At 35.5% G+C, this 68,446-nt stretch overlaps 7 protein-coding genes across 9 annotated transcripts; 4 read left to right on the top strand and 3 right to left on the bottom strand.

Moving 5' to 3' along the window:
- The first annotated feature begins 5,535 nt into the window (after positions 1–5,535).
- On the top strand, positions 5,536–13,300 carry LOC129294417 (putative transcription elongation factor SPT5 homolog 1). Its single transcript, XM_054932775.1, is given in 23 exon segments — positions 5,536–6,016; positions 6,368–6,606; positions 6,718–6,864; positions 6,945–7,103; positions 7,184–7,267; positions 7,377–7,447; positions 7,536–7,893; positions 7,997–8,152; positions 8,246–8,343; positions 8,412–8,460; positions 8,538–8,690; positions 8,764–8,907; positions 9,003–9,096; positions 9,206–9,364; positions 9,455–9,500; positions 9,600–9,694; positions 9,784–9,859; positions 10,078–10,132; positions 10,212–10,326; positions 10,410–10,553; positions 12,403–12,503; positions 12,808–12,846; positions 12,848–13,300. Coding segments are annotated over 23 exon segments (3,114 nt in total). The 5' UTR covers positions 5,536–5,691; the 3' UTR covers positions 13,055–13,300.
- A 4,343-nt stretch (positions 13,301–17,643) lies between these two features.
- LOC129294744 (auxin efflux carrier component 6) lies at positions 17,644–21,913 on the top strand. The gene is made up of 7 exons (XM_054933216.1): positions 17,644–18,074; positions 18,243–18,820; positions 19,903–20,113; positions 20,244–20,329; positions 20,446–20,603; positions 20,707–20,783; positions 21,552–21,913. Exons 1-7 carry the CDS (start codon positions 17,644–17,646, stop codon positions 21,616–21,618), a joined length of 1,608 nt encoding a protein of 535 aa, XP_054789191.1. The 3' UTR covers positions 21,619–21,913.
- Positions 21,914–38,137: 16,224 nt separating this feature from the next.
- LOC129294489 (alcohol dehydrogenase 1) lies at positions 38,138–40,865 on the top strand. The gene is given in 11 exon segments (XM_054932914.1): positions 38,138–38,298; positions 38,736–38,872; positions 39,028–39,074; positions 39,170–39,495; positions 39,590–39,643; positions 39,646–39,674; positions 39,786–39,861; positions 39,976–40,037; positions 40,127–40,222; positions 40,331–40,495; positions 40,606–40,865. Coding segments are annotated over 11 exon segments (1,146 nt in total). The 5' UTR covers positions 38,138–38,261; the 3' UTR covers positions 40,723–40,865.
- Positions 40,866–43,891: 3,026 nt separating this feature from the next.
- LOC129294555 (uncharacterized) lies at positions 43,892–44,807 on the top strand. Its single transcript, XM_054932975.1, has 3 exons — positions 43,892–43,902; positions 43,983–44,394; positions 44,612–44,807. Exons 2-3 carry the CDS (start codon positions 44,078–44,080, stop codon positions 44,805–44,807), a joined length of 513 nt encoding a protein of 170 aa, XP_054788950.1. The 5' UTR covers positions 43,892–43,902; positions 43,983–44,077.
- Positions 44,808–49,845: 5,038 nt separating this feature from the next.
- Positions 49,846–50,508, bottom strand: LOC129294553 (protein TRACHEARY ELEMENT DIFFERENTIATION-RELATED 7A-like). Its single transcript, XM_054932974.1, has one exon. The coding sequence runs from the start codon at positions 50,506–50,508 to the stop codon at positions 49,846–49,848; it is 663 nt and encodes a 220-aa protein (XP_054788949.1).
- Positions 50,509–57,006: 6,498 nt separating this feature from the next.
- LOC129294540 (protein trichome berefringence-like 7) lies at positions 57,007–59,563 on the bottom strand. 3 transcript variants are annotated; one of them, XM_054932964.1, is made up of 4 exons: positions 59,072–59,563; positions 58,356–58,984; positions 58,004–58,162; positions 57,007–57,923 (listed from the first exon to the last, which is right to left on the bottom strand). In XM_054932964.1, exons 1-4 carry the CDS (start codon positions 59,243–59,245, stop codon positions 57,644–57,646), a joined length of 1,242 nt encoding a protein of 413 aa, XP_054788939.1. In that variant the 5' UTR covers positions 59,246–59,563; the 3' UTR covers positions 57,007–57,643. The 3 variants fall into 3 exon arrangements, with proteins under 3 accessions (XP_054788939.1, XP_054788938.1, XP_054788937.1); XM_054932963.1 differs by having other exon boundaries at positions 58,356–59,203; positions 59,280–59,562; XM_054932962.1 differs by having other exon boundaries at positions 58,356–59,563.
- A 4,804-nt stretch (positions 59,564–64,367) lies between these two features.
- On the bottom strand, positions 64,368–68,115 carry LOC129294733 (serine carboxypeptidase-like 42). Its single transcript, XM_054933206.1, has 9 exons — positions 67,709–68,115; positions 67,509–67,601; positions 67,295–67,387; positions 65,808–65,893; positions 65,433–65,711; positions 65,189–65,322; positions 64,996–65,088; positions 64,760–64,877; positions 64,368–64,668 (listed from the first exon to the last, which is right to left on the bottom strand). The coding sequence occupies exons 1-9, from the start codon at positions 68,091–68,093 to the stop codon at positions 64,501–64,503; spliced, it is 1,449 nt and encodes a 482-aa protein (XP_054789181.1). The 5' UTR covers positions 68,094–68,115; the 3' UTR covers positions 64,368–64,500.
- Positions 68,116–68,446: the final 331 nt, after the last annotated feature.

Below are 68,446 nucleotides of genomic sequence, written 5' to 3'. Positions count from 1 at the left end.
ATATAGTGTTTAGGTTGCCCTCCAGTACACGGGGTATAGCCTTGTCCCACAATTTGTCAAAGAACTATAACCTAGCCATCTTTACCAGTTTATCAAGGAGATTAGCTTAAGATATATAAAACCCCGTAGATTTGAGAGTGGGGAAAACCGTGGTCTGAGAGTAGGTCAAGTGATATTTGGCCAGGTCACATCTCACAATTAATGAGTTTAGGTAGTCTAGTCACACAAACGGAACCATATTCGATGTTGTAGCCTACAGTTTTAGTTAGAGAAAATAAGGAGGTATAAAGTTGGATGATCATTGTCTATGAGTTTATATGATTGTCGCACATTTTGAGTTGTGGCAAGTCGTGTGATATATCGGGTCACGGTCACATGTATGAGTATCTTATGATTATATACCTAGCAAGTGTGAGGTGAAAACATGTCAACTAGAATAATAAGTTATGATATGTGTTCAAGCATGTTTTAAGAATTTGATTTCATATGCATGTGTTTGATTTCAATTTATATATGACTGCATAGGGTAAGTTTTATCTTGATTACTGAGTGGCTAAACTCACCCCTCTTTCTTAATATTTTACGAGCTTTAGCTCTGATGTGGAGAGGGAGAAAGCTCAAGAGGTTTAGAAATTTGCACAATCCTACTGTACGCCTTTAATCTATGTTTATTTTATGTAATAGAATATTGTTACCAATTATAGGATGCATTTCATTCACACTTGCACTAATTGATTGTTTTAAGTATCTGGATTGTAGTTTGGGCTTTAAGGGGTTGTGCATGTTAAATTATATGTATTGATAAGGTCAAAATACTAGTGCAAATGTAGAAATATTATTTTATTCATGAAACAAATTATTTTTTTTGAGGTAATACAAATAGACTACCTCCCTTTTTGTTTTTGTTATTATAAGGGTTGAGGAGTAATTTTATATTATACTGGTAATTGTGAGCATGTGTTATGTTGTATTAGTAGTCCTAAGTCCAAGAAAATGGTCTGGGTGTTAGGAATAGCTATTAGTACTTGTTTTGAGTTTTAGACACCTCTTTATGTATGAAAGTTGTAAGAAAGAGTAAAAATGTGTTTGGATATCCAACTTTTTAGTGTGACCTGTTTTGGAAGTAAAACTAGTGCCATTAGCTAGTTTATGAAAAGAGTTTTCATAGACATCTAAATTATGTCATTCGAACGTTGAACGGAGATTTAAGGCATGCCGAAAGTTGCTCGATTCTATTATCAAATGACGACAGATTTGCTGTAAAAATTGTGCAACATGCCACGGTGCATTGAAGCCCAAGCCTCAACACATTGCACAGAGAGCAACATGTCGTGGTACGATGTAGATGAGCTGCTGTGCATTGCCCTGTTTTACAACAAACAAGTTGTTTTTTAATTGTTTTCAATTTCTTTTACTTGCCTGAGGTATCACATGCTTTTGTAATTTATTTTTACTCTAATATACGAGTTTTTGAATGGTTTAAAATTATTTTGATTATGAAAACTTAGGATCCCTTGATTTATAACTAAAACTTTGTAATTATCTAAATAGATTAATCATTTGACTACCATGAGTTTGATTAGTTAATCATGTTTAGTAGTAAAGGTTATCTCATATTTAATGCCCCTAACCACTAATACTCACAAAGCTATAAATGTTAGATTCATTAGCTTAATCAATCCCATTAATTCTATTTAAGTCAATGGGTTCGAACCCATAGCCTTTATAGATTAAAAATCATTATTCTTAACTAAACCCTGACTCCTCGACTGGAAAAAATGGAAAAGAAAGGTAGATTTAGGCTTAAAAAACTTACCTCTAGTATTTAGAAGCTCTTAAACACTTCAAATATTCAAATATTTCGAATCCTAGTAGATCTATTTCGTTACCCCCTCGTTTCTATTTTGTTTCTCCCTTCTTCTGCATCATTTTTGCATTCTTATTTTTATAGAAAAGTGGCCATGAGCCGAGGCAGATGCACCATGCACCGTGGCTCATGATACAGAGAGGCCCGTCTTGGCTATTTCACTCAATGCACCATAGTGGATGAACTATATTCTGTAAGGGGTGGCACAAAACTTCCTCTTTCAAGTTTTCTTTCTCTTTCATATTTAGGTGACTCAACTTCACTTCAGACCTGTATTTAGGGCTAAAATTACAATCAAGCATGCCCATTAGACCTTTGTGGCTACACACCTCACTTAATGAACTCAATTACTCTAATCATACTTAGTTAATCAGGTTTAAAATTTTGAAGATGTTACAGCTTCCATGCTCTATTCTCTTCTCCTCCTATGCTTTTTTCTTAAGTTTTCTAGGATGGGAAGCTCGGGTTTGAATTTATGACTAAGTTCTAGCCACTCTTATGACTTTAGTTGAGTGTGAGAAGGATTTTATTCACTTTTAATTTTGGATTTTAGTTGTTTGCAATGTTTAATCCCATTGATGAAGGGTTTAGAGTTAATCACAATGTTAGATAATTAAGTTTGAGCTAATAAGTTTAGCTAACAGTGTTTATTCACATAGGTTGAATAAGTTAGTGGGAGTGAAAAATGTGGTTGATTTTAGTTAATCACACTTTGATGAGGATATTAAGCCTTAATTGTGATTAAGAGTTAACTAATGACAACTAGTCATTAATGACATGGGTGACACTATGTTGAATTTGCCCTTCGAACTTAGGGAAAATTAAAAGGAAGATTCCTATATTTCACTACTTTTCACCCTTTGATCCAAAATATTTTTCACTCCTTAGCCTCAACTTTGTTATGTAGGAGAGGTTGGAGGATCGAACCTGGGGAGGCTCTCCGCAAGGGGAATAGTCCTGCATACTACTGCGGGGAAGCCTTTGTCTCCTGATGCTCACCGTAAGGGGTGGGGTCGCCCTATTGTGGGGCCTGGGGGGAGAGTGTCCAGCGCCGCAAAAGACCTCGGGGAAGCGGGGTGAGCGGAGGGCTGTTACATTTATCCCCTAAGTTATACTCTCTTGAAGTTAGCAATGATATTACCAATTGCCACACTAATAGTAGAAAAAATCCTTCTTGTTATGAAGTTTATGAAAAATCAATTCCAAAATCGTATGAAGTGTTCATTGATGAATAATTATTTAGTGACTTATACTGAAAAATATATTTTTCTTAACATCGATAATGAAATAATTGCTCAATAATTCCAAAACATTAAGTTACGTAAGGTACAGTAGTAAGGTGTACACATGCTTTTAAAAAATATTAAATTATTTTTAAATTATTGATTTTAAAAATGTTACACCCTTGGCCTAGGGTCTTGGTACTATCATTGATTAATGATGTACATTAAACTCAGTCTATAGATTGATTGCTTGGAGTTCGTTGAGTTATTGGAAAGCTCCCTTAGGAAATTCAAATTGCACTCTTAGTGTAATAAATCCAAGAGTTTAGGTAATTGGAAGTTTAATTTTTGCATACGATTGTGCTTGCAAATTATGTCTTAATATGTTATGGCTGGAGGCATGTGATAATATGAGTGTGGTTGATTGTCTTGATGAGTTAATAACTTGAGCGATGGAGCTTGTTCTTGTTGAATTGGAGTTGTTATCGTGAAGTTGGATTGATGAGATTAGATTTAAGTATGAGCTTGTGTTGAATGACTAGTGCAAGTCTATGTTTTGTTGATGGAATTGAATATGATCATAGCTATGCTACTGTATATGTATGAACCTGCATGATTATGGATAAGTGTGAATTTACCCGGGAGTAATAATGGGGTGTTATTGGAAATCTATATGGTGTAGCATTTGTTAAGATTGTGCATGGTGGTTGGCGTTTTTATTGATTACCTGTGCTCATCATTGTCATTATTCCAGGGGCATGGCATGGTCGGACATGATACTAGGTGTCATTTTTTCTTGCAGTGGATGGTGTGAGTCGAGCAATTATGACACCGTGTAATTTGAGAAAGCGAAATCTATTTTCTGAGAGTGAGTGTGTAAACTTTTGGCTGGGTGATCCTCACAATTCCCAATCAAATTGGCAAGTTTTATATGAGTTAGTAGCCTATGAATCAGTCATAAGATGCACAAAGAGGAACAAGGTGGTTGCATTTTTTATCATGCGGATTATTCCATATTGATACGTGTTGTTAACATGTGAAATGCCACATGTGAGATCTTGCTTTTGATTGCCACATTTTGATATACCTTAATTAAATTGTTTGGTTATTGGGACTATACAATCTTGCTCCATTTGCTAATTCTTTAGGGGATAATGATGGTAAGAGCAAAGGGAAGCTATAGAGGCAGGAGACTAGACTTTCGTCTTGTAAAGTTTCTAGTTGTTTCAAGTTCGTGCAACTGGATACTTACCTTGCCAACACTAGAATTAATCGTATAAGTTCGACCATATATCATTTACATGTGCCTAGTATTGATTGGGCAATTTTTAGTATTGGCTTGTTATATGATTTTTGTAAATGGAGCTTAACATGCAAATATGTGATATTGAATGATGGTTCGTTGTAAGGGCATGATTTATAGTTGTATATGAGTGTGAATTACGCATGTTAGAATGAGCTTGCTAATGGCTTGCCAGAGGGGAAAATACTTGGTTGATGTATTGTCAATGTAATAAGCATTTCTCTAGCCCAAGTATCCAGGTTCCTCACTCATTATTGAATAGACGTAAAATTAGAGCCATTAGCTGGAGTATTAAGTTATTTGCATGAATACTTGTATTACTCTAATTGAAGGTCCAAACTGAAATTAGGTGCTTCAAAAGTTGGATTTTAATTAATCTTATTCCATACTAATATGGCCTATTAGTTACGATGGAAGTGCTTATTGGTTTGACGAGTGACATAATGGAGTGTTAGCCATAATAGAGAGTCTTGGGCTACGATAAGTGATTTCTGTATCACAAGTTATGGCAGATGCTAATGTTAGTTGTGATGGAATGTTCAATTTTTTTTTAAAATGACACTTCTACCCTTGTTTAACATGTTTTTAAATGCTTAAATTATTTTCCATATTTTCGTAACCTTTTAAAGTTTGATTTTAAATACTTTTCAAAGGCATTAACTCATAACTTTCATATTGGATAGTTTTGGGATTTCGTCTACTCAGAGTAATTTTATACATAGCTTTTTTTAAAGCACTGGTAGACACAGTTGATCTTTTTTTGTTTGTTTAGTCTCTCAATTGAATTAATTGTCTTTATTAGCTGAGGCAAGTGTAGCTAAAGAGTGAAGTCATTACAAATATTATAATAATTAATTGTGTATAGTTATAAAATTTCAAAAAATTAATGATAATTGGTGATAAAAATTAAATTTCAAAAATTAAACTGATTGATTGATGTAAATTTAAAACATCACGACTTATCCAAAGAATATAATTGAGAAAATATTAATCCACATAATAAACCAAAATATCAAACAAATCTCCGCATCTCACATCACAACTCAAGAATGAAATAATGTGAGATTTCTGTTGTTTGAAAAAAAAAAAAATCAATTAGACAAATGAATTCATCTCCGGTAACGAATATATATTTCTCGGAAAAATTAATGTACCTCTCTGCTTGCCGCACTCGCCCAATTCAACATGTCCTCAGTTTCATTCAGCTTAGGGTTTGTGATATTCAACAACCTTTGTTAAAATCGCAGAATCCAGACGTTAATGATCTGTGCACCCTTGGGTGAGAAGGCGACTTTCTCATGCGTCACCGAGGCATGGATCCCGATGAGGAGGAGTACGAGGAGGAGTATGAAGATGACCAAGCGGTCGATGACGACGAAGCGGAAGTGGAGGAGGAGGAGGCCGACAGAGGAGCCTCCTCGAGGAAGCGGAGAAGATCTGGGTTCATAGACGACGACGCTGAGGAGGTCGACGAGGACGAGGAGGAGGTAGAGGATGAGGATGATTTTGATGAAAGAGGCGGTCGAAAGCGCCAATACAAGAGAATGGCTGCTTCAAATTTCTTCGATGAAGAGGCGCAGGTGGACAGCGATGAGGAAGAGGAAGAGGAAGAAGCCGAGGACGGTAAGCTTCTAATGCATATCTTATTAGCTCAATTTGAATAACAGACAGTAATCATACTAATTATACAATTGACTGGAATTTCTTCCTGCTAACTACTGCTTTAGATTTTTTGAGGCAACCATCTATTCGAGTTCACGTGTTTCTTTTCTAGGTTTAGTCCCTCACGTTTCTGTGATTTGGGTCTAGCATGTACATCCTGCAGGGTGAATTTTCTTAGGTGTAGTCCCTCATGTTACTGTTTTTCTCGTTCGATATGTCATACGTGTCCTATTAGAGTTTTGAAATTATTATGTCTCATCTACCCTGTATCAAATATGTGGAGAAAGGATGATGGCTGCCTGTAACATGCAGATTTCATCGTCGAAGAGGGAACTGATCTACCAGATGAAGATGGTGGAGGGAGGATGCATAGCCGCCGCATGCTGCCCCATGATCAAGAAGACCATGAAGACCTTGAAGCTATGGCAAGGAGCATTCAAGAAAGATATGGAAGGCGTGTTACAGATTATGATGAAGAAGCTACAGATGTAGAGCAGCAAGCACTTCTGCCATCTGTGAGAGATCCAAAATTGTGGATGGTTAAATGTGCGGTATGATCATTGTGATGTATAAATTCTCTTATACTGATTGTACGTATGAATTGTGTCTTGTGGGTGCACGGAATTTAAAGCATTGCCTAATATTTTTGTTAATGTTCATAGATTGGTCGTGAGCGTGAGGCGGCTGTTTGCCTCATGCAAAAGTATATTGACAAAGGGTCTGAACTACAAATAAGGTCTGCTGTTGCTCTTGATCATCTCAAAAACTATATATATATTGAAGCAGATAAAGAAGCCCATGTGCGAGAGGTATTTTTGACATGTCTAAAGCTTATATTTTGTGCCATTGGACTATTATTGTGGAGTTTTAACCCTTGTTTATGATTCAGGCATGTAAAGGCCTGCGCAACATATTTGCCCAGAAATTAACACTTGTTCCAATTAGAGAGATGACTGATGTTCTTTCGGTTGAAAGCAAAGCTATTGATCTTTCTAGAGATACTTGGGTCAGAATGAAGATTGGGACATACAAGGGGGACCTTGCAAAAGTATGGATTGCATTGCATTCTAGGGAACATATGATAGCATCTATATGCTTTATTTACAGCCAAGTTTTGTTTTTTCATAGGTTGTGGATGTTGATAATGTACGGCAGAGGGTCACTGTGAAATTGATTCCAAGGATAGACTTACAGGCCCTTGCAAATAAATTGGTGTGTATTTTTTTTCTCCTGCTCGAGAGTTCATGCAGTTTATTTGTCAAACAATCAGCTTTTCTGAAATAGCTTAATAAAATGTATGCATAACTCATGTATGATGCAGGAAGGTAGAGAAGTTGTGAAAAAGAAGGCATTTGTTCCTCCTCCTCGGTTTATGAATGTTGATGAAGCTAGGTAATGTCCCCCCCCTCTTTGTGGATAACACTGGTATGTGTTTCTTGGAAAGTTTTCCTTCCTGATCTTATGGATTCTTTCTCTTCAGGGAACTGCATATCCGTGTAGAGCATAGACGTGACCCCATGACTGGGGAACGCTTTGAAACCATTGGAGGCATGATGTTCAAAGATGGTTTCTTGTACAAAACAGTATCAATAAAATCAATTAGTGCTCAAAATATCAAACCTACGTTTGATGAACTTGAAAAATTTCGTAAACCGGGTGAGAATGGAGATGGAGATGTAGCTAGTCTGTCAACATTATTTGCAAACAGAAAGAAAGGGCATTTTATGAAAGGTGATGCTGTTATTGTCATCAAGGGAGATCTAAAGAATTTGAAAGGGTGGGTTGAGAAAGTTGATGAGGATAATGTTCATATAAGGCCAGAAATCAAGGGTCTTCCAGTAAGCATGAATTTATATTTTCTGCTTCTCTTTTTTGGAATGCCTGCTGCTTTTGCAGGATGTTCTGTTATTAATTGGTATTATTTTTGGTTGGTTTTGGCAGAAAACCCTGGCTGTAAATGAAAGGGAACTTTGTAAATACTTCGAACCTGGGAACCATGTTAAAGTTGTTTCTGGCACACAAGAAGGGGCTACTGGTATGGTGGTGAAAGTGGAGCAGCATGTGCTGATTATTTTATCTGACACAACAAAAGAACATGTGGGTTTTCATTTTTTCCAATATACTATGAAAAAAATTTTACAAATAAATATTTAAAATGAATTAATTGACATGGAGATATCCTTTTCCTAGATTCGTGTATTTGCTGATGATGTTGTGGAGAGTTCTGAAGTCACCACAGGAGTTACAAGAATCGGGGACTATGAGCTCCATGATCTTGTCCTGCTAGAGTAAGCATTTTTGGCTTCCACTCTCAATATTTTTACATTTTACTCATTTTTAATTCAATGTGGTGCAGTAACTTGAGCTTTGGTGTAATAATACGTGTAGAAAGTGAGGCCTTTCAGGTTTGTATCTCACTGAACTAGTAAAAAATATTCTTACATTGTTTTCCGCCCAACTTAATTTTTTTATCTTGTTTCAGGTTCTTAAGGGAGTTCCTGACAGACCTGAAGTTGCATTGGTGAAATTAAGGGAAATCAAGTGCAAGATTGATAAAAAAATAAGTGTGCAGGATAGGTTTAAGAATACAATATCAACAAAGGATGTTGTACGGATAGTTGAGGGTCCCTGCAAAGTAAGATTCTGATTTTTGTCTGGATTGGTTTCTTGAAAGTTCATATTGTTAAGTCTTAACTTATGTGTTATAGGGCAAACAAGGACCGGTGGAGCACATATATAGGGGAGTCTTGTTCATTTACGATCGACATCATCTTGAACATGCTGGCTTCATATGTTCAAAAGCTCAATCGTGTGTGGTTGTGGGAGGTTCACGGTCCAATGGCGATAGAAATGTAGTTCGTTTGCATTCCTATGTTTGTTATATTTGGTGGAGGTGTTTTTGTTTAGCCTTCGTAATAATTTGTTGCCTTTTGCTCCTGAACTCTAGGGTGATGCCTACTCAAGATTTGCTGGCCTTAGAACTCCACCTCGAATCCCACAATCTCCTAGGCGGTTTTCTCGAGGAGGGCCACCGATTGATTGTATGTTTGACCTGTGTGGGCCAGAACGTTGTATTGGTCTATCATTTTGATTTACTACATTGTCTTGTTGAGAAAGTTGCTTGATCTCATTCTTTTTTAATGTGGATAGCTGGAGGAAGGCATAGAGGTGGAAGAGGGCATGACGGATTAGCTGGTGCAACAGTCAAAATTCGCCAAGGTCCTTATAAAGGTTATCGTGGGCGTGTTATAGAAGTTAAGGGCACATCAGTTCGGGTTGAACTGGAGTCCCAGATGAAAGTTGTGACAGGCATGCGTTTTGGATAACCCCCTTTATTGGTTGCACTTCTGACTTCTGTATATATATATATATGGATTCTCACTTCTTGTTTATTTGCAGTTGATCGAAGTCATATTTCTGACAATGTGGCTGTAACCCCGTATCGGTGAGTTATAATTTCTTTGTGCATGAATGTCTACTGTCTAACTCTTCATTTTGTTGAACAATTTTTGAGTCAACCTTCTTATTCTGTATGTTATGCCAGTGACTCATCACGATATGGAATGGGAAGTGAGACCCCAATGCATCCTTCTCGAACACCTTTACATCCTTATATGACTCCTATGAGAGATCCTGGAGGTTTGTTTAAGCTTCTGTGCTGAGGTGAAATTAGATATCATGTAAATGTAACTTTATAATGTACTTGCTTAACATGCTTCTATTTGCAGCCACACCTATTCATGATGGGATGAGAACTCCTATGCGTGATCCAGCATGGAATCCTTACACTCCCATGAGTCCAAGGTATTGACTATAGTAGATTTTAATGAACTTAGTGAAGGCAGTTCAAAAAGCTTTTGAAGCGCTTAACTGTTAAAATTCCATGCTACCAGTTTACTGCATTTTGACTCAAGTTTTGAGGGAACTATTTGCTCCAAACTCAATGCTTATAATCAACTTTTATGATTTATGAAAATGACGTGTTTTGCGAATGCTAATAGCTGTGATGAAAAAATAACTAGGAATAACTGGGAAGATGGAAACCCGGGCTCTTGGGGTACCAGTCCACAGTACCAGGTTCAGAATCTTAGCTAACTTGCCAGATACTCCATGAACTTAATTTGTGTTTTTACTTACTTCCATTATAATATCTCAGCCAGGGAGTCCTCCTTCACGAATGTATGAAGCTCCAACTCCTGGTGCTGGCTGGGCAAGTACTCCTGGTGGCAATTACAGCGAAGCTGGGACGCCTAGGGACAATCCTGCTTATGGTAGCACTGTCTTCATTATTTCTGTCTTTGTAATTTCATTTTCATACTTATATTCATTCTTTTGATGCGGGTGATTCTTGCAGCCAATGCTCCGAGCCCGTATTTACCATCAACACCAGGGGGACAGCCTATGACACCAAACTCAGCGTCTTATCTACCTGGCACCCCTGGAGGGCAGCCTATGACTCCAGGAACTGGTGGTCTGGACATGATGTCCCCGGTTATAGGTATATTAGTGCTTTTACATATGATGGATAGATTGGTTTATATTGTATATTAGTTTCTTGTAGCATGACTTCCGGCTTAAAGATAGAAAATTTTGCGCTGTATGCTTGTAACTTGCCCACTTGTGCACGTTAACTATTGATTTTTCCTGCTGTTTTTCAATATATTTTTTTCCCCTTTACTGCGACTGCTTTTCATGTTTCTTTAACACCAGAGTCTTAGGTTTGCCCACTTCTTATGATTTCAATATTGCTTTTATTTAATTGGGGGTAAATCTGTACACTGACAATGATAGCTTTTAAAGGCTAAAGTATATTTTAGTCCTTTAACTTTATATAAAGTTTTAATTTAGTCCTTTAATTTTGTAAAGTATCTTTTTAGTTCTTTAACCTTAACACCATTAGTTTCAAATGATTATTTTTGTGTCAATCATTGTTATTTTGAAAAAATTAAACTTAATATGTCAATATTTGAGAATGTTTTGTTAATATTTGAAAGTTCAATGTAAAAATTTGTTGACATAAAACTAACAGTGTTAGGGTAAAAAAACTGAAAAAACACTTTATAAAATTAAGAGATTAAAATGAACCATTGCGTAAAGTTAAAAGACTAAATATATACTTTAGCCGATTTTAAAACAATATTTTATTGAAGGAACAATGTACTTGAACTAGAGGATCTAGGATCTCACTCTCTAATCCTAATAGCGAAGGAGAATCTCATCTAAGGACATGAATGGAAATCGATACTTGGCTGTCTTTAGACGATACCTATCACAGCTATTTGTAATGCTAGGAGATAAACATAAACAACAAACAATTGAGAAGTCACGAACATGGGAAGGGGGAAAGTGGGTGTCAATGGTCAAACTGATGCACAACCTTCAGGGGATGAGCTATCTGTCGTGATAAGCGTCCCTATATGCCCCATGTTCTGCACTCCCGTCCCTGTTATCCCCATTCCTTTTTCTGACCAGCTTCACTGCATTGAACTTGGACCTCTCTCAGCTCTTCTTTTGCCATAGCTTTCTTTGTTTTCCATGGTCCTCTTATCATACTCCTCCCTCTAGACTTTCTGATACTATCTCCATTTTTGACCCTTCATTTCTCTTATCCCCTTGATAAACTTCCTAATTTTGTCAGTGTCTCTCATTCTTAATGGGATTTGTTTATGTCATTTATTTATCTCAATCTGTCTTAAATCTTAATGACAGATAACTGATTTGTATCACAATGAAACGTGATCTTCTGACTTCTGGTTATCCCTGTGGAAACACCATCTTTTATCTCTTTTTTTTTTTTTTGGGCAAATCCATTTAAATGGTTTTTTGTAATTATCAAGCATCCCCCACTAGACATCTATCTAAAATGTTCATTTTTCCTTATATTATTTACTGACTGGATCCGCCAAGATTTGAAATGACCATTCGAATCTTTATTAGCTTAGCTTTGATGATCGGTGGTACACATTTGTTGTAGGTGCAGACAGTGATGGACCGTGGTTTATGCCAGAATCATAAGAGAGGTGCTTCCGGTATGTTCTATGAATCATTCGAAGATTGCTGGATTAAATTCTTTGCATGTGCTTTAGCTTGGAGAAGATTGGCTCTGTGGACTTTTTTGAGTGAATGTTCTGCTGACATTTTAAAATTTAACTTGATGGTCTTGGCTTTTTTCCGCGCCCTCTCAAGGGGACGATTTAGTCTGAAATGGTTATATCTTGGTATAACTTGCTTTTAGAGCACACCTAGTGATTTCAGTTATTACTTCGACACGGGAGGTTTATTTTTAATCTTGTTTTTGTAGTAACTCGTTCCATCTTTGTTACTGTGTTTCAGGATGGATCTTGTAGGTGCAGACAGTGATGGACCGTGGTTTATGCCAGATATATTAGTCAATGTACGCCGGGCTGGAGAGGAATCTATTGTGGGAATCATAAGAGAGGTGCTTCCGGTATGTTCTATGAATCATTCGAAGATTGCTGGATTAAATTCTTGCATGTGCTTTAGCTTGGAGAAGATTGGCTCTGTGGACTTTTTTGAGTGAATGTTCTGCTGACATTTTAAAATTTAACTTGATGGTCTTGGCTTTTTTCCGCGCCCTCTCAAGGGGACGATTTAGTCTGAAATGGTTATATCTTGGTATAACTTGCTTTTAGAGCACACCTAGTGATTTCAGTTATGTACTTCGACACGGGAGGTTTATTTTTAATCTTGTTTTTGTAGTAACTCGTTCCATCTTTGTTACTGTGTTTCAGGATGGATCTTGCAGGGTAGTCCTGGGATCAAGTGGGAATGGGTGAAACAATAACAGCTCTTCCTAGTGAAATCGAGGCTGTAGTACCGAGAAAATCAGACAAAATAAAGATTATGGGTGGGGCTCTGCGTGGTGCTACAGGCAAGTTGATTGGGGTAGATGGCACTGACGGTATTGTAAAGGTAGATGATACACTTGATGTGAAGATTTTAGACTTAGTCATTCTAGCTAAATTAGCTCAATCCTGATTAGTCTCATGTACACAATTAAGTTTTTATGCCATATCGTTTTTGCTCTGATCTAACCGCGCCCCCCCCTTCCCGGGGGGGCGGGGTGTTTATGTTTGCGTGTGGCTCGTACCTTTGTTGAAGTAACAAGTCTCAATCACTTTTTCACACCTGAGTATATAAAGGGGTGAGCATTGGTTGGGAATGACGCCCTCTTTGTTGTTCAAGGGCCTCTCAGTTTTAATCAAATTTATTGTATTTTTATAATCGTTCACATTACAAATTATAGAGTTAGCTTTAGGTGTCTCGGCGATAGATGTTCTTGGGTTGTAGTAATTACTCCCTTCTGTCCTATTTGTAAGATATTTTCTATAAGTAATTTTATGACACTTCCTAATAATTAAATCATCTATTTAAATTTTATCTTTTCTTGATTAATATGAAGGTATTTAATACAGTTGTATCATGAGATGACACTAAGAATAAAAATTAAATTACATAGAAAAATTAATTTTTTTTTAAGATGTGTGAAGCAGTTGAAAATGCTTTGTAAGGAGGACTGAAAAGCATAATGTTTAACTGAATAATGTCTCGTTAATTTGGAAAGAAAGAAGTGCCTTCCATCCTAAATCCTAAAAATTAAATGCCAGCTGATGGTTCAAGATGCGGATGCCGCTAAAGTTAAACGGGTAAGAACGAATTAACTTGAAGTAGTGTCCGGGTGTGCAGCCCTAACTTCCAAAATAATGACGTTTCTGGGACTGCAGGTCCGATGAGGTGTAATGTTTTTTTAACCCCTGATTGGCTTTGGCCCATTGTATGACACACAATTTTGTGATCCGCAAATGAACCCTGAAACCGCCACAAGACGACTGCTCTTTAAAGAAGGTGAAGGGCCCCATTGTTGCCACTCTCACAAGCAACATCCTGCCAGCAGATAAAGATAATATAAAAACACCCGCCGTGCTGTAAATTTTGTAGCATTTTAACTAACTCTGATGCAATATTAACTTGTTGAGAAGGTTTATGCAACAAGAAAAATTCCAGGTAAAAAAAAAAAAGAAAAATTAATTCACTAGATAAACAAAACTGACATGATCAGAAGGACGAAAATGGTAAAGAATCCATTAGTAAACTTTGCTTTTTTCATTTGGGAAAAGAAGTAAAAAGGGGTGGAAGTGTGGAACAAGTGAAAGTGGTGGGTTCCAAGTCGGAAAGTGAAAAGTACCAACTGAGACGACAGACTTTTAACCAAAGTTCAAACGGTCTAATCGTGTCCGCCCTTCCCAATCCATCATTCTCTCTTCCTCTATATCAAACAAACATCATGAACAAACAACACACTACATGGGACAAATTTTGCCTCGTATTCACCAGCACTCCTTCCCCCACTCGCCACTCTCTCTCTCTCTCTCTCTGTGTTTTCTGCATAGCTTTGGTGACAAACAAAGTAGCATCTCATTAACTTTGCGTTATACAGATCCCTGCGTCTCTGTCTAACGAAATGGTTTTTTCTTCTTTTTTTTTTTGGGGTGGGTTTACATATATGATGTTATATCAACTCTAATTGGGTGAATTTAGTGTTCCTCGTATGGCATATTAAAAATAGAGCGAGAAAACGTACGTAATTATCTGATCTTGTCGTGATTCTAGCAAAGCAGACACACGAAAGGGTATGAGTGTTTGTTTTTTCTGCTGGAGATCTACGTCTAGGAAGGATGGCAAGAGTGATTATTATTTCTTCATCACATTCCAACATCACACGTTCTTAGGTTCTAGGGAACTGTTTCGTTTCCAGAAATGTAGCAGCAAAATGACAAATGGGACTGGACATATATCTATCTATCTATATTATTTCCAATCCTTAAAAGTCTCGAACATGTGGTCACGAATTGCCTATTGCCAAACCCCCCAACTTTAAAGCAGTGCTTACAAAAGCACTTCGTACACTTGGAAATTCACGTTTATAGTAGTCATCGTGCGCGCGCGCGCGCGTATGTGAGTTTATCAACTCAGTTCTATCCTCATTGTCTGATTTTTGTGGATGGAGTGCTAATTTTTACAATTGAACATAAAATAAAGTTGGTGTGTTGAAAATAATTGCAGAGTAATCAACCATAGCCATACTGTATACGGGTAATAATCATGTACTTCTTCATTTTTCTTTATAAGTTATTTTTACCAATCTCATTAATATTAATACAAAAAAAATAATAGAAATAAGAGTATATAAAATTTTAAATATAACTATGTATAACAAATATAAAAAGTAATGTTATATTATTTTTCTCTCTTATAAAGCTAATTTTAGATATAACTTTTATATATTATTTAAAAAATCATACCATAACTTATAAACAAAATAAAATAGATCCTGTAGAATGTGCCATATAAATAAAATTAAATATATGTACGTATGTATATAATTCTTATTCATTGTTTGGAGTAAGCTACACAAACTACGATATTGCAACGAAAGACTTGCCATGTATAATTGACGTCAAAGAGGCCAGGCAGTTAAAGAAATAGTTAAGAGATTTGGAATTAGGACGGTATGATTCGAGAGATCATAAGAGGGAACAATGGAACACACGGCTGTCAAAACTCAAAAACCATTGTTCAGCAGACTGAAACGTACGATCTCCATTCATAAAGTTTCCGTCCTCCCAATCCTTATCTGTAAAAACAACGGAAAAGGTAAATTACTTTATCGCACGCAAATTAAACATTTTCCCCTAGAAAGTTACAAAAATAATTCCAATTAAAATTTTAATTTACTTTTAAAGAAAAGTTATTATTATTATACAAAATAATATATAGATATTAAATTATTTTTATCAAAATAGATGTAATGTTTTCTTTTTCTATGGGTTAAAGTGTAAAAATGTTTTTTTTTAAGTTGAAGTAATTTTATTCTCAGACACAAAAAAGTAGTTTAATTTTTAAATTTTAAAAAATAAGGCAATTTTATTTTTCTGTGTAACTATTTATTAACCATTATTTTGACTTTATTTATCAGATAACTTTTTAAAAAAATAAAAAAAAAATCCAGCTGAACATTGGCAGTTACTTTATTTGCCAGGTGTCATTATCGTCCCTCCTCAATCAGCAATCACTTTCATTTTCCATTTCCTTCTTCGACCCAGCAGATCGAGGTGCAGATGGAGGCCCCTCAATTTCCCTTTTGCAACTTGCTCCGATAACTTTCTTTCCTTTCTTCTAGGAGAAAACCCCACCGTCACTTCAAAGGTAACTGGTCCCTCATCACTTCAAAACTTCGCCTTCTTCACTATCGACTTGCCGATTTCTCCTCCTCCTCCAACTCTCTCTCTCTCTCTCTCTCTCTCTCGACCTTCTTCTCTCCACATTCCAGTTCTCCACCTTGTCCGGCAAAAAACTCAAGACTGAGAGCCTCATTGACTCCCTCCTTGCTAGCCTATCCGGGTTTGAGACGCAGAACCCAGAAGGGAAATCGAGTGGCCCTGATGTTTGATGGGTTCAAATTGATGATGCTGGGTCGAATGGCACTGTGGTTTTGTGGGTTCAAATCGAAAGGCGATATGGATTGATGATGCTGGAGGTCACTGGGGTTTGGTGGGTTTAGATTCATCGCAACGGGACTCTCAATGGACCCAATCGGACTCATCATTTTCTCGATTGATAATGCTTCGTGTTCACTGAATTTTCTTGTCTCTGGGGTTTTTGTTTTTTGGGGGAAAGATCTAAAAGTCCATGGTTTAAATTGGTGTGGCTGAGGATTCTCAAAAACCTTTTAGATTATTTTTACCTTTTAATTCTTTTTTATTACTCATTGATATGTTTTTATTAAAATCAATCCTATCTAAAAGATGATTGGATATTAAATATAAATATCTCTTTTAATAAATATTTAAATATTAATTCACTATATTTTAAAGAATTCATTCCTCTTCAACTAAACCCTACCCCATGAATGACATGGTGTGTTTTTATATATGGGGATGTTATGTACTCTTTTATTTATAAGCAAAATCACATTTTAATAAGTATTTATTGTAATTTTTTAAAATTATTCTTCATAGAATTATGATTTTCATTTACAAGAAACAATTAATGCAGTCTTATTTTAATTAAATATAAGAACATTTTAATTTATTTTTTAAATTCCCATACACAATTAATTTGCCAATTTTCTTAAACGGCATGATGTATTTATTTTCTTAGTGTGAAAACGGAGGGAGTATGTTGTATTCGATTTAAAGGGATACATGGATGGAGCCTAGATTTTTAATACGATAAACGAGGCTGAGGATTGCGTAACAAATATTGCCATGCACGTTGAAAATGATTCAGTCATAGAAAGGAAAAAAAAAAAAAAACAAAGAAAGAAAGAAAGAAATATAGGAAACAAACGTGCAACATTTCAATGATTAACCCTAACAACGAGTCATTGATGAAGCACTATATGCCAGTGCCAGGCTCAAAACTTATCAAGTTAATCAACAGTGTTGGGGAGGGCAAAGCAGTACCGCGCAAGAAAAAAATGGCGCATATAAACCCTAGCTGACGCTATTCATCTTTATGATATATTACTACTACGATCCTTGGGTTTCAATATTGGCCTAAAAAAGATGATAACATGGGTTGATTTCTACAAAGTGATGAGTGCGATGGTGCCTCTATACTTCGCCATGTTGGCGGCCTACGCTTCGGTGAAATGGTTCAACATATTTAGCAGCGCCCAGTGCTCCGGCATCAATCGCTTCGTGGCGGTGTTCGCCGTCCCTGTCCTCTCCTTCCACTTTATTTCTCGCAACAATCCCTACCACATGGACTCTCAGTTCATCTTAGCCGACACTCTCTCCAAGCTCTCCCTTCTCTTCTTCCTCTCTCTCTGGCTTTTCTTCTTCCACTCTGCAACCCTGGACTGGCTTATCACTCTCTTCTCTCTCTCCTCCTTGCCCAACACTCTAGTCATGGGCATTCCCTTGCTGCAAGCCATGTACGGCCATTTCACACACTCCCTCATGGTCCAACTCGTTGTGCTTCAATCTATCGTCTGGTATATATACCTTCCCATGCATATCCTTCTGCGTGCAATCTGATTAAAGCTGTATTTACCGTCTTGTCATCTCGCATGCCATGATAATCCTGTATATAATGTTACCATGAATAGGTATAGAGTATATAAAACATCTATACTTCAGAGAAATCACAGTTATAATTTCAGGTACACCCTGCTGCTATTCTTGTTCGAGTACAGAGCTGCCACTCTCTTGATTCGGAGCAAGTTTCCTGGACCGACAGCGGCCTCCATCGTAAAATTTGAGGTGGACGGCGACGTCATATCTCTGGACGGTCGAGACGTGGCACTTCGAACCGAAACCGAAACCGACAGCCACGGACGTGTTCGGGTCCGAATCCGACGATCCACGTCCTCTGCTCCTGACTCCACATTGTCTTCGCCCGCAGGCATCGCCACTCCCAGACTCTCCAACGCAGAAATCTTCTCCGACAGTACACCACTCCATCTGCTTAAGTCGCACCGCGTCGGTGCCCTAGAAGAAGTCAGATTCGGATACCCGACCGGGAGTCCTCGGTTAATAGAATACGCGACTTCGTCGGATGCTTGCTCTCTCCAAGCCACGCCACGGGGGTCTAACATTAACGAATTTGAAATGACGATGTCGAGAAGCCCGCGGTTATGGACGACGTCTCCGGCAAGATGCGGGAAGAGTTACCAAGAGTTGTCGCCGGCGATGTGTCAAGGCGGGGAGGGACCAGGATGCCAAGAAATAACCATGTCAGGTACGTATGTGTGGTGTTGTGTGCGGCGGTGTGTAACTTTTGCCTGTGTCGTTTAGGGGTTTGGGGATAGAACAACACAGTGTCGCTGTAATCGCATCGTTGGCATATTACTTTGGGATTAAGTCAAAATCTTAGGCATTGTAGCTGTTTCAGGTGTACCTTCTGTGAGTTGTGTCTCCAATATTGTCATGGTCATGTGCATTTTCTCCGACTATTTTCATGAGTTTTTTAGCATGGGTTCATCAAATTACAGTTCAAGTGCATTTTTTGTCTTCAGCTTTCAGATCTTGTTGCACCTCGTTGCTCGTTCTTTTTTTTTTTTTTAAGTAGAAAGGGTTTTTCACTTTTCACAATGCATCAGTGATAACATTTTATTCATTGTTATATTATTATTTTTTGTAACGCCGACAAGAATTTTAGAATGATTTTTGTAGACAATATATATTTTTAATTGGGTAAAATATAAATTTAAATTTATAAACTTTGTTCACGTTTTGCTATTAGTTTTTATACTTTTTTTCAGTGTTTTTGAAAAAAATCTAAAATAATAAAAAACAAAAATAAATGGATCAAAAATATTGGAAAAAGATACAGAAATTAAAAGTAAAATGCGAGCAAAGTACAAAATTTAAAGTTATGTTTTTCCTTCTAATTATGTCAATCAAATTATATATAGTTTTGGAAAAGTTTATTACATCAATATCTTCAATGTTCAACGCCGTGTGTAGTTTCTTTAAGATCCTGTCTTTACTGGGAAGCTTCATTGATAGCGGCCATCATATGGAGACAGCACGTGTGTAATGATGAAGGCAGCGATTTTAATTAGTCCCTATAGCTGAAGGTTAAAATAAGCATACATGAAATAACCCTTGCATCTATGATACCAAATCATATGCAACCTAGCTATACTTGAATTTCTTGAATGATAATGTTTCAAATAATTTACAAGCAATATTATTCCTTGGGGTGCGTGGGTGCTGAAAGTTTTATTATTATAGCCTCGTCTAATGCTTTATTGGGAGTTTAAATTTCAATATAAATATTACTATATTAATATGTGCGCTATTCTGGGCTATTATTAGCAAAAGAAAAAGAAATTAGCTTCAGAGATATCACTAATATCCCAATGCTGGAGGAAGGAGGTCCCGTATATTCAGAGGGAACAAACCAGAAGATGCCGCGCGCTCTGGTAATGATGACACTTATACTTAAAGTTGTAGGAAGGAAACTCCTGCGGAACCCTAATACATATTCTAGCGTCTCAGGCTTGCTTTGGTCGCTCATCTCTTTCAAGTAAGTGACATCTATCAACCTACCCGTACATATTTTTGTGAGGAACAAACTTATATATATATATATATATATATAATATAAAGTGATGATTTTATAAAAAAAATCATAGAAGGTGGATGTGAACATGCAGATGGAATGTAGGGATGCCTGGCCTGGTGAATTCGTGTGTGAAAATAATTTCGGACGCCGGCCTTGGGATGGCAATGTTCAGCTTAGGTAATAGGAACATACTGAAACATATGTTCAGAGTTAATTGTGTCTATCGGTTCATATAATTGCAAAATTAAAGTAGTTTTTTAGACGGTATTTACATGTGCTGTGCATGCAAGCAGGGCTGTTCATGGCACTTCAGCCTCGCATCTTAGCCTGTGGCACCAAAACAGCAGCCATGGGAATGTCCCTTCGCTTCATTTTGGGGCCTCTGGTCATGGCTGTTGCCTCCATTGCTATTGGATTGAGAGGACCCAAACTCCGAGCCGCCATTGTACAGGTTCATAATCATATTATCTACTTGTTTTATACCCAAGCACTCGTTTGTGAGTTTAATTGATTAAAGTGGTTATATTATAACTTAAGTTTTGGTTTCTCTGCAGGCTGCTCTCCCGCAAGGGATCGTGCCTTTTGTATTTGCAAGGGAATATGGTGTACATCCTGATATTTTGAGCACTGGGTACGTAAATTCAACCGTTTCTTATCATAATTCTTTCAAACCCTCGTCGTGGATTAAATCTAATTACCCAAAAAATTTCACTAAATTTTTTATTGGAAATATTATTAATATATAATGTTTTTAGTCATAGAGTGACAGGTGAATAACTTAGCTAGTTAGACATCAAAATTGGATTAAGTAAACTCTAATTTAAAATTTTTTTAATGTTTTAAAACGTGCACAGTCGCAGAATGAACGTCGCTTTAAAAAAAAAATTAAGCTTGAGATTAATCCCACAGAATTGTATATATCCTGCCACCGATCGGCGCACACAGGTTTTCTACTGCTGATGCTGCATTCATGACGTCACGACTCTGCTGTATCAAAAACGATGGAAACTAAATTAATGATATAACATTTGTATTTTGAACATACGTGGAGGATCAACGACATCGTCTAGAATGTGGCGAGGAGGATAAAGTTCGAAACGCGCGCGCGCACACACACATATTTGTTGACACTCATCATATTAAATGCTTGACTTTTAATCAAACCCAGGCGTAATAATTAATTATTATAATTATAAGATGCGCCTGTCTGTCTCCAAACCGAATCTTTCAAATACTTTCTGTGGGAGCCACTGCTTACACATATATAATAGGGTCACAAAACTCGTGCGCGCTTTCATACATGGTGATTATTCACCTCTTCTAGACGATATTTTATTTGGAATATTTAATAATTAACCATAGCCAGCTAATCAATTTGGGGTTTCTTGTTAATTTGCAGGGTTATCTTTGGCATGTTAGTGTCCTTACCAGTAACGCTGCTATATTACATATTTCTTGGGCTTTGAAGAGACCAAAAATATCTGCAGCTAGCTAAAGATGTCGTCCCTAGTGGTCAATAAAGCACCAGAAAGAATGGGTACTGTCACAGGCTCTGATTCCATGGGATCTGACGGGACCACAACATAGCATGTATAGCTAGCTAGGAGCCGTCCGAAGAATGCTTTGGCAGTGTCTCTGTGTGCGTGCGTGTTTATCTCATAATAGTATAGAGTGACAAATTATGGGTACGTATTTGGGTTTAGCAGTTAATTAACAAACATATATAAACTAAACCATATATATTATGAAGTCTTTCGATTATTGCAGTGTTGTCACCGGCAACAGAGAAGGTCTTGGGTAAAATTAGGTCTAATCAAAGGGCTCTGGCCATTACACAGGGAAGTAAGCGGCGATAATATTCATGTGCCCGGATCCAAAAGAAAATGGATTTTTATCATGATTGGTGATTAAAGTCGGGGGCGCTCCCCCCCCCCCCCCGGGGTTTTTTTTCTTTTTTTTTAGGTTGGAAGATTCTATGATGTTGCATTTTAAACTTATGTTTCTTGAGGAAAAAATTGGCAGAAAATTGTTATTTTCTTAAAAGACAATAAAACAGATACAATCAGATGATGATGACTAATATGTGATAAATATTGTATTAAAAATAAGGCAAATGATGAAGAGAACATGGTGTGGGGAAGTTGGCCGCTGAGATTGGATCGGAGCTACTGGACGGCTAACATTTCATGTGTTTCGTAGCCGTTTGGTTCTCCTTGATCAATTCTTAACAGCAGCCACGGAGCAGAATGAAGAACGCACATGTTTGGGGGTGATATTCTTTTTTTAAAAAAAAAATGGATACAAGTACAGCTTGAAAGGAAACTGGGTAGATTAGCCTGTCAGATAAGCACCATCTTTGCCGGGTTGATATTGAGAAAATGAGGGAGCTGACTCCAAAATCTGGGAAGCATTATCCTCTCCGTAGGCATGCTTTACGATCAGATCTGCACGCCCAATCGCACTTCGGGGAGTGTACAGGAGACCAACTCCTTTTCTTGACACATAAAGGATCGAACCTCTTGAAGGATTTCTTTCAATGGGTGCTCTTGTCCATTGTCGCACATACATAAGGAGGTGAATACCTTCAAGCGAATCAGCATGGACTCCGACTTTGGCGTCTGAGGGTTGATATTCGGGCCGGGCCGGGCCGGGCATGTTCATGCACTGGGCTAATTAACAAGTACTTCGCCACTTGAAAACATAGAGAAGGAAAGCCAGAGAAGAGGACGGACGCATGGTGAGACAAAAAAATAAGAGCCCAACCAGTACGACAATACTATTAATTAATAGTGGGGGAGTTTAATTATGTATATCCCATGGTGATGAGGTTGAATATGTGAGTTGGCAGAATAATGAGCAACATCCAAGTTACAGATCATGATCTTATGGTAAAGCATGTATAGTGTATCCACAGAATTATCTTACTGTATGTGTTTCGCAATTTATAAGTAATTAGCAAATTAATTAGTAATTAGTGTAAACGACGGACTAATCAGGGCAGGTGGCAAGGGCAGTGACCGCATTCACATGTTCTATTAGTTCAACAACCACGGAATCCATCCACTATATATGTATAATATTCCCCGCCAAACACACACCCCACACACGCACACACATCATTATTGATGGACCTCATGGCATGAATGAGATGGCATTAATGGCAATGAAACTTGAAGATGATAATCATGAACATGGTGACATGAAAGTAGCCCAAGGCAAGGAGCAAGGAGCCCAATACTTTCAATCCAACGTACCTAAAGACCCATTACAATATATTGAAGGTCTAATGACAAGAACTCAAACTAAAGCCATGAAGCAAGCCTTGTTCGGTCTTGTGCAAGAAGTTCAAGAGTTTGGAGAGCATTGGAGCACTCCTCTCAAGCCTAAAAGAGAGCATCTATACGTGTATAATGTGCTTAATATCTAAATTCATGAAGAGTCAAGCCTATGAGATGTAAATCTTAGCCCAATATAAGGAAGACTATAAGTTGAGCCTCTTGCAAGCAATGAGGCATGAAACCCTAGTGAAGAAGTCAAGGGTGGTGTGATAAAATCCTTTATGATCCCTTGATTGTCTTCTAAATTATTTCTTATTTTAATGGTCCTTTGATTTGATTTTCTATTTTGAGTTTAGTCAAAGGTTAGAATTAATTATAGTACTAATTTCTAAATTTTGTAATCCCATAATTTTAGGATGACATCTCCTAAATTATGTGGCTGAATATTTATCATTATTTTTCCTTTTAGTATTAGCAAATTAGGGTTTTAATTTTAAAAAATATTATTCTCTATGAGCCTATATAAATTAGGCATGCTCCCTCTTGTAAAGAAGAACAAAAGTTGAATGAAATTATTCATTTTAGAGTTTATAACTCTTGTGAGCCTTAGTGCTTTGTGGTGGCATCCCGTGTGAGAAACATACGTGATCAATTCTTATGGTGTCTTCAAAGGTTGAGGTTCCTAGAGGCAGGTACTTTAGGGATTTTTTCCTTAATAATTATCCCATTATTTATTTCATATCTTTATTTTCATCATAAATTTGGCCTCTTTCTTTTTGTTCTTGTGTTTTTATTGTGTCAGGATTTTGCCTTTAAACTAGCACGATTCTGCTTCTATGTCCTCTATCAGATTGGTATCAGAGCTTTGGTTGCTAGTTTTGGTTTAAATTCTTGTCCTTTCTTCTTCTTTTTTATTTTGAGTTATTTCTTTGTGTGATCATCTTTTATCTATCCCATCTACTTCTATCTTTTAGTTTTTCTCTTCTTCATCTTTTTGACTTTTTTAATCTTATGTGAGCTTTCATTTTATTAGCCTTCTCAAAAAAAGAGAGACAAAAATACCTAAAAATTCATGCAAAAAAAGGTGTTAGTAGTGTGTTGAAAAAAAAAGAAAAAAATATAAAAATTCAAAAAAAATTACAAAAAAAAATATATTGCTGTAAGTTATGATTATAGAAAAAGGCTATTTTTAAACTCCAAGTTACCAAGAGGTTGCCTAAAGAGAAAAGTCAACTTGGATAATAAGAAAGTATTCTACGTTGATCACTTTTTTATTTTTAATTTTTGATAGTACTTTTCAAATTCTCTACTCTCTTATTTTCTATTTGTGCTACTCTCCTATTTTATTTAGTTTTCTATTTTGTCTTTAAGTATTTGACTCTTTAATTTTTATTTCTTTCTTTCTTAATTTTTGTTGTCACGTGTGGTTTTTTATTTTGCAAGCTTAATTTTATTTGAAAATTTTGCTTTCCTATTTATTTCAAAATTGCAAAATATATATATATATATATATATCCTCTTTTTATCTTGTGCTTGTTTTCTAGTTTTCTTAATTTAGAAGATACTCACTTGGTTGTCTCTTAGTTTCTTAATTTGTGTTTGGTTTTACCATTAGATTCTATCCACAAGCTTAGTGAGTAGTAAAAAGTAAGTGTATTTTTCATCATTAAAAAAAAGCCATTAATTTTTTTGTGAAACACAAGTGACTTTATTTATCTTGAGAGTAAACACGTGAGTTTGTGTGTGTGAGGATCTATTTTTATCTTATATGGTTTCTAGTTCTTCTGTGAACATGAGTAACAAGGATGAATCCCCTAGTATTGATATGAACTCTGTTTTAGAACTTATCAAAATATAGTTACAGCAGTTTCGCTTGAAACTTGATCATAGGTTTCATAAAGAGGATAAAGATGAGTCAGAGACTTCCTCTTGTAAAGGAAAGAAGTGTGAGACCCCCAGTGATGATGAAAAGTATGAAGAGCCCCCTTCTCCTAAGGGAAAGAAATCCTCAAAGCGTGATGTTGACTTATCGGACTAAAAAGTAAAGCATCCTTCATTCAAGAGATAAGCTTGACTCGTACACTTTTATGGACAAGGAAGAGCTCATATACAAGGCTATTAAGTTAGAGCAAAGAAATAAGAACAAAAGTTCTAAATCCTCTTGGAAAGACTCTAAGGCAACTTTCAAATGGAAGGATTTCAAAGCCAAAGATACATCACAGGACAGGGAAGAAATAAAGACCAAGTATGAGGGTAAAACTTTTAACCCTAAACCTTCTTCTTATTCATCTAACACTTCTCTTATTAAGTGTTTCAAATGTCATGGTGTGGGCCACATGGTTAGAGATTGTAGCAATAAAAGAGTTATGATCTTGAGAGATGATGGTGGCTATGATAGTATGCATGAAAGTGATGAAGATGATGCTAATAACGTTGATGATGATTCTACCTCCCATGAATCAAACCATAAGCTTGAATGCAATGGGTGTAGTTGACTCTATTTTGGTGGCAAGAAGAGCTCTCAATATTCAACCAAAGAAGGATGATGAACATGAGCAACACGAGCATATTTTTCACACTAGATGCTTTATCAAAGAGAAAGTGTGTAGCATGGTAATTGATGGTGGTAGTTGCATTAACATAACTAACACTTTAGTTGTAGTTAAATTATCTCTACCTTTAATTCTACACCCTAAGCCCTATAAATTGCAATGGTTGAATGATTGTGCTGAAATTAAGGTTTCTAAGCAAGTGTTAATTATTTTCTCTGTTGGAGTTTATACTTGTGATGTATTATGTGATGTAACCCCTATGCTTGCTGGACACTTGTTATTAGATAGGCCTTGGCAGTTTGATAGTAAGGCTACTCATGATGGTTTTAAAAATTGTTACAAGGTACCTTTTAAAGGCAAGACTGTTGTATTAAATCCTTTTAGGCCCATCCAAGCCTATGAAGATTAACTAAAGATTGCTCAAGATTACAAGCAAAGAAGATATCTCCTTGATTGTGGTATGAGTGAGAGAGAAAAGAAAGAGAGTATTGTTTACTTGAAAATCAATTAAAAGAGAGGAAAAAGAGTGGAGAGAAGGTAATAAAAGAAAAAAATAGAATGGTGGGAGTGAAGAAAAATGGTGAAAAGAAAATATTATTGTGTAGGAAAAGTGAGATTCAAGAGGCTTTGATGAGTGAGAAAGCTCTTATTATAATTCTCAAGAATATTTATTTTTCTACCGACATTCTTGACCCTACTTTGCCTTCTAGTATTGTCTTTTTGTTACAGGATTATGGAGATCTATTCCCTAATGAGATTCTTAATGGACTTCCTCCCCTAAGAGGAATTGAGCATATAATAGATTTTTTTTGCCTGGAGCTGCTATTCCAAACAAGCCTGCTTATAGGGCTAACCCTAAAAAGACTAAGGAGATCCAACGCCAAGTAGAGGAATTGATGATGAAGGGCTTTGTGCGTGAGAGCATTAGCCCTTGTGTTATCCCTGTTATCTTGGTGCTAAAAAAATATGGATCTTTAGGGATGTGTGTTGATTGTAGAGCAATCAACAAAATCACCATAAAGTATCGTTACCCTATCCCTAGACTTGATAATATGCTTGATGAATTGCATGGTGCTTCTATCTTCTCTAAAATTGATCTTAGAAGTGGTTATCATCAAATTCGTATGAAAGAGGATGATGAATGGAAAACTACCTTTAAAACTAAATTTGGATTATATGAATGGTTAGTTATGCCTTTTGGTTTGACTAATGCCCCTAGTACTTTTATGGCATTGATGAATCATGTTTTTAGAAAGTTTATAGGCAAGTTTGTTGTGGTTTACTTGATGATATGATTTATAGTAAATCTTTGACTAATCATATGAATCATCTTAAAATTGTGTTTGACACCTTGAGGGAATATAAGCTATATGCTAATTTTCAAAAGTGTTTTTTTTGCATGGACTCTATTATCTTTTTGAGATTTGTTGTTGGATCACAAGGAATTTATGTGGATGAGGAGAAAGTTAAGGCTATTTGTGAATGGCTAATCCCTAAGAATGCAAGTGAAGTGAGAAGCTTCCATGGCTTAGCAAGTTTCTATTGGAGGTTTGTTAGGGATTTCTTTAGCATTGCTGCCCCTCTTAATGAACTTGTTAAGAAGAATGTGACCTTCAAATGAGGTGAGACACAAGAAAGGGCTTTCCAAACCTTAAAGGATAAATTGACTAATGCCCTTTTACTTATTTTGCCTAATTTCTCTAAAGCATTTGAAATTCAATGTGATGCTTCTGGTATTGGTATAAGTGCTATTTTAATGCAGGATTTTTAGCTCATAGCTTACTTCAGTGAAAAGCTTCATGGCGCAGTTTTGAATTATTCCACCTATGAAAAAGAGCTTTATGCTCTAAAGAAGGCCTTAGAAACATGACAATATTATTTGTGGCCCAAGAAATTCATCATTCATTCTGATCATGAAAGTTTAAAATTTCTCAAGTCTCAAGGTAAGTTGAACAAGAGACATGCTCGCTGGATGGAATTTATTGAGACATTTTCTTATGTGATTAAGCATGAGCAAGGTAAAGAAAATATCATTACTGATGCCTTATCTTGAAGGTATACATTACTTTACTATTTGCATGCTCAATTACTTGGCTTTGAGATTCTAAAAGATTTTTATAAAATTGATTTTGATTTTAAAAATAGTTAAAAATCTTGTGAAAATCATGGATCTGGTGATTTCTTTAGATTTGATGGATTTCTTTTTAAGAAAAATAAATTATGTATTCCTATTTATTCTATGCTTGAGTTGCTTACTAAGGAAGCACATAATGGTGGCTTGATGGGATACTTTGGTGTAGAGAAAACTTTGGCTATTTTGTCTGATCATTTCTTTTAGCCTTACATGCAGAAAGATGTCATATCTATTTGTGATAAATGTATTAAATGGACACAAGCAAAATCTAAGGTCCAACCTCATGGACTTTACTCTCGTTTACCCATCCCCTCTCACCCTTGGGAACATATCTCTATGGATTTTGTAATTGGATAGCCTAAATCTTTTGTAGGCAAAGATTTCATATTTGTTGTTGTTTACAAGTTCTCTAAGATGGCATACTTTATTGCTTGTGCTAAGACTAATGATGCTGTTAACACTGCCGACTTGTTCTTTAAAGAGATTGTTCATTTACATGGTTTACCTAAGACTATTGTGAGTGACAGGGATGTAAAGTTTCTTAGTCACTTCTGGCATACCCTATGGCATAAATTAAGGACTAAGTTACTTTTTTCCACTATTTCCCATCCGCAAACTGATGGTCAAATTGAGGTAGTTAATAAAACTATGACTACACTGCTAAGAGTAATAATTTAGAAGAATTTGAAGAATTGGGTGAATTGTTTACCTCATATTGAATTTGCTTACAATAGGGCTGTTCATTCTTCTACTTTTTATTCTCCATTTGAAATTTTTTATGGTTTTAATCCATTATCTCCTAGTGATATTTTACTTTTACCTTTTTTTGAGCATGCTAACACTGATGGCAAGAAAAAAACTGAGTTTGTGTAGGACTTACATGCTAAGGTTAAAGCAAACATAGAGCGAAAGAATAAGCAATATGCCAAGCAAGCTAATAAAGGCAAGAGATGTGTGATCTTTGAGCCCAGATATTAGGTTTGGTTACATTTAAGGAAAGAAAAATCTCTTAATTAAAAGCAGTCCAAACTTCAAGCTCGAGGAGATAGACCTTTTCAAGTTTTAGAAAAAATTAATGATAATGCTTACAAGATTGATTTGCCTAACTCTTATGGCAATGTTAGTGCCATATTTAATATTTATGATCTATCTTTATATGATTCTGCAGATTTGAGGACGAATCCTTTCCAACTAGGAGGGAGTGATAGACCCCATGGCATAGATGACATGGCATTAATGGTAACAAAGCTTGAGGATGATAATCATGAGCATGGTAACATGGAAGTAGCCTAAGGCAAGGAGCAAGGAGCCCAATACTTCTAATCCAACATACCTAAAGACCCATTACAGCATATTGAAGGTCCAATGACAAGAGCCTGAACTAAAGCCATGAAGCAAGCCTTGTTTAGTCTTGTGCAAGAAGTTCAAGAGCTTGGAGAGCATTTGGGCACTCCTCTCAAGTCCAAAAGAGAGCATCTATATGTGTATAATGTACTTAAAATTTAAATTCATGAAGAGTTAAGTCCAAGATATGCAAACCTTAGGCCAATGCAAGGAAGACTACAAGTTGAGCCTCTTGCAAGCAAGGAGGCATGAAACCCTAATGAAGAAGTCAAGGGTGGCGTGATAAAATCCTTTATGATCCCTTGATTGTCTCCTAAATTATTTTCTATTTTAATGGTCCATTGATTTGATTTCCTATTTTGAGTCTAGTCAAAGGTTAGAATTAATTATAGTATTAATTTTTAAATTTTGTAATCCCATAATTTTAGGATCACATCTCCTAAATTATGTGACTGAATAATTTATCATTATTTTTCCTTTTAGTATTAGGAAATTAGGGTTTTAATTTTAGGAAATATTCTTCTCTATGAGCCTATATAAATTAGGCATACTCCCTCTTATAAAGAAGAACATAAGTTGAATGAAATTATTCATTTTAGAGTTTATAACTCTTGTGAACCTTAGTGCTTTGTGGTGGCACCCTGTGTGAGAAATAGACGTGATCAAGAGTGTGATCAACTCTTATGGTGTCTTCGAAGGTTGAGGTTCCTAGAGGTAGGTGCTCTAGATGATCTTCTCCTTGATAATTATCCCATTGTTTATTTTATATCTTTCTTTATTTTCATCATAAATTTTGTCTCTTTCTTTTTGTTCTTGTATTTTTGTTATGTCAGGGTTCTATTCCTAAATTAGCACGATTCTGCTTCCGCGTCCCCTATCAATTACTTTTGTAAAAAATTGCACTATTCATAAATAATGTTAGTTATCTTAGATTAATTTTATGTCATCCCATGATCCAGCAGTTTTGGTAAATTTCATATTTTATAATATATATATATATATATGTATATATTTAATATTCACTGTCGTATTAATTAATATTGCAAAAAAGATGATGCTGCCATCAAAAATTTAAAAGTCATCACTAAAAGGTTTTGTATAATAAAATTATTATTAAAAAATATTACATATAATATAAAATTAAAAAAATCAATAATTAAACTTAATACATTCTCATCATTATTTATTTTATTTCTTGATCATATATATCATTAATTTCACATTCTATATATAAAATAAGAAATATAATTTCACAAATATTTTGAATAATTTTATTTTTTTAAGAAAGTAATTTTAGTGACAATAAATATTGTTGCTAAAAGTAATTATATAAATTATTTTTTATTTTTAAAATTTTTTCATAGAAATAATTTTGGTGAAAACATAGGTCGACTTTTGATAATGATTTTTGGTTATGATAGAATGTCATCGCCAAAGTCACTTTTTAGCAATAATTTTTAATTGTCATTGTTAAAACTGGACGCTAGGCAGCAACTTTTTATGTTATTGTAAAAAAAAAATTTCATGTGAGATTCTACGCTGCATCCCCACGAAACATGGAAAGAATATAATTTTAAAAATAATTAGCTAATTTATGTTAAGAGCTTGATTCGGTTAAAATTAAAATATCTTACAGCAAGTAATAGTGTGAGAAGGTGACAAATATTAAAGGGAAGAATTCGATTACAAAGGTAAAAGCACACGACTAAAATCAGGCCAAAATTGGGCATGGCAGCAAAAGGAGGAGGTCAAGATCAATGGAAAGCATGCTTGGCTGTAGATCACCAAGGAATCCGGCAAAATGGCAATACTTATTAATCGAGATTTTAACGTCCATGTTAAGAGGACGAAGAAACAGTGAAGCTTTTCAACGGCTGGAAATTCATAGAGGAAAAGACGTCACAACACCCTCTTGATAATTATTACTCTTGTTTGTTTGTTTTTATTTTTTTGGCCAGACTCTTCCCTTCTCCTCTAAACCCGTTACATCGCTTTAAATTATAAAAGTAAATCGTTTATGATTAATTAAATATTTTGCAATATATAGGCTGATTATGCTTGACTGGCACTATAATTTTTTTCGGTCCGACTTGACGTTCTCCGATGACTTCTTTTAACATAAAGTCTTTCTCGTTTTTATAATATATATATATATATATATATATTTTATGATTTGGCTAAAAAAATCTATTTTTCATGATAATTAATCCATCTTTCAAAGTATATTAAAGATGCTGATTAAAAAAAAATACAATTTGTAACGTCCCAAAATTTAAAATAGGCTTAATTAAAAATTAATTAAGAGTTAAGTTAATTAATTAAGGCTTAAATTGGATTATTTGAACGATTATTGGGTCCAATGGACTCTGTGGGTTTAAATCTGACCCTAAAAAGCTAATGGGCTACTTTGAACCAGATTTAATGGGTTTAAGTTTAATTTGGGTTATCTATTAGTGTCATCTGACATGATAAATTTTAAATCTTGAATATGTATTTTTTAAATAGAATGAGAGGGCTTTCAAAAAAGAAGTGATGGAGCTCCAATAAAGCTTGCATTTTTGGCCAAGGAGAGCTTATTTGGAGCTATTAAATAAAGCTTCCTCATCCCTTCCTACACCTCCTTCATGCATTTTTTCCAATAGTTCCTTGGGTGAGGGGCTAAGTCTGAATTTATAGTTAAGTGTTGCTCATCCTAATGACTTCAATAGAGTCAAGGAGGTTGTTTTATGCTTCCAGTCATTGGTTTAAACTAATGACAATGGTTATAAGTGTTGATGATGGGTTTAGAGTCAAACCTTATGCAAATTTACCTAGATTAAGCTAATGAAGAGGTTAACTAGTGTTAGTTAACTTTAATAGAGGCTAAATAAGTTAATGAAAGTTAAAAAAAATATGGTTGTTTATAATTAATATCACCAATTAGTTTATTAGACATTAATCGTGATTAAGGTTAATTAATAATGATTAGTTATTAATGATGTTGATGGTGGTAAATTATAGATTTACTATATTTGGAGATCTCTGTGTGTTCGGAAGCTTTCTTGAAATCCAAATTGTATGCTTTGGTGTGGTAAAATCAAAGGTTAAGGTAGTTGAGAGTTAAATTCTAACATATGTTGTTTGCAAAAATGAGCTTGTTTGGTTATGGTATGAAGTGGTTGATTTGAATTGAGGTGTGCGTGGTTATACCATGATAGTATGTGGTGAAGGTGTGAGTTTATTTAGCATAATCGAGTGGATTTAATGTGGTTAATAAACATGATGTGAAGGAGGAGTTGTAATTAATGAAATTTATTGAGCTTGATTATGGACATATGATTTAATAGTTACAAGCATAGTAATGTGGATATGTGATTAAGTGAATGAATGGCTATGGTATGATGCTGAGTATTGAGTATGTGAATAGAATATGATAGCATGTTTAAGTTAAACATGGGAATGTTTATGAATATGTCATTTCATGAGTTTGATTTGCATGATCATAGGTGGATGAGAGTTTACTAGAGTAAGACAAGTGTTTGAAAACCCATGTGGTATTAACTAGCATTGCAAGGCATTGATGTTTGGTTCTTGATTATTATTCCTTAAATACTACTTAACGAAGGTAGTAATAAGGACTTCTCTTAAACCCCAACTAGCAAAGTTGGTAACTATGTGATTGAGGATGTCTAACTGAGGTACATGTTGAACAAACTATGAAATTTAAAATGTGAATCCTTGTTTTGTATGCTTATAGTCATGATTTAATATTTTCTAGATGACACTTAGACTTAGGGCAAAAGGGAAGCATGCGAAGCTAGAGACACTTAACTAATTGTAATGTCTCTAGTTATTCATATTTTGTAATTGAATAGTGTATTACCAACATTAAGGGTCATATGCATATAATTATTTATCTTTTGCATTGTAATTTATTACTTGACTTGCATATGAATGGTATTGACACTCACATACTTTTGGTCATGGGTCAAGTTATGCTAGTATGTTTTTTTAAATGTCAAGTGTTGTGAGTGTTATAAAGAATCTTTAAATCCTCCAACTGGATTTATGCATGCTTATTTGTGTAGTATGTGTTTGAATGAGATGGCCATAAGGCTAATGGTTTAATAGTTGGGTAATGGTACTTGGTTGATGGTGTAATCGTGGAAGAGTATGTTATAATTTTGAGTGTCCAAAATCCTTATTTGATATTGAATGGTGGTAAGATCAATGTCGTTGGCTAAATTATTTGATTATCTCTATGAGGATGTTTGGATCGCCTCATTTAAAGATCTAAGCAAAAAGTTCGGTGCACCAAAAGTTGAATCTAGAGGCGATATAATCAGATGTGTTGATATGCCTTTTGCATTGTGATAGAATATTCATTGGCCACGGTGCACGGCTCTAGAAATGTCAGCTCTGGTAAAATGTGCCTTTGGCTATGACAAGTGTCCTTCATATTATGAATCACAACAAATGGTGGTGTTTGTGTAAAATGACCCGACCTTGTGAAAGCTTGTTTCAAGGCTTGGTATATTTCAATACTCCCTAAAGCCAAATCTTATTATGATTTTAAGGCATTTCAAAAGCCTTAATTAAAAGTTCTCAAATTTATCCTACATAACTAATGTCTTTATATTTATTATTTGGAGTTTTGTTTCATCAAGGTTTATCATATTTTTCTATAGTATCTTTCTTAGCTAATTAATTGGCCTCAATGGATTATATAATTGTGTGGATAATGTAGGAGGACATTACATAATTAACATGTCATAATTATTTTATTTTTTTATATGTCTTTGATTTATGTTCTGATTAATATAATTTTAAATTCTAAATATCTAAACTTCAATTTGTTAAATTAAAAAAGACAACTAATATATCTTTTATTTTTAGACAATAATTAAATTCACTTTATTACATAGTAACAAAAGGATGACTATGTTTATTTAAATTATGTGTATATTAAAATAAAAGAACTACTATTAAAAATATAAAAATGCTGTGAAATAGTTGTGAATTGATAAAAGAAACAATTTAGTTAGAGGACAGGAGAATAATAAGTAGGAAGAATATAGACAGCACAAATGAAAACAATGTATTGTGCTTTATGTTTACACTACAAATGAAATGGCATGCACGCAGGCAAATGCTTAAGACTCAAGAATATTGATTATGAAATATTCCTTCTCATTTTTATTATAGAACATTTTTAATCATTTCACACATCTCAACAAATTATTTTTTCTTAATATCATAAAAAATGATATGAAGTTTTTATTTTTATTTTTGACTCTAAATCATTATATAACTACATTAAATACCTTCATGCTAATTAAGAAAGGATAAAAATAAAAAAATAATTTAATTATTATATGGTGTTATACATTTTAGACTAAAAATTATTTTTAAAAGGTGTCATACAAATAGGACCAAAGAAAGTAATATATTTGTTTGGGCTAAAACCAAAACCACACCCATTCAAAAGGTTAAAACAGCTATAGCAAGAACTAGGCTGCGTGAATAAAACATTAGGCCCAACAAGAGATTTGATAGTGACAAATCTAGTCCATATCATGGTAAAGTGATTTGATTAAGACAGCACGAGTCTTTGAATCTCTTAAGACTTGAAATTACCAACTAGATTATTTGAATTACACAAGACCATGATCCCAATAAGCCTTGAATCTTGCAAGATCATGACCTTCACCTATGAAAATTTTTAGGAAATAGGCTGGTAGTTACAAATGGCTAATGATAGCCTACACACACTATAACTATGAGAATAGCAGCAAAGAAAGGGATATCACAAAAATCACACAGAAATACTTATAAACCTCAGGAATTTTATCAATCATTAGCTTTTAGCCTTAATTTATTTTCCAGTTTAGTCTAGCTTATCAATTTACACCTTTATAATTTGTGCTCACGCACACTATTTTAATTAGACTTTGTTTCTTTTGATTTCAACTTGTATCTTTGCATCTGAGTAAATTAATGTAGGGGAGCCTAAAACCAAATTATTTAAGACTCAGTATCTTTTGTGTGCCTAGTACTTGATTGTTTGGTTGATTCACTTTCCAAATGCAAACAATATTATATAAAAGACATTAGTTCTATGTGAGAAGATGAATTAAAAGTGATATACGAAGGTGGACATTCATAACACTGACATTGGGAGATGAAGATCCACCCATAATGTTTCTTTATATATTGGCTAAAATATATAAAATTATCATGAATTTTGAGGCAATTGCACACAATTTTTTTATCTTTAAAAGTTTAAAAAATTAACCTTCAAAGCTTTTTACTTTTTTGCTACAGACTTTTTTTTTGTTTTATGATTGACAAAAATTGTAATGCCATATTAAAAAAAAAAATGTCACAACTCATGTGGTATGTGTCTATCCTCATTAGGTTGTATCGGATACAACATAAGTTGTTATATATCTTTTTTTAATATGATATGATAACTTTTGTTAACAAGATAACTAATAAATAATAGTAAAGAAGTCTGCAGTTAAAAATTAAAGATTGAGAAGACTAATTTTAAATATTTAAAGGTAAGAGATGTTCTGGACAATCATCTGAAAATTTGAAGGAGTTTTTTATATTTTAACCATGTATATATAAAAAAAAATAATATCAAATATAATTCCGAATTTGGTGCTTGTGGATTTGCTTGTCCGTGTCGCATCTGGGTGAGATTGAAAAATTGGCCAATTGCCCTCTTAAAATTAATCACCAGTGCAATTACGTTAAACCTTCACTGCTTTCTAAATTTGTTATTATGGTTCTTATTCTTCCTCTTACAGAAATGTATACAATATTTATTAATTATTAATTAATAATTAATTATAATTATTTCCAAACATGCTTTCTATTAAAAGACCAAATATGCTCTTTATTACTATACATTTATTTATTTATTTTTTGGTGTGAAGCTTGTATCTTCTATTTTAAATGCTTATCTCGTAGCTGGCCGTTAGCTGATTTTAATTTCTCTCATGAGGCTTATGCTAATACAGCACAATATATTAACGAAATTTATGTACTGTTTTGTGTAAAGGGGGTAACTCATGCGAAATCCGTATTATATATATATATATATAGATATATATGTAAATATATTTAAAATACGTAATTCAGTTTTAAACTTTTAATGAGAAAAAAGATAACAATACATGGGAGTTGAAATTGGAATCGAACAGCGGAGGAAAGAGTGGAAGCAAAGTTGAAACCAGGGAAGGCCAAGTGGCGCAGAAACCAAGGCGCCGCTACAGAAACAGTTTTGCTAATTTTGACTTTCCTGAGCAATCAAAGTACCGGATGGCACCGTCTGATTCCGCCCCGCTAAAACCGCAAACCAAAAGCGGTTTTGCTCTCTCTCTCTCTCTCTTTCAAAATAGAGCGATAATTGAGAAAAAACTTAAAGTATTTTATCTTTTTTAAAAAAACTATAACCAACCTCGGTCCTGATATTTTTAGACTTCATGTTTATTTAAGTTAGTTTAATATTTAAACTTTGTTAAAAATATTTTTTTATTTTTTAAATTAATTTTAATTTTTAAATAATTCTATTAAGTATAAAATATTATCTTAATTTAAAAAAAAATAAAAATAACTTATCAATTTTATACTTAAATAGTTTTATTATTATTTTGTTAGGTAATAATTTATTCATTAATATTTCTTTACTTATAAATTAATGTCTTAGTTATTTAAATATTGCTCTTGTCATAGTCATATATAAATATTTTATATATTTTAATTAAATTATATTATAATAATTATAATTAAAAGTAATTTTAATTTAATTACAGTTAAACTACTAACTTAAAATTATTATTCTAATTAGTTTTTAAAATTTTTAATAATTTTTAATAAATTATACTTTTTATTTTTATGAATATAAAAAATTACTATCATTATATTATATAAAAAATTATTAATTGTGAGTAAAATATTATTTTTTTGGAATAGTTTTTCTTTAATTTTTTTATATTGTTTAACTCTTACATATAAGTGATTCCTACTCTAGTTTACTCTTAATTTTTAACCAAATATAGCATAGACAATAACCAAATAATTATTCAAAAATATTATTCTATTTACTATGTTATCTAATAGTATAGTAGAAATTTATACATGCCTAAATTTTATTTTATTTTTACTTTAAAATTAATTATCTTAATTTATAAAAAATATAAAATTATTTTTTTATATGCAAATAATTTATAGGACTCAATTTTTTTTAAAAAACTGGGTCTTAAAATATTAAAATTAATATCAAAATATTTTAAATATTATTTTGAGATATTTTATTGATTAAAAAATAATAAAATTATGAAATATACTATTTTTAATTTTTTTTAAAAAATAAATACATTAAAATATTTATGTATATAATATTTTGATATAAAATAACATAAACTTAAAAAATTATTAATATTTATCATATTTTTTAAAAATTATTTTTTTATTTGAATATTCGGGCCAATTAAATTTTTTCGGGCCTATTTAGATCACCCAAATAATAAAAAAATTAATATTTTTTTAAATTTAATCTTAAATTTTTTAAATGAATTTAGATTGACCTAAGACTTAATTCAAATAATCGACCCTGCTCAAAATTCTTCTTTCATTTTTTTTTCTCTAATTTTTTTTAAATTCCTTAATTCGGGCTTATCGCCTCGCTTTCCACTTTCTACTGTTACACAAGTGGGCGAGTCCTCCTTCCCCAGATATATAGCTTTCGGTGACCGCTGCCTTCCGCACTCAGCAATTTTCACTGTCGTCCTCATACTCAGTGATCGGTAGCTATGTCTAGCACGGCGGGTCAGATTATCAAGTGCAAAGGTCAAACTTCACTCTCATAATTCCTTCCGTTTTCTTCCTGCGTGCTGCTCGTACTCGATTTTTCATCCCCTTCTTTCATCTCTGTTCCCCACTCATTTTCCTTCCCTATTTTCCTTATACACGCAGAGATTCTTCCGTTTTGTGAATTTCGGAAACCTCCGATTGATCTTTCACTTACTTTATGTAGTTGGTAGAGTCCATTAATTTTTTCGATTTTTGCTGTTGCTTTCTTTATATGATACTGTGCTTCTCTCTGTTTCCTCCGGGGATGTCAGAGTGATTTGAGAAAATTATATGACTCTTTTGTTTTGGGTCCGGATCCTATCATCATATGAAGATCGGAATTCAGGGGATGTTTTTTCGAACTGATCCACCTTTGATGTTGTGTTGTGAAAAGTATATCCTAATTGGGCTGTGTGAATTATTGTGAAATGTAGCTGCGGTGGCTTGGGAAGCAGGGAAGCCACTGGTGATTGAAGAGATAGATGTGGCGCCTCCTCAGGCTGGAGAAGTGCGTCTGAAAATCCTCTTTACCTCTCTCTGCCATACTGACGTTTACTTCTGGGAAGCGAAGGTTCTCTTATTAATCGCTTTACCTTTATATATATATATATATAAAATATAATTAATCGCTTTGCTGTTTTTTTTTTTTTTTAATTCTGAACCTTCATCCTTTATCGAATCTGAATCTTATTCTATTATTATATTTTACTTTACCCCCTATGACAGGGTCAAACTCCTGTATTCCCTCGTATATTAGGTCACGAAGCTGGAGGGTATGTTCCTTCTCCTTCGTCTGTATTGCCTTTTGGTTATGAATCCCTTAGCTTAAAAACTAATATACATCTATGCATGGTGATATTATATTCAGGATCGTGGAGAGCATAGGGGAGGGAGTGACTCATCTGAAACCAGGAGATCATGCTCTCCCAGTATTCACAGGGGAATGCGGGGAGTGCCCGCACTGTAAGTCGGAAGAAAGCAACATGTGTGACCTTCTCAGGATCAACACGGACAGGGGTGTTATGATCGGTGACGGCAAATCCAGATTCTCCAAGAACGGACAGCCAATATATCATTTTGTGGGAACCTCCACATTCAGCGAGTACACTGTTGTGCATGCTGGTTGTGTTGCTAAGATTGACCCTGCTGCTCCACTTGACAAAGTTTGTATTCTCAGTTGCGGGATCTGCACAGGTTTTGCATCCTTGCCCTTCCATCACCATGTACATATATAATCTCTGGATGAAGTAGTAATACCTTTTGCTGATTGAATCCTTCATTCTTGTAGGTCTTGGTGCTACTGTAAATGTTGCAAAACCAAAACCTGGTTCCTCTGTTGCCGTCTTGGGCTTGGAGCTGTCGGACTGCTGTATGTTTCTACATCTACCCCTCTTTTTGTGTTAAGTTCAGTTTTTCTTTTTTTAGCAATTCATAAGTAAACAGCTACTTTAACCCCTTCTCTTCTTTTGTAATTTGAAATTTAGGCTGCTGAAGGGGCAAGGATTTCTGGTGCATCAAGAATTATTGGGGTTGATTTAGTTTCTAGCCGTTTTGAGCTAGGTACTACTCGTATAATTTATTGTATACAAAAAGGAATCAACAAGGCTAATTGAGTTGCTAAATATTTGCATATCGGTATTGATGGAAGGTATATCTTTCTATTGTTATTGGCAGCCAAGAAGTTTGGAGTTAATGAATTTGTGAACCCAAAAGATCATGACAAGCCCGTTCAGGAGGTTAGTGCACGCATAGAAAAACTAATTGATTTGATGAATAAATAGAATTGGATATCATATCAAAGTTGCCTAGCTTCAATTGTTAACAGGTGATAGCTGAAATGACTAACGGGGGAGTGGATCGTGCTGTCGAATGCACTGGGAGCATCCAGGCCATGATCTCAGCATTCGAATGTGTCCACGATGTACTTATTCAAAACTCGCTTGCTTGAAACTAGAAAGACGTTATGTTAATAACTGGATGAGCTACCTTCAATAGCAGAGCTAACAATGGAAATGGTTATTATGTGCAGGGTTGGGGTGTTGCGGTACTGGTTGGAGTGCCAAACAAGGATGACGCGTTTAAAACTCATCCGATGAATTTCTTGAACGAGAGGACTCTGAAGGGTACCTTCTATGGCAACTACAAGCCACGTTCTGATCTGCCTTCTGTCGTAGAGAAGTACATGAAAGGGTAAGCCTTCTTGTGGAATGAATTTTTTATTGTATTTTGCTTCTACGTTGATTCAATTATGTGTTCTAGTTTGTTCATGGGGTGGGATCTTACGATGAAACAATGAAATTACAGGGGCTGGAACTTGAGAAGTTCATCACTCATTCGGTCCCTTTCTCAGAGATCAATAAAGCCTTTGACTATATGCTCAAAGGGGAATCCATCAGGTGCATCATTCGCATGCAAGACTAGAACAATGCTGGGAGAATTGAGTTTTCCTTGTGATGATTGTGAAGAAGAATAACCCACCTTGTAATAATTAATGAATAAGATGCTTATGCGTACTTCGGTTGTGGCGTTGTTTACTTATAAATATAACTTATCATTTTCGTGCCTATGTGGTTTCTTGTTGATTAAAGGTCAATTTTTCAAAAATGCATTTAGTGAAAAAGCATTAGTTGTAATGAAATTTGTATGGATTATTTCATGTTCAACTCGCCTAAACTTTTAACCAAAAAAAGTAATTTTAATTACCCCAAAGGATATAAATTTTAAATTACATAAAGAGAAAAACATATATTTAGAATGCTTGCTTTAAGGCTCAATACATGTGGATATTTTATATACACTTAATTATTTTTTCAATGAAATTTTTTCTCAAACCTGAACTAATCTCTGTTACCATTATCTATTTCAAATTTTGTTCACCTTCAGTTATCTATTTCAACTATAATTTATCAATAATATTTATTTTCTCAAATGAATGTGGATAAACACTTATGATTTGTGTTTTTTAAAATGCCACACAGTGTACTGGGTCACACGGGGTCTAAATGAAATTTCTCGCGAGAGGGAGGAGTGGTTTTTGGGGAGATTCAAGCCGGAACTTCTTTTGTAAAAGTAATATGTGGTTAAAAATTATTATTTAATATTATTTCAAATATTATCTTTTTTGGCCGTATATTTCAAATATTATTGGATAAAGAGTTAAACATAATTTATTATTTTTTCTGGCAAAAAATAATTTATTATTTCAAACATAAAATTGTTAGAAGATGAATAAAAATTGTTGTCATGTGACAAAAGAAAGACCTAATCACTTAGACTTGCTCTGTTTTTTGATATTTCATATTTATCAATGGATTTTATGAATAAGCATTAAAGAATCTTATTTAATATTTTTAAGATCGCTAATAAGTATATTTTGTTGTGGAGAAAACTAATTCCCAACCCTTATAGTTTTACCTAGCTTTTAATTAGGTCCTTAATAATTTTTTTCTTTTTTACTATCTCCTTGTAGTTTTTCCCGTTACTTCCGTCGATCGAAGAAGAGATGATAGAAGTATATTCCGTCGATCAGGATAAGGTCGGCTCATCGTCTTCTCTCCTCCATTGTCTTTGAACTCGTGATCAAATGGACAAGGGATCAGGTTCTTCCTCCAAACACTGTCTTCTGACTCTTCAAATTCGCATTCTTCTCATTCTTCGAACACACTTTATGGGCACTCAAGCAAATGATCTCAGTACATCTATATTGCTCTGAGTTGATAGTTTCACTTATTCGGGATCATTTCTTGCTTCTTAATGAGATAAGGAAATTAGCTATTGTTTGAGAAAAATAATGCTCAAAGATTGTAATTAAGCTGAGGGTGTTCGACTCTTCGAATTTTAAAACCCATAGAAGGGCTTGCCTGGGACAATCGAAGTAAAAGGGACTTTTCCTTCCTCCTCCTCCCACGAAAAGTGTAAAATTTCTTAGTTTACAAAATAACAAATGCTTTTTAATCAGCTTGTTAATTGCCAAATATAAGTGATTCAAAAACCAACAAGTGCAGAATAATTTTGCATTTCATTAAATTAGTGACAATGGAAGGAAAGGGAAAAAGAAAAAAAAGAAAAATAGTGATAGAAACAGGGACGAAAAGAGACTGCAACTTATCAAATGGCATTCAAAATAGTAGAATGTGTATTTGTCAAAGTGAATTGCAACTTATCAATTAATAACATTTAAAAGTATTGAAGAACAAATACACGAAGTATGCGTTGGCCCTGATAAACGATTTTGGAGGAGAGGGATAAACGGAACTAATGGGAAAAAAACTACAAGGATCTACTTAAAAAAAAAAAAGAACTTTAAGGACCTGATTAAAAATTAGGTAAAACTATAAGAACAGTGAATTAGTTTTTCCTTTGTTTTTAACATGATTGTTATTATTTTATTTACTTGAATAACTAAATTTCAAAAAATAATTTTCACATTTTAATTGACTTGTAATAGATATAATATGAGATTAAAGATTATTTTAACCCCTCAATTTTACCAAAAAAGTTATTAAGCACCTAAACTTAGTCAATTGTGTCCCTCAAACGAAAAAATTTCGATTCCTTCTAGTGTTAATTTTCTATTAGTGGGGCTATTTTTTTTTTTTTTTGGTTTTTGAGTTGGCTTTTTCAATTATAAAATATAATGATGGACTCACTCAATATTTTTTATATTTTTTATTATATCCTTTCACACCTCACTAGCCAACTCTATCTTACACCCCTCATTCCCTCTCCTCACTCTCTCTCCTCTCCTCGACAACACAGACTACGTCTTTCGTGTCAATACGCTCAACTGACTCATCTTGATCATGGCACTGGCAAACTTGTCAAAAAGCCAATTTCTGGTTTTAGAGAAGCTAACAACGATGTTCTTGGTTCTAGGATCGGTGAACAGGTCCTACTCGGGGAAGAGGCCTTGCCAGTTCATGAGGTCGACGTAGTACTGGTTGTCGAAGATGTTGGGAGTTTGAACATCGACATTGGCAGTGTTGGGGGAGGAGGTGGCGGGGCATGTGGACTTCAGGGCAGCGGTGAAGGAAGGGTCAAAGGTAGGTGAGCTTTCACTCTCTATTTGGTTCTGTTTTTTGAATAGAAAACAGAGGTGGAACGTACGTGAAGATGTTTTTGTGGTCAGATATTGATGAACGTGTCATCAGGCTCCAACTATCCCCAACTATATATCCATATTCATTAATTTAAAATGTTTTATCCATCTTAATTAGTCATCTTCCATGCAATGCGTAGGATTGAGTCTGCTAATACGTTGTGACAAACTGCAAATGCTTGTATTGTAAAAAGAGGTAAAGATCATTTCCTTTATGCATTTTCTAATAAACAACGTTGATAGTTAAAGTCCCAAAAGTATGAAGATGTTTTTTTTTCCTAAATTATAAATCTGACAAGTAGATTCAATTAGATTTAGTTAGATCTGACAATTAGTCTTCATCAACGCCGATAGTGGTGACTACGTTAATCATGTGGACATGGTTTCGCTCACTTCATCCACCCATGGAGCGCTCAAGTTGGACGGTGAGCAACCCGTAGCGGAGAGCGGAGTGCGTTGTAGATTTTAAGAGGCTTGAGAAATCTCCTCGCGAAAACCCAGAGGTAATGAACGCCCTTCGCGGCTTTATTGCTTCGGACACAAGAAGTCCGCTCAAGTTATTGAATCAATTTGGTGTTTACAGAAATTCAACGAACGGGTTATCTTCAAAAGGAAAAGGCTCTTAGGTGGGTTCTCGTTTTCTCTCCATTGGTTTTCGTGCTACTAGGTTTTGTACTCATGGAACCTTGCTTCCAACGGAAGCAACCGCCGGATCGCCCTCCTGGTGATCCTGAAGGTGAAGCAAGTGAGCCAAAGAAGGTGAAGGCCACTAGATCAGACTTTTCGGATCCAATGTTGCCGGAAAGCAATGAAAGGCTACATAATGAAATGGAAGCCAGAACTGGTGAAACTTCAAAGACAATGGAAACTGAGGAAGGGATCATAAAGACTCAAGATATGGATACAGATGAAAGAACAACATGCTTGCAAAAGGTACCAACTATGCCTTACAAAGTATGGCTTAGGGTTTTAATGGAGTGGCAAATGGTGATGTGGTTATGGAAGTAGATGATCTGACGCAAGAAGGAGACGAAATACCATGGAAACTACCCAAACCGTCTAAGGAAATAAAAGAACTCATGAAACTCTATCCTATGATTCTAATGACTGAGGAGGAATTGCAAGATTGGAGTAGACCCTGGAACCAAGCTCTAGTTTTGACGGTACTAGGGAAACGTCTGCGTATGAGTGATCTCAAAAATGGCTGAGCAGGATTTATGGGATTCCAGACTTTGAACTCATTGATCTCTACAATAACTATTATGTTGTCCGATTTACTAATTTACAGCAAAAGAAAGCTCAGTACAAACGAGTTCTTTTTGAGGGACCATGGGTAGTGATGCAACATTGTGTTCTCGTCCAACGATGGTCTCCCTACTTTGATCCTTTCAACAATCCTCTAGGTTGAATTGCTATATGGGTTAGGATTCCAAATATCCCTATGCATTGCTACAGCAACAATTTCATATGTTGACCGGGTGAAAGAATAGGAAGACACATTAAAGTTGATATGTGCACTTTGTCGAATATCGCCACGACCAATCCAACAACAGAAAGGGGGAGATATGCTCGCATTTGTGTGGAACTTAATTTACAGAAAAAGTTAGTTCCTAAGGTAATTGCAGCTTGTTCAGTCTTTAATGTAGAATGTGAGGGATTGAGACTCATCTGTTTCAATTGTGGCTGATTCGGCCACCGTCAGAAAGAATGTCCGTGGATTATGAAAGATTAGCAAGAACATGGGAAACGGGTAGGAACGCACGCACAGTCTAGCTGCTGTAATGGAGAAATCCCAGACGGAGGTGCGCCATTCCGGCAATGATACTGTCGAAGGGACAGGTGGAGTTTAGCCCCAGGAACACTTGGACAAGTCGCACCATCAAATATCAAGGCAACTTCCAACTCGCACTACCCAAGGTAGACAGGGGAGATGCCATGCTAGTACGAGATGTGTTGGAAGTCAAATATCTCAATCTAGATTTAGCACGTTAGCTGATGAAGATGATCAAGGTGGCTTGGACGAGGAGCCTTCTATACCTGTGAACAAGAGGGAAAATAAAGAGGAGAGAGAAAAGATGTGTCAAATCTATTTTGAGTCTATGGGAAGTCCTGTCATAATGGATACTAGAGGTGGATACCAGAGCAAGTCACATGAAAAGACCCCAGCTAAAGGAAGTGGGAAAGGAAAAAATAATGGAAAGGAAACAAAATACCACAGACTGGACCAAATCACAAAAGTGGGAAAGGAGTCCAAGAATTTCAACAAAAAGGAAATAGTATTTCAAGCCTAAAGCAAAGGTCCCACCGTGTGGTGTAAGGCAATACATTGGACTTGGGCCAAGGAAAATCACAATGGGACAACCATCTTTGAGTCAAGGGAAAAATCACACAGGGGATGCACCTGAAAAAAGAGACTGACTGCAGAACGGAATTCTATCGGGAGAGATAGATGACAGGGCAATTGTTCCGTACAATGATGGGAAATGCACAGAACCATCGGACCCATCTTGGTGGAGTCTACCATCGACAGAAACCCAGAAGATTACTGGATCAGAGACACAAGTTGTCTAGAATGAGAAAAGCTCTTCGCAGAAGCAGGATATGCAAGTCTAGCTTCGAGACAGTACTCTCATTAGCTCTCTATTTTTTTTTTCTCCATGATAGTTGCAAGTTGGAATTGTAGAGAGGCAGGTGGTCACACTTTTCCCAATCTAATCAAAGAAATTGTTAGAAAATATAGTATTGATGTGCTCTGTCTCTTAGAACCTTGTATTAGTGGTGAAAGAGCTGATAAAGCGGTTAGGAATTTTGGTTTAACAAATTGGATACTTGCGGAAGCCTCAAGGTATGCAGGGGGAATTTGGGTTCTTTGGAATGTTCATCAAGTCAAAGTTGAATATGTGCAATTGCAAGGCAAAATGGATATGATAACACTTGTGTTGACAACAAGGGTACTATTGTCTTCTGTGGAATTTGTGCAATTGCAATCTTTATCGTACTTTCATCCTTCTTATACAATGCCTGTGAGGCTAGCAATAATAATCTGAGTTATTTTGTTCAATAAACATGGCCATCTCTCAGCTGGGTATTGCAAAACGAATCTCTTATGAGAAAGTAAACGCAAGACACATTGTTCTGGTTATGGCAGTGAAGTAATCGTACCTAACTTGTTCTCCAAATGGATGATTTTCACTTCCCAACAACCGGTCGGACAGAATTCAAGCATAATTGAGTTAGAGCTCTCTTAACAATATAATTGTAGCTATATTGTAGAACAGGGGATCTTGACCTCCTTGTACTTGCTTTAGAACATGCATAAGGTATTGCTGTTAAATCTCCAATTAACATGCATTATTTTAGATGAAAGATCAAGGAAAGTATGGTGCCGACTTACCGTTGCCTAAAAGATTCCTCTGTGAGGATCAAAGGGGTCGCCAGAAAAATAGTTGCGGCAACTACCTTTTCAGCTTAGTCCTTGCCTTTTTAGTATGTGTTTGAATTTCAATTAAAAAAATGATTATAAAAAAATTGATCATGAATATGTGATAATGTTTGGATAAATTTTTAAAAATTAATTTTAATAAATTAAATATGTTTAGATAATTTTTTTTGAAAAATAATTTTAAATATACAAATAAATGATACATAGAAAAGGAGTCAAATAGGGAAAATTTCAGTTTCTCTAAAATAAAGTTTTTCAAGTCAAATGAAGTTTTGTAAAATGAAAGTGTTTAAATAAATTTTTGCAAAATTATAATTTTGATCCCAGAATTGATTCTCAATGAATATCCAAACAAGCCCTTATAAGAAATTAAAAATGAAATATTTTTCCTCCTTCATCTTTAATTCCCTTTATATTAGATAGTGTAGTTGTATCACTTTAAATTTTAAGTACTCTTGCAAGTACAAAGTTCACAGCTTATAATTTCAGATTATGAGAACTATGAGAGTTTATTTGTGCTCCATCTAATCCTATTTACAAGTCATAGTTTAAAAGATCTATTTGATCCTATTTATAAGTCACAATATATCATTTTAGATAATATTTAAAAAGTATTTTTAAAATTACTGTGCATGAGAGAGAGAAAGTAACATGATATTACTCTTTAAATTTATTATATAGGAACATATTTAAAATTTTATACACTTTAATTCCTTATATTTTTTTTATATTGATATTGATGAGGTGGTAGAAATAATTTATAAAGATTATAGGAAGAGTATCTATTTAAAGATGAGACAAGACAAATTAAAAATGGAAAAAGGTGTGGCAATTTAACTTTGATTTCACCGAACCTAGTCTTTTAACCCTCTAAGTTTGATATTGGTGGATTAAGTTGAAGTTTTTTTTTCAAGGAAAAAAATTATTAGTTTATAAAAAATGATAAAGTAAATAAAAATGCTATACAAAGAAAACTTTATCCAACATTTTAGAGGATTATGAATCCTATTAAAAAAAAAAGCCTATTTATGCAAGCCCGGATAAACACTTCAATTGTCAATTTTTTTTTTTCTTAAAAATAATAATCATTTTTGTTATTATAAAAAATATAAAATAATTTTTTGGGAACACTTTTTTTCTTAGAAGCTATTTGGAATACTTAAAAAATGTATAATGATTAATTTTTTAAAAAAATTGTGGCTCTTAAGTTTTAAAAATCAAGATTTAAAATATATTTTAAATTAAATATTATTGTAAGATATTTTATAGATTAAAAATAATAAAATTATAACAATATTAACTTTTTAAGAAAATATCTCTATTAATTTACTCAAATATATGGTTTCTTATCATAAAATGAACTAATGGCATGTTTGAATCAATGAAGATTTGAATTTAAATTTGAATCAAATCTCTCATGTGAGTATACAAATTTATGAATTTGGACTTCAAATCCATTTCAAATTATAATTCTTTTATAATTTTAAATTTGATTTAGATCTTAGTCGTTTGTAATTATAATTACTTCAAACATCTTATTATATTTGCCTTTTCACCATTAATATTTCTATAACTCTCATATATTTTTTTTATCTTTTGTCAATTTAAAATTATAAATAATCTCATCATTTTAATCTTTCATTTTTGTTTTGAATTTCAATTCATCCCTTTCTTCATTTAAAATTTTTAAAACTAATTCATCAATCCAAACACTAACTAAAACTTAAAAATTAATTTTTAAAATTTTTAAATGTATAAATTTTAAATGTGAGATGTAGAATGTAAGATTTAAAATTTGAAATCCAAAACCTAATTCATCAATCCAAACACTAACTAAAACTTAAAAATTAATTAATACATATTATATTTTATATATTTCTTTGAAATCAGATATCTTTAGTTTTATCCTAAGCTATTTAAGATGTTCTAAATGTTAATTGTTCGAATAAAGCATTTCCTTCTAAACAGAGATCAGATATAAATGAAAAGAATGAAGGAATTTAAAGAGTTGATTGCAAAATTCTCGAATTTGATTTTTGGAAATTTAATCACACAATCAAATCGAAGTCAAATATCACCATCAGAGATAAAATGTTGAAATCTATTAGACCGGAGGCATCGAAATCAAGTGGAAAAAGTCAGGGCTAAAAAATTAAAGCCTTGTTAATAAAAAAGTTACCAGAAGTAAAAAAAAAAAATAAAGCTGAACTTGGGCAGAAGTGGCTCTATGTTTCAAGTTTGCTGTTAAAAATTAAATTGTTCCTTAGTACGTGACAATGAGTCAATAATTTATTCCTAAAGGTGGCCACCGCAGTCCGCAAGCTGCTGCTGATTCTGTTTTTCACATGAGAACCGAAACTAGAATCTAAGACATGTTTGGCAACTGTTTTGAAAATAATTTTTTATTCTTTAAAACAAAAAAATAATTATTTGATAAGGTGTTTTGAAAAAGTATTTTAGAAAACAAAAGAATAAAATATTATATTAAAAAATAAAAAAACAAAAACATCTTTTAGGTGTTTTAAACTTATTGTTTTGGAAAACAAGTGAAGATGAAAAAAAAAAAAACACTCATTTTTTTTATTTTTTATTTTCAAAATATGTTATGTAAAACACAAGTTTTTCAAATAATAAAACAAAAATAATTTTAAACAAACCCATATTCTTGTGAGATGAGGAACCTTTTCTACATCTTCATACGTCATCAATAAATAATGCCATGTATCGAAAACTCTATCCCCCCACAATTTATGTGAAACTCTACACAAAGCAATGAATTTACATATTGATTTTATATTTTTATTTAAACACAGTTTTGTGACTTTAAATTCAAAAATTACAGTTTTTATCAAATTACTTCGCAGTTGACACATGAAAAAAAAATAAATTTTGATCCAACTTGATAGAATTACGCACGTGACGCAGCGAACAGAGGGTTTATTGGTGGGGGATATTACAGACAGAATAGAATCCTTGAATGCAGTTATGGGAAACCCATGTGGTTTCAATCGTGGCTTGTTGGCTTGCGTTGAAGCTCGTGATGGTGGTGTTCGATCCCAGAAGTATTTCCCACATCAGGGTCATGGCCACTAGCGTTGACCTGATCACTAGCCCCTGATGATTCCGCATGTAAACCGTCAACAAGCCTCTCTTTCTTCTTCATTTCAGCGTCGATGTGCACATCATCCTCCACCGTCACCACCACGACCTTCTGTCCGAAAGGACCGGACGCAATTTCTTCCTTGACCTTTTTATGCTCATCAACATGAACGATGTCCATTTCTTCAGGCGCCTTCTTCTTCCTCCTCTTAATAAAGCAAAACATAGCAAAAGCCAGCAAAGAAAGGAAGAGGAGGCCGCCCAATGAAACGAAGACAATTACAATCACTGTAGGATGACTTGGAGCAGGCGAGGGAGGAACAGGGGCCGGGGGTGGCCGCACATGCGGCGGAGGGGGAGCATTTGGGTGAGATGGTGGAGGCGCCGGACGCACAGGGGGAGGCGGCCGCGGAAGCACATGAGGAGGCGGTGGTGGAGAAAATGGACGAATCGGCGGGGGAGGTGGAGGAGGAGATGAACGGGGCGGTGGGGGTGGGGGATGGAAGGGATGAAAAGGTGGTGGAGGGAAGAAAGGGAAGTTGAAGCTGTTCGGCTGGGGGAAGGCCATGTTGGATCTTACGTTAATTACTGGATGTTTGTTCTATAACGTCGTAAGAAACGTGGTGGCTCAGGGGCCCTTTTGTAGGCCGCATTTAGAAATATTTTGATTTGATTAGCATTTCTGCGAGTTTTTAGTGACTTGACACTCATTCTAAGTTTTAGATGTTTGCAGTGGAAAACACTTCTTGGCTATAGTTCCTTCGCTTCTGAAACTTGTTCCTCCTCTTCTTTAAGGCATTGAGGCGTAAGCTTAATTTTTTTAATAAAATATATGAAAACAAAAAGGAATGTGAACAACCCTTGCCATCAACTTCGACCACTCAGTATGCAAGTTGTCTTCAGTTTAGAGTCATTTTTCATATTTAAGTCTCCGTGGTTCTTGCTCGGAAAGCAACTCGCTGTTTTCGATGCAGCAGTGCTGGAGTCGGAGGAGTTATAGCTAGTTTTCCTTTCTTTCCTTTTTTCCCCCTCGCTTTCGTCTCTTTTCTTTTCTGTTTTACCAATTGTTGCAAGTTATATATTAAAAGAAGTTGACATGTTCTTTATATGCTCTGGAAATTGCAGTTCGTCCAAACATTGGTCTAAGAAACCCCAGTTTACTCGATCATATGCCTTTTCAAGATCAATTTTGATTGCCATAAACCCGCGCTTCCCTCGCATATTCCTCATAGAATGGATAACTTCTTGGACCACGATAATGTTGTCTGAACTATGTCGTCCTGGAACAAAACTACATTGATAAGGAGAAATGATGTTAGGGAAAAGAGGCTTCAGCCGCGTTGTGATAATCTTCGTAATAACCTTAAACACCACATTGCATAGACTAATAGGCCTAAGATCTTTCAGGCTCTCTGGTGGATGTGTCTTAGGAATAAGAACAATCAAAGTAGAATTGATTGTGCTGATAGCTTGCGGGTTGAGGAACAACGATTTCACAAATTGCGTCACATAGGTACCCGCATGCTTCCATTGACTCTGAAAGAAGATTGCTCCTAAACCATCTGGTCCTGGAGCCTTCAAAGCTCCCATACTATCAATAGCATCTTTGACTTCAATATCATTTACCTCCTTGCCAAGGTCGGCTAGAAAATCATTACCAATAGAGGGGAACTTTCTATAACATTCGAGCCTTGGTCTCCAATCGTCTTCTTCTGTGAAGAGTTTAGATAGGAATTCCGTAGCCATCACTTTGATTTGGTCTTCATCATAAACCCATTCTCCTTCATTGTCACGGATAGCATGCACTCGATTGGCTTTGCATCTCCCATTAGCAACACTATGAAAATAGTAGGTATTCTTGTCACCGTGAAGAATCCAGTTAACTTTGGCTTTTTGAGCCCAAATAATGTATTCTTGAAGCATCACCTCTCCTAACTCAGACCAAAGTTGACATTGGAGTTTTGTCAAGATGCTCTGATTTTTTACCATTAGTAAGGGCTTGTGTGATACCATCCAAGCGGCGAATTAGCTTTCTTTTGCGGGTCTCGGTATGGCCAAACACTTCTCTGTTCCACCTTATACAGTCAGCACTGAATGATTTGACTTGAGTTACCCAATCACAATTATTCTTCCATGCATTTGTAATGAAATCTTCAAAACCGTCATGGAGGACCCAAGCAGCAATGAACCGAAATGGTCTATGACGGCTAGTTTTGTCTTTACGATCTAATTGGATCAGGAGTGGCCTGTGATCAGACTTAAACCAAGGGAGGTGTGTAACCGTGGCATTTAAAAAAAGTTCTAGCCAGCTATCGTTAGCAAGAGCACGATCAATACGACTCTCAACATTATTTTGTTTCCAAGTGAACATGGGTCTAAAGAAGCCTACATCATTGAGTTCAGCTTGTTCAAACCATGTTCGAAAGTCTCGATTCACTCCAGTTCTATGCCTGGCCATTGTTTGTCTCTCATCATGAAATAAAGTGGTGTTAAAATCTCCAACCACACTCCATGCTCCTCTGATAGTCGCACCAATCTGACGTAACTCATGCCATAAGCAGCGTCTCATATTTATGTTTGGACTAGCGTATACTATCGTAAGCCACCACTTCTCTTTCTTATGATTCTCAACAGTCAAATGAATAAATTGAGTCCTTTTCTCAATGATAGAAACCTGAACTACATTTGCATCCCAGAGCACCCAGATTCCTCCACTGTACCCAGTCGCATCAATCCAGTCAAACTCATTAAAGCCTAGCTTCTTTGCAATCTTTTTAGCCTTGTCGCCACTGCATCGAGTTTCAAGCAAAGCTAAGAGATTAATCTGATAATTTTGCTTCATTTCACGGATAAGATTAGGAAACATTTTTGAGCCCGTCCCTCGCGAATTCCAGACGACGTAATTCATGAGAAAATTATTGATTGTTGGAGTCACGTGACTCCATATTAGCATCCATATCCTTATTCTGATAGCTAGTTCCTTCATCATTTCGAATTTCCAATGCCTCAACACAGTTGTCAGAAAAATGCTCAATTTGGTCAACCCCCATGTTCACTTCCTCAACTCCTTGTACGATACTAGTATCTTGGCCTTGGTCATTCTTTATTAGGCCAGGAGTATTTCATTCACATGTTATTAACGGGCTGGGCCCACTCTCAAAAATAGCAAAGGAATTCCTTGTAGCAATCTTTAATGTGTCCAATCCAGCAGCATTATCCAGATTGTTATTTCTTCCTCTTTTCCCCATAAATGGAGGCACCTTCTCTTTCCCACGTGATTTGCTTTTAGCCTTTCCCTTCCTTTTATCTCCTACACGGGCCCACTCCTCATTATTATTATTTACACTTAAATTCCCATGATTCCTTTGTTGGCTTCCCGTGAACTCCTCAATTATAGCCTTTTTCTTTTTCTCTTCTATCCCACCATTAATATCCTTCAATAACCCAGATTTTCCTCCCATAATTTTTCCATCAGAGATGATATTGCGCCTAGAATCTCCACCATATCCGTATCCCCGAAATTGGCGCTTAACTAGCATCTCAGGCCTGTAACCGTTAGCCATCATCGGTAACTTTATCTTCTCAACCGGAATATTCTTCTCCGCCACAGGAACCTCCTTCTTCGCCGTCGAATTCTCCATAGCCACCTCCTGCTTGCCTGTATTAGGATCTGTGATATCTACGTATTCACTATTCCCAGTGTTTTTGTCATTCCTCGACATATCCGGATCGGGTTGTCTTTCCTTCTTGTGCAGCTCGCACTTTTCAGATGTATGACCATACATTCCACAGCAAAAACACACCAAATGTAACCCTTCATAAACAATTCTGAGATCCTCTCTGAAAGCCGTGAAGAATGGAAGAAGCTGTTCCCCAAGGTCAAGTTCCACGCACATACGAGCAAAACCTCCCTTATCATAAATAGATGTAGACCTGTCAATCTTCAGGGTTCTGCCGATCATGTTCCCAATGCGTCGAAGTGATTCAACACTATAGAATTCCACTGGCAGGTCTGGAATGCGTATCCATGCCGCAATTTTGCGTGTTTTGTCAGCCTTCCAGGGGTTAAAGTTGGGTCTCCATCTTTGAACCAGTAAGTAGTGATCATCTATCATCCATGGCCCCTCCTGATAAGCAAAATCAAGATCTTCTCGACTTGTGAATGAGACTATGTAGTACCCGTTGCTAAGCCCCATTACTTTGATGGGCTCCTGTGTCCTCCACATCCTAGGTAACCATCCTCGCAGTCTGGCCATCGAAATCTCATGGCCTAGAAGTTTCACAATGAGCGAGTTCATCCATAGTCTGCACCATGCTTCATATTCCTCGGGTGTGAACTGTAAGACATGCCATTTTGATTCCTTCATCCCCCCACCTATCTCTTCATCCTCTGAGTTTTCTTTTCCACCATCAGCCGAACTAGCGTTCATAATCTTAAAGTAGTTCTTCCATCCGTGCATGATGTCTTCATTTGCATGATTCTGAGATAAAAAGCCTGAAGAGTTTATACTCATAAGAGATTCCTTATATGATAAACGTCCTCTTGTTGGTGGCTTACTCTGACCCACGTCGGACTTTTGCCTTCCTCCAGCTTGGAAAACAAAATTTTCTTTCTGTCGTCCCTCCTTGCCTATATTCTTACCCTCACCCCCACCATCTGGGGGCCGTCCTTCGGCACCACCTCCACCGTCAAGCACTCCTTTCCCCTTTGGCTCCTTTACGCTCATTGTTTTCGTCGTTTGTTAACTATTCAGCCGTTATGAATTGTGTTACATCGGCATCCATGCAACTGATCTGGAATGGAAACAAAGCGGACAACTTTAAGCCTACAAGGGGGGTTCGTCAAGGGGACCCACTATCACCATACCTGTTTGTGATCTGCCTTGAGAAATTAGGCCACCTGATTCTAGAAAAAATGGAGGAGGGAATATGGAAGCCTATCAGATTAGGCAAAACTGGACCTCCCTTGTCGCATCTGTGTTTCGCTGATGATATCATTATTTTTGCAGAAGCTTCCATCCAACAAGCTGATGTTATACACGAGTGTTTGGGGAAGTTTTGTGCCAGCTCTGGAATGAAAATCAATGCTATGAAAACTAAGATGTTTTTCTCTGAAAATGTGCATCATGTTCGACGTGAAGAAATTAGCACTAAACTCGGTTTTAGTAGGACTGGTGACCTTGGTCGCTATCTGGGTGTGCCTCTTCTGCATAAAAGGGTGGATAAAAACACATTCAAAGACACTGTAGATAAAGTGAAGAAGCGTCTATCTAACTGGAAAGCATCTACTCTCTCCCTAGCTGGGCGTGCGACACTGATAGCCTCAGTCACGAACGCTATCCCTGGATATGTTATGCAAACATGTAATCTTCCCGCTAGTACTCTTGAAACACTTGACAAGTCCAACCGTGACTTTTTATGGGGCCACACAGAGAGTTCAAGGAAAACACATTTAGTGGCATGGAAAGATGTTTGCAGACCAAAACAAGAAGGAAGGCTAGGTCTTCGACGAGCGTCTATCCAGAACCAAGCTTATGCTATGAAGATCGGTTGGGGCTTGATTAAGAAGCGTGAAGACTTATGGGTGCGAGTTATCCGTGAAAAGTATAAGTGTGGGAGTGATATTATCCTCAAGATTAAGACAAAGAAACCTGAATCTAACCTTTGGAAGGGCATTAAAGATACATGGGTTCACTTCAAAGATGGGCTATAGTGGTTCAACAATAACACCTCTGTGCATTGGAAATGGGATCGAAGTGGCTCCTTTACTATAAAATCAGCCTACAATCTTCTTTCTGGATCCAGGGGAAGCGAGAATGATAAATGGAAGAAGCTGTGGAAGGTCACGGCACCTCATAGATGCAAGACCTTCATGTGGTTAGCTTCCCAAAACAGATTACTCACAAACGAGGAGAGATTCAAGAGAAGTATGAGTGCGAATAATATTTGCTCGTGGTGCAATAGCGCAGTTGAAAGTAGTTTGCACGTCCTTCGAGATTGCACAGATACAGGACAGCTATGGGGGTCTGTGATCAACACTAGATATCAATGGGACTTCTTTAATCTGCGAACAATAGATGATTGGATTAGCTGGAACTTGAAACAGGGTAAAAAACCAGAGTTTCAAATGAACAATGGATTATTCATGGTTCTATGCTGGAATATCTGGAAAAGAAGGAATGAACGGATATTTGAGGGGAAAAGTCGCTTCAATGAATGTATTATTGCCCAGGCGAAGGGCATGATGAGCTGTTTGGAGAGGGTTCAAACAAAGACAAGTTCCATTAATTGGCACGGAAATGGGATTCAGAACTGTGACCTACGATGGAAACCTCCAGAGACAAGTTGGGTGTCACTCTGTGTTGATGGTGCTTTCTCGATGACGCAACAGACTCGTGGGTGTGGCGGTCTGCTGAGGAACTCGGCTGGGCAATTTATCACAGGGTTTAGCTTACATTTAGATGAAGGTGACCACTTATCAGCAGAGCTGTGGGCTATTTTAATAGGCTTAAAGATTGCTTGGGATGCTGGAGTTAGGAAAATCGTGGTGGAGTCTGATTCAGCAGAAGCCATATCATTGACAGAGGTTACCAACTATTCTATACATCCTGACTGTCATATAATTATGGAAATTCAAAGCATGATCCGCCGAGCATGGGAGATTAGAATCTGTCAAATTTCTCGTGATGCAAATGTTGCTGCAGATCATCTGGCGAAACAAGCTCTTGATGCGTGGCCTGGGTTGCACATTCTTAGCTTTCCCACGGAGAGTCTTAGACGTTGTATGGATAGCACTTGTACTGTAAATGAGTCTAGAGTTTAGGCTCATCTATTTCTTATCAAAAAAAAGAAGTTGACATGTTCTTTACTTTTATAGCGGTTCTATATTAAAAAAAAATAAAATTGACATGCTCTTTGACTTTAATGATAAATTATCCTGTGCCATATATGCACTCCAAAATGTCTCAAGTTAGCAGCGGAGCTACGCTGCGGCTCCAACAAAAGTTTGTAGATGTTCAGACAAAAGACACTTTTTTCGGCAGAAGAGAAATTTGACAAGAGACACTTTAATGTAATCATGTTTTACAGGAAAGCAGCTCATTGAATTGAGATGTGATGCTTTTCCTAGCAAACTGCTTCCCATCATTGGCATACACATTATTCGCAAATTTTCTGGCAACCCATCAACTGAATGATGACATTTAATGGACTATGCTGTCATTTTAAATGCTCAAAGAGAAAGGCAAAAAGCAAAAGTCGGCTTCCCTCCTGCCATTCGCTGGTAATACACAAAGACTACGATTGGTAATGTACAGAGACTCTTGCTTCTTGGTAAAAATTTGATCACACAGGCAATTTCACACCATAGAGCCTCTCGTTTATTGACAAGCTTACAGTGACTGAAATCCTTCCCAAGTACAGAGGCGACCTCTCCGCCCCAACATCTGGTTAACTTTTAGATAACTGGCCAACAAAAACTTTAGGTATGACTGGCCGATAAAAATATTGCAACACCCATTTTTACAGCTGCCAATATTCACAAAAAGCCGCGGGGAAAATTGGGATTAAGGACCTTCTGGGAAACAGATTTGGGAAAAAGGACACATTCTGCATCTTTTCTTTTGTGTTTTGTAATTCAGGGTTCTTTTCCCCAAATATGTTTACCAATAGGTCCTTAATCCCAATTTCCCAGAGCTGTGATGTCAAATTGCCCCGTCGAATGACAGCAAATACGAGAAGAGAATCTCGTTCCACATGTCAGGTACTCCTGGCAGACACCAATGGCTACAATCAGGCACAGATGGGTTGACACTCCAACGCCCCACATGCCCATCGTTTCTATATGCACCCATTGGGGTTACGTGCAAAACTCTCACCGACACATTCATTTCCTTCACAGTCCTCATTATCATGTCTGATATTGGGCTTCGATCTCTCCCATTTGTCCTCTTCCACGGTCTACTTGTCACTTTGCAAGTTTTACTGTCACAGAGACCACCAACTTCACCGTTACAAACTAAAGACACATTCTATTTGCCTCACAAAAGTGTTGGACAACTTACCCCCAATGAGATGACTCAAAAGTACGGAAGAATATTTTGGTTATACTTGTGTTCACCGTGTTTTCAACCCAAGATGCCCAGGTGTGCAAAGCTGCGCGGAAAGCAGAATTGATTGGCATTCCAAGCTTTAGCGAGTCACCGACTTGAAAATACCACCCCCTGTCTGAAAATCGCGTTAGCACCTCCAAGAAAACGCTGAATTTGTGTGGCTACAAATTCAGAGAAAGCCGAGGGAACTTTAGATGTTTTCTCATGGAAAATTATTATCAAAAACGCCGAGCAGTTAGCAAATCAGTTCCAAGTGAGAATAAAATGTAAATCATAGATACGCTTGGAAAATGAAGTTACTCACGCGTCAAAAAGCTTGCCCTTTGTCCACCAGTGACCTGAATTAAATATTAGAACATCTGAATCAATCCACTCATGGCTAGTATCATCCATCTTGTCCAATCTCAGTGTTGTCTTCACCCTTTTAGGAGCATTTCTCGGCACCGGACCATTCTTCACCAAGAATACGGATCGATAAAAGTCGATTCTAATATTGTGTGAACTGAATCTCACGCCTAAAAACCTAATCCGTTTAGTGATCTCATTGCCATTGATTTCGTACACGCTTTTTTTATTCTCTATTCCTGTCATAAGCAAGCATATCAAAGACTCCCATTGTGTTCTGCTCAAAGAATCGCCAACGAAGACCACTCTTTTCCCACGAAGTTTCTCCAATAATCTACGGGCATCAAACCTCGGAATCTCACAATTTTTGGGTTTCCACCTCCATTTCGTATAGCCTCTGTCTTTACGCCCATTTGCAACGCAGTTAAAACCACGTTCCAAGAAAGGGCAGTGCGAAGCATCATATAAAGGGTAAATCTCGTCCCGGATCCAGCTTCCTTCAAACACGTTGCAAGCAGAAACTGGTATATTGGGTTTCAAGACCTCACTCCGAGCTGCCGAGTCAGAAATGTTCCGAATTTCCACGCCCTGAATGAGGGAGTACGAAGTGGGAAATACATACGAATATGCCCAGTAAAGGACCAAAAGGAAAGACAGGAAGGATCCAGTAGTTACAAGCGCATTGAAAGACGAAAAGACCCCGACATCGGAATCACCCGTAATCATTCTATCCACAAATCGAACAGCTCTGGAGCATAGAGTCCTAAGCTTGGCGAAAGAGATCGAGAAACTAACCAAACCCAGCATCTGCATTATTTGCAAAACGAACCAATTTTCCCAGATGTCCATTGTGAAAGTAGAAACAGAAACAAAATATGCTTACTTGAAGGGTGCAGGAGCAGAAGTTGATTAGAGCGATGAGAACGCCAAAGACGCAAGTTTAAAGAAATAGGCTTGGGTCAGCATCCGGACATAGATTAAGAAGAGGAAACAGAAGACTCGGAGTCCAAATCTGGAGAGCAGCGGTGTCAAGAGTCATGGAATGGAGAGCAAAAGATGGTGGGGAGGGAGGTGGTTGTGGAGTCGGGTAAACGGAAGAGGGTGATTTGGTCAATAGAACAAAGACAGCCGTAACCCGGTTGGTTGAGAACATGATTTGTTAACTGAAATGGGGAAAAGCTACTTATAAATACGAGAGGTGGATGGAAAGAGAAGCGACAAAGAGCCCAAACGCGCAAGCTGTCGACACCATTCCTCTTCCTCCCATGCGGCCAGTGCCTCATAATCGTACTATCATTAGAAGACAACGAACCAAAAGTGACCCGACTTCCAAACGTGGCAGACGTGTGACCGTCTCTGTATTGAGAAGGCTCTCTCAGAAGTCAAAGCTTCACCCATTTCGTTCCTGCCTCATCTCTACTCTAACCATGACTCGTATAAATTACCGTTAATATTATATAATATATTATCTAATGCCATGGTTTAGGAAGCCTGGATCTAAATTTAATGTGATTTTCTAAAAGAAATGCTTCTTGTGCACTTTTTTAAATTTTTTATTAACAATGTCATGCACCTTTTTTATCTTTTAGTCTCCTTTTCTTAATGATAAAAAATGTATTGTTGGGCACTATACCTCTTATCTGGCTCCGGTAGCACCTAAATAAGAGCATGCTAGGGTCAGGGTGCTATTTATTTATTTGTTTTGCCAAACAGGCCCTATTGATAATGAAATATTATTTTATTAGTTAATTAAACTATTCGTATTTTTAAAAGTTTAATCAATCGACTTTAAAGACACGACCGAATTTGAAAATTTTACATGGCATCTTACAAAAAGCGCGAGGCACCTGAAAACTAAAAGCATGTAATCTATGCTATCATATAAAGAACTAGATGCCATATTATAAAATAAAATATGATAAAACAATACAATTATAAATAAAAATCAATTTTCTTGGCGAACGTCATTTTAAAATTTAGTAAAAGAGTAAATAATAAATTATACTTATTAAATAATAATAAGATCACGACAAATGTTATGTAATCCAATTTTCTTACTGAGAGATTAAAAAAACTCCTTTCCTGCATATATACATATATACACTAAGGGGGGCATTTGTTTATGGGAGAGGAATGTAATAGAATTGATTAAGAAAAATAAAAATAAAGTTAAAACGATAAAGATGTGAAAAAGATATGAGTTAATCATGTTCACAGAGGAAAAAGTAATTTAGTTTATTAAATTAAAAATTGTGATTCATAAAATTTGTAAAAGGAATGATGATTTTTATATTTGTCATACATGGTGTTAAATTTCATTATGCTTATCGTGAGTGAAGAGGTAATTTAATTTATTTTTATTTTTAACTCATTTCATTTATATTTTTTCTCTGCTAACCAAACATATCCTAATGAAAGAGAGCTCCAAAATATGATAAATGCAAGCAAAGATTGTCAGATGTAATATAGATTCACATCTCATAACTATATTCATCTATTCTTTCCCTATGCTTATATGAGGATGCATTTCTAGATTTACTTTTTTAATTTACCCAGACATTGATTAATATATATATATATATATATTTGCACATGTGTGTATTGGCAATTGGCAAAGCGCTAACCAGTATTTAAGGTATATATCATTTTTTTTAATTAACAGGTAAAAAGGCCCGTATCTTTTAATTCTTTTCATCCTTAAATATAAGAGCTAAATAATTAATCCATATAAATTAAAGAAATTGTTGAGTTAATTCTTTGTAAAACTTACGTATTTGTTTCTCTAAAATACTTATTCTTTTAATTATTTATATTATATTGGAACATGCCTTTATTTATTGATTTATTTAACCAATAGAATAATTTGTGAGAAAATGATAAATATAGAAAATAAAAAAGATTGAAGCCTTACTTTTAAACTAGCTCTTATATTTTTTATAAAAAAATCCTGATTTTAACCTGGACATGGCTGTAGCCAAGGTATTAAACTCATAAGTTTAAGTATATTCTTGACAAGAATGTAAACATATAAGAGTTTACATCTATTAATAAATATTTATTAAAATATATTTTTAATTTAATTTAAATATATTAAAAATATAAATTATTGAAATCAAACTCATATATATTAATAAATTATCATATATAAGGTATAAAAAATTTTAAATAGCTATTTTTAGTATTTTTTTCCTTTTTATTAATATTAGTTTTTGCATTTTAATTTTTTTTCTTTAAACTAGATCTTATAACTTTTATTAATTAGTTTTTTCATAGTATATACTTAACTAGTCAACTCTTAAAAAATTAATTAGTTTAACTAAGTTTGCATCTAGTCTAAATTTATAAATTAATTGATACGATTTTGTAAGTTAAAAACATAAAAATGATAAATTTGAAGGTAAACTCATTAGTTTAATTAAGTTTATATTTAGTTTGAATTTATAAATAAATTAACACGATTTTTATAAGTTAGAAACATAAAAATGTTAAACTCAAAAAGTCAATTCAAGAATTTAACAATTATGATTGCAACCTCTTTCCTATGAAAATGTAAAGCCAAGTGAAACTCCAAACACATTGTGAAAAGTACGTTGATTGTGAAGGACATGCTCGACACTTGTGTTTGTTTTTGTCTTAAAATTAAAGGATTAAAGGGTAAAAATATTCTGGAACTTTTTCTCCAGGAGCGTTAGGTGTTTTAAATTTTTATTTGGTGCAATTTTATCTGAAACTTTCAAAAATGATTTTTTTGCCCTACTGTTAAATCTAAAGATGTTGATCCTTAAAAATAGGGTTTGACCAGAGGTATTTTTGACTTTTTTTTCTCCCCTTACATTTTCTTCTATCTTCCTTCTTCTCATATTCTTCTTATGCGTTCACACCTGTAAAGAAATTTGCATGCATTTTATTTGGAATCACAATTTGAGTTCATCTTACAGATTTGTGTGGTTTAAAAAAAACACAAAGTAAACAAAAATTAAAAGAATGGCATGGTAGAAATGCACAAATAGGGAGAGAGAGAAGCGAATTCCAATTTCCCTTAATCACTTTCAATGTCTTTCACCTTGTTTCTTTGTCTTTGTTTTCCTCCTCCTTTTTTCTCCTAATCTAGCTATCCTTTCGTCTCTAATGCAGCACTAAAGATTACACCCAAAAGGCGTTTGCCATCCAGCTCTCAACTCAAGAGATGAGCACTGGGTGCTCATACAAAAGCCAAGAACAAATTTAAAATAAAAAAATAAGTTCAAAATTCAAGAGAAATAGAGAACAATCAGAATATCCAATCTTTATTGCGCCACCAAATGTATCGTCATCTTTCATTTTATCTTCTTTGCAACATATTCGCAGCTCAATTGGAAATGGGTGTTGCCCACATTTAGTTGGATTTGTTGCGTCTTACGTTCAACCTCTATTTCATATGATCTTCTCTTCACCTTTGTTCTGTCTTATTCTCCGTTGTGCTAGTTTGGCATTGGCAGTTTCAAACCTGAAGCCAAAGCTTCCAAAACTCACGTGAGGGACCCAGAGTATGGATGTGATGAAGCCATCTCTCTCTTTTAGAGATAGGTCCAGAGGCCGTGGAAGGATTGGAGTTCGATGCTGCTAATACTAATCTTCTTCGTTATGCTGCAACAACCATGCCTAAAGCAAACTCAAAGGGGAGAAAGCAAGATTGCAGAGACAAAAAAACGTAGAAGTAGAAGGAGAAGAAAGAGATAAGAATAGGGAGTTGGATCGAAAACCAGAATGAAAAATGATCAAAATAGTGAAATGCCTGTGATCAAATCCTATTTAGTTGTCAACGTTTTCATATTTAATGAGGGGATAAAATTGCTTTAATTAAAAGTTTAGGATGCTCAGTGTTTCTAAAAAAAAATTTAGAACATTTTTTTCCCTTTAATCCAAAATTAAATTGCCAAATTATTTATCGTTGACTATTAAAAATAATTTCATTTTGTCTATTGTCAAGGCAAGAAAAATGCGGGTCCAGACAAGTCCATTTAGCCGTTTACATTGCCTATGGTATGGAAGGTGGCACTCCTAAATCCGATGATGATATGAACGGCCACAATTTGCTTGATCAGGTTCTCATTTTGGCGCGAGAATTCGAATCATTTAAAATTGAAATATGTGAATTTCCATAAAATCTATCCTTTTAAAAAAGGAGGAAATAATTTATACTCATCGATCCTGTATATTAATCATTTACTTGATCTATTTTATAAGTCACTACCTAATGTGATTATTTTGTTTTAAATTGAAATTCTCAAATTACTTTTAAAAAGTAAGAGAGAGAAAGATAGAAAAATAATATTATATTTTTTGCTTATTTTTTATTTTTATTTGAGAATTATATTTAAAATTTCACTTACTTTTATTCCTTATAATTTTTTTTATATTGATATTGATGAGATTAGTAAAAATAACTTATAAATAGTACCGGATAAAGTATTTCATAAAAATTAATAAAATATTAAAATAAGAAAACTTTACAAAAATTCAAAGATTTTAACTTCAAAGGATTTAAATCTGTATTGGCAAAGTTATGCTCCTAATTTCATTAATTTTCAATAAAATATATAAATTCTCCCATTTGATTTTTTTTTTTTAATGACGAGTTGGGGTTAGAGAGGGGGATTTCATTAATTATAAGCTCACGAACCCTTTTTCCCAAATAAAAGAATCATTGAAAGGAAATTATCCCATGAAAATGCATGACACATACTCCCACGTTTAAAAATGTAAAGCATTTTTTGAGAAGTTGAATATTCAAAAATGTAAGATATTTTTAGTCTTTATAATTATTGTATTTTTTTCCTCTAAAAGTGTCCCTATTGATAATAACTTTTAATAGAAATAAATATGAAAAGATAAGGTTAGTTTAAAAATAGGTAACTATTTTATTGAGAGGTGAGATTTGATTAAAAATACTTTATATTTTTAAGTAAAGGGGGTAGGTATATCGCATGAATTTCCTTACAGAAGCGGAACACATATATTGCTGTTTCCATTCCATGGCACTCAGTCAAGACTCAAACAAGAGGGGGTAGAGAATCCAGATATATGTGCTATAGTATATATAGCAACTGGTAAGACATTAAAAATCAGCCATTGATGAGTGGATGAGTTGTATTAGGCAACCTTCGTCCACTCACAAACGAAGTAAATAATTGCAGTGCTCTCGATGGCTGTGCATAAGGCACCATGTGAGCCGCCCCTCTCACCGTCGCAAATGTCAGCAAATTCCCATACTCCGTTACCCATCCTCCTACCTAATAACAATTAATCACCATCACCGTTAGTCTTCAATTGAGTTTCACGTTTAAACTAACTTGAGCTTAATTATAATCATGCATGACGTACCTGGCCTTTGTGGAACCAAGCTCTATATGGTACTGTAATCTTCATCTTCATGTCACGAGCTAGTTCTCGCATTAGCGTTCTCGAACCCAGCAATGGCACAACAGAATCTTGGTCTCCACTGTGATCAATATCATCTGTTCGCGTCAAACAATTTGCATACATACATGTAAATAATACATGAGAAAGAAGGGTGCCCTTCATGCCTGCCTTCAAGTTTATTAATATCAATTAATTACCTGTAAACCCAAACTGGGATGCCATTCTGAAGTATCTTCCGGAGAATTGGAAGGATGTTGATTTTACCGTCAGAATCGCTATAATTCAAAAAGCTGGGCAATCAAGAGAATGGGAAGATCAGTATGAAAAAAATTTAAATATCGATCGGATAGAAATTATATAATAATGTTATGTTAGATATGTATTGCTCACTCGCTGCACATGGACCAGCTATAGGGCAGACTGGTACTGTTTGCATGGAGAGCCTTCTGAACCTCGGGGAGGTTGAAATAAAAGTCTCTTTCATAATCCATACAAACATCAACGCCTAAACTTATTTTGGAAGCCTGCGTTGACACACACACGTGTATAAGGGGCCCAAATTAGCTAGTACAGTGAATTCATTTAAAAGCGTTGAACAGAGAGTGAAAAGAGAAAAGGAAGAGACGAGTGATACCATCTTTTTGAGTCTGAGTTCTTGCTCAGCAATGGAAGGATAACAAACATCGAGGATCACGTCATAATCGTTAATGTAATTGCCCACGACACGATCAGCCTCGGCTATGGCGAGGTTGCAGGAATGAGATTCGTTGTGAGGACTGGGAAGCACATAATCCTGGAAATCGCAATCATTCATAACGGCGAGGCCAGTTTCATCGGAAATCATGCCATGGGACCAGAAGAACTCGTATGTCGCAGGAATATCCCGGTCAAGTTTCAGGAGAGGGTTTCCAATCTAACCAACCAAATTAAGCCAAGTGAGATGAGAAGAGAGAGAGAATGTGTGTGAGAGGAAAGTTTGAGCAAGTTATGCAGATTTGTGGGATCTTACTGCAACTCCCTTGATGTTGAATTTGAAACCAGTTGAACGAGTGTTGTGGTCCAATAGCAAATCGGCCAACTGGGGTATGTAATGTCCTGCATAGGAGATAGCATTGTAAATACATTTTATATGCACGTCACGACGGCGTGGACAAAAGATTTGGTGGTAATGATGATTTTTTTTTTCCACGCTAATCTACCTGAAACGTCGATTGTGATGAAGCAAACACAATTTTCATTTAAAAAAAGAATTATATCATGCCATGGATTATTGAGACGGTTTCATGTGGCGCAGGCCAATTAAATTGAACCTAAGATTTTCAGGAAAAATGAAATAAAATAAAATAAACCGCTAATTTTATGCCTCCTTCCTGTAGCCAGCTTAAAAGAGATGGATAAAACGGCGGATTAGATGTGGCCCCACCACTTTTCATCTCTCTGGTCATTAGGATGCTGGCACGACAAGGAAGAGTCCACATCAGACGAGATATTCTTTCATTTTTTATTATTAAAGAAACTATTCCCTTCTTTCATTTAAAAATATAAAATATTTTTAATTAAATCTTATTTTAATAAAATAATTATTTATTTTTAAACTAATCCTATCTTTTATATTTATTTTTATTAAATATCTTACAATAAATATAAAGTCATTCATGAATACGGGCACTTTTAAAAGAAAGATAATAATTACACCTCAAAAAACTAAAAATGTCTTACATTTTTTAACATCTAACTTTTCAAAAAATACCTTACATTTTTTAAGAGAGAGAGTATCATTTTTCACTTATATTTTTTATAAATAAAATCACCCATTTCAATAAATATTTATTACATATTTTTTAAATCATATTTTATAATTTATATTAATAAGAAATAATTAATACATGCTAATGTTGATTAATACAAGACATTTTAGTTCATTTTTTTACTTTCAAACATAATTATTATAATTAATTAATTTTTTTAAATTATATGATATATTTTTTTCTCGTTTATATAGAAATGAAGAGAGCATACTCCTTCATGGTTCTAATCCGATTCATTCCCCCATCTTTATGTACGTAACGCCAGTATCCCAGGAGTCATAAATAATGATTAATTGATTAAGAGATCATGTGATCCGGCTAGATGTTGTTAGAATTTACGCCAAACAACACGTAAGATGTTATCGGTTGCATTGTCCCATACTCTCTAGTGACTAAGGAGGCGCTTATATCATGTGGTTTCAAATTATATCACTTAAAAAATGGGGGAGCAATTAATTTATCGTTATTCAAAATTACTAAATTAGTGACATGCGCACTCAAATACACACCCCCCCGGGGGTAAAAAGGTAACATTCCTGTAGGAGATGAGGAAAAGAGAGGATATGAACAGAATGAAGATGCGACAAAGAATGAAAACAGAACGGAGGCAACTTGGGGTAAAATATAGGATTGAATGCTCAGCTGTAAAAGTACAGGAATGCAGTGTTTTATGATGTGTTAAATTAACCTGCATAACTTTCTCCGGAAAGAAAGAGCTGCCTTGATCTGTACGTTGGAAACTTGTCGTACCATTTCAGCATGAACAAGTACATGTCGAAGGCTGCCAAAAACAAAAACCATAATAAGGCTGAGTTCGTGGAAACCGGAATATATTGACCGTGTTATTTGGAGGAAAATGATAATCGGTTCAGACGACTGAGAGCAAGTGAGTGCATGTATACCGGTGGAGGCATCTCCGGTGTTATAATCAGACGTCGTATTTGAGTAGGACCAGCCAACTCCGGCAGGAGACTCCACGAACAGCAGGTTGGATACTGTCAATCAATCAATATTGTGAAGCAGCATTTAATATTAAAAAAAAAAAAAACTAGCAACAGACCAACAAAGCCAAAGTGAGGGCGGTGTTCCTATAGATATAGACCTGAGTTCCAAGACATGGAATTGGTTCGGAGGCCACGGCCATCAGGTGTGGGATAAAAGGGACCCAACTCAGTGAAGGCGCCGCCGCCAATGGAGGAACAGCCGGGACCTCCATTGAGCCAGAGGGTGAGGGGCTTGTGAAGAGCCTCGTGCTGGGCCTCCACAAAGTAGTAGAACAAACTCTTGCCGTGGCCGGGATCCACGTCAACATAGCCAGCGTACTGCTTGAACCCGACCTTTGGCTGGCCAGGCAGTGCCGCCACCAAATCCTCCGTTGGGTACCCTTCCACCACTACTAGTGCCACCATCAGAGCCACCGCCACACCCAGGTACCGCCTTCCTCCCATCCCTCCCACGCTCGCTCCACGATCCCACCCCTTTTCCATTTCCCTCACTTCTCACCAATACTGCTCCTCTTATATACCAACCCTCTCCGGCCGTTATTTTCTTCTCTCTCTCTCTCTCTCTCTTATTTTTATTATAAGAAATAATGATATTATTACGAAATTACTGCGTGAGGCGCGTGAGCTATGACTGCTTTCCCCAACAAACATCTCCGTTACATCCAGTCTATGCCTCACTCAAACATATGCTCTCATTGGCCCACCGCGACCGAGAGCAGCATCATTTGGAATTAGCCAGCCTTTCGTCCACCGAATCATGGGTTGTATCGCCCGCCGTTTCATCCACTGCGTTACCTTCTCAATTTATAATCTATTTAATCAACACTCCTTAATGA

The sequence above is a fragment of the Prosopis cineraria genome, unplaced genomic scaffold, assembly GCF_029017545.1.
Source record: "Prosopis cineraria cultivar Desert tree isolate PC_DT_omini unplaced genomic scaffold, ASM2901754v1 PC15, whole genome shotgun sequence".
NCBI lineage: Eukaryota > Viridiplantae > Streptophyta > Magnoliopsida > Fabales > Fabaceae > Prosopis > Prosopis cineraria.
This window is presented reverse-complemented; position numbering and strand designations above follow the sequence as displayed.

What these genes read in the sequence shown, in the direction of transcription:
- LOC129294744 (XM_054933216.1), top strand. Translation starts at nt 17,644, where the DNA reads ATGATAACATGGGTTGATTTCTACAAAGTGATGAGTGCGATGGTGCCT. An exon ending in TGGTCGCTCATCTCTTTCAA is followed by an intron (nt 20,114 to 20,243) that starts GTAAGTGACATC and finishes GTGAACATGCAG; the next exon opens with ATGGAATGTAGGGATGCCTG. An exon ending in TCCGAGCCGCCATTGTACAG is followed by an intron (nt 20,604 to 20,706) that starts GTTCATAATCAT and finishes GTTTCTCTGCAG; the next exon opens with GCTGCTCTCCCGCAAGGGAT.
- LOC129294555 (XM_054932975.1), top strand. Translation starts at nt 44,078, where the DNA reads ATGGAACCTTGCTTCCAACGGAAGCAACCGCCGGATCGCCCTCCTGGT. An exon ending in GAGTGGCAAATGGTGATGTG is followed by an intron (nt 44,395 to 44,611) that starts GTTATGGAAGTA and finishes ATGGCTGAGCAG; the next exon opens with GATTTATGGGATTCCAGACT.
- LOC129294553 (XM_054932974.1), bottom strand. Translation starts at nt 50,508, where the DNA reads ATGGCCTTCCCCCAGCCGAACAGCTTCAACTTCCCTTTCTTCCCTCCA.
- LOC129294540 (XM_054932962.1), bottom strand. Translation starts at nt 59,245, where the DNA reads ATGGACATCTGGGAAAATTGGTTCGTTTTGCAAATAATGCAGATGCTG. An exon ending in AAGGGCAAGCTTTTTGACGC is followed by an intron (nt 58,163 to 58,355) that starts GTGAGTAACTTC and finishes ATTTTCAGACAG; the next exon opens with GGGGTGGTATTTTCAAGTCG. An exon ending in TTTGAGTCATCTCATTGGGG is followed by an intron (nt 57,924 to 58,003) that starts GTAAGTTGTCCA and finishes TCTCTGTGACAG; the next exon opens with TAAAACTTGCAAAGTGACAA.
- LOC129294733 (XM_054933206.1), bottom strand. Translation starts at nt 68,093, where the DNA reads ATGGAAAAGGGGTGGGATCGTGGAGCGAGCGTGGGAGGGATGGGAGGA. An exon ending in AACTCAGACTCAAAAAGATG is followed by an intron (nt 65,323 to 65,432) that starts GTATCACTCGTC and finishes GTGTCAACGCAG; the next exon opens with GCTTCCAAAATAAGTTTAGG. An exon ending in ATCCCAGTTTGGGTTTACAG is followed by an intron (nt 64,878 to 64,995) that starts GTAATTAATTGA and finishes TATTGATCACAG; the next exon opens with TGGAGACCAAGATTCTGTTG.